At 42.7% G+C, this 72,089-nt stretch overlaps 1 protein-coding gene across 1 annotated transcript; it reads left to right on the top strand.

Moving 5' to 3' along the window:
- Window positions 1-11,933: 11,933 nt before the first annotated feature.
- Window positions 11,934-57,604, top strand: LOC115142117 (prostacyclin receptor-like). The gene is made up of 2 exons (XM_029681585.2): window positions 11,934-13,533; window positions 54,655-57,604. Exons 1-2 carry the CDS (start codon window positions 12,706-12,708, stop codon window positions 54,937-54,939), a joined length of 1,113 nt encoding a protein of 370 aa, XP_029537445.1. The 5' UTR covers window positions 11,934-12,705; the 3' UTR covers window positions 54,940-57,604.
- The last annotated feature ends 14,485 nt before the right edge of the window (window positions 57,605-72,089 follow it).

Genomic DNA, 72,089 nt, shown 5'->3' with positions numbered 1-72,089 from the left:
TTGCCCCAAAGGTATAATGTTTTTCATGGTACATTTATGATTATCAAACAAGCCAAACCCATTAATGTAATAATAGTATCTAAATATCAGTATCTAAACATGCTGCTAATCATTCATTAGTTGAATTAGTTTGAAGAAACAAGTGTAATTATTGGCAAAAGACCAATTAGTGGAAGAAGATCAGCATTAGGATGCCTCTGTAAATGCAGCCTTATACAGTCACAAACAACCACCTGTGGTAAATCCAACTGTTCTGAACAACTTATCTTTGCTTCTCACCCCATTCCTACCTTTAGCCAAAACTACTGGCACTCAATTGTTTAGTTTTATTCTTCCCCGATTTCTTAAATCTCACTCTTTACTTCCTCAGTAATATTCAAGGATTCCAAAAATATCCGCCTCCTTCCATGTAAAATGTGAATATTTGACAATCAACCAACCAGGTCAACAGATATAGAATCCCAAAACCAGCACGCCCACTTCTCATACACCCACAGGGGGGTGCACTACTCAATATTACGAAAGTGTTCTTAATGTTTGGTATAATCAGGTGGCCCAATTCTGATCTTTTGCCCAATTATTGGCAAAATTGCTCATCTAATTTGTCAGAAGACCAATTAGTGTGTGTGGGGGGCATTTCTGGCATTTCCCTACAGTTCTTACACATCACATACCTACCTAAACCTATAAACCCTAGGGGTCATTCTGGCTACGTTAAGACAGGCAGCCCATTCCTGGTCTTTTTTTCTCACTAATTGGTCTTTTGGCCAATCGGATCAAAAGCTCTTATGTGATTGGTCAAAAGAATATCAGAACGTGGCTGTCTGTGTAAACAAACCCGTTGTGAGCTCAATTTCTCAGGAAGGATCTGTTTTACATCATGTCACGCCTTCTCTCTCTCTCTATCTCTCGCTCTCTATCTCTCTCTCTCTATCTCTCTCTCTCTATCTCTCTCTCTCTCTGGTGTTTCTAATCAGGCGAACATGGGATATGGAATCCAAGTCGTCACACTGTGCATCGTTGTCCATAACAAACTGCACTCCCAGATGAGGTAATTGTTATACCCAGAGCATGTTATTTTGATTACACTGTACTCTCTGCTTGTTGGGAACACTGCATTTGTTTTTTGTTTTTTAAATTGCATTATGTTTTGCTATTGAATTAGACATGGTGAGGCTGGCCTGGCTGAATCATGCCAGTATTGTATGGAGGAACACAATATGCGTTCCATCACAGGGGTCTTCCCCTAACCAAGAGGGCACTTGCTCAGTGTTCCTTTGTGTCACCGCTGGTACATACAAGGGGCTAATGTTAAGACTTGTACAACAACCAGGTGGTAAATGAACTGGTTGATCCTCTGTGCTGCACTGCCTCTTGTGAAGTCTGGATGTTAAACGCCAGTTCATCTCAAGGCACCATTAGGGTCAGGAATGAGAGAGGTGGGGGGGTGGGGGGGTGATTTCTCAGTTACAGGAAGTTACTTCTCGTTGGGCATGGCAAGATACCACATTTGACCCCATGTCGTTCTTATACACAAACACGCAACAAGACATGCACTCGCGCATGCACACACAAACTGATTCAAGCAGGAAAAGTATTTAATATTTCCATTACTTATAGCCTAAACCTGATCCTTATCTACCTAATAGCAAACTAAGCAACCAGACGGCCTTTCTTCGGGACAGCCTCAATAACAGAACAGATCTCACCACCGAAATGGGAAAGACCGTTGACAACATTTACTTCATTTTTTGATCAAATGTATTTTTGGAAGTCCATGAACAAAACTATATTCATGTCCAGAATTGTCCAACTGCAGTTCCCAGACAGACTGAAGAAAAAACACACAGTCCCTTGTGGCTTTACATTCTCCCCAACTGGAATGTCTGTCATTGGAAGATTCCATAATGCTGGAAACATTGAGAATCTACAGTATCTCTGTGTCCCCAATAACGATCTGCTTTCAATTACAGAAGAGACACTGGGACCACATCGAAGCACATTTTCCCTTCTACCATCACGCTCTTCGCAGATGAGGTGTAACTCTTTCTTTATCCATTCTCACAAAATTTGAAATCAATCTCCATGACATTTTATCACCTATTCGTGCCATTCAGAAATGCACGATGTTAAATATATTAAACCATGATTAAACCTCCTATATTAAACCGCGATCCTCTTTATATTACACCTTGTGCTTTCGGACATTAGCCAATCAATTGAGCTGAGGGAAGTGTCCAGTAAACCAGGAACTTTTAAATTTTAAATTTTAATGCTGAGTCAGACTTGCTTGGCCACGTCATCGACAGTACATGTTGTGTACACATCTAAAAAGAGACGTGTTGTCGACAAAAGAAGTAGGTGGGAGCCGTCCTAATACACTGTGAATATGGCACAGCTCGTTGCTTTACTATACAGTTTCGTAGTCTTTCACTAAATCCACATTCGTATGCTATGAATATATGGCCACAATTTATTTTGGATAGTCAGAATTGTCCATCTGTCGATGATCTGCAGATGGTCACACCCTCTGTTGTTAAAGCAACTGCTTGCTAAGGTTAGGTTAGGGGTTAGGGGTTAGGGTGAGTTAATGTTAGGGTTAGTAGATAGTTGAGATGCCCCTGATAGTCCATCTGTAGTTGCTCGACAGACTACCCAAATAAAGTGCTACCGGATCTGTTTATCAGGTAATATAACATTTCATAAGAGCCCACTTCCAGTTACATGTTACCAAAGACTGCTTGTCAAGCATAGAACCAGATCCAGACGAGCCGGTTTACTGTTGTCAATTCACAAATGGGAATCACGGAGAGGTGAAAGTCAATCCAGACCGCTGACGGTAGACTGTAAAACACACCGATTTCCATTCATCTCCATAAAGGATGTTAAACTCAGGAGTTCATAGCAATGGCCATTCCTCATTCCTGTCTGTCTGTGATAGGAGGTGGTCAACATTTCATACAAGTCAATCTCATCATGTGCCACATCATCCATCTTGACTGAGGGCCCGTTTTGATTTTGAGTCAGCCGAGGCAGGGAAACAATTTTTAACTCGACAGGGGAATCTATCTTAAACGCAACCCTGACCCAGATGGAACAAACACAGGGGCCAGAAGCAAAGAAATTGGCTGGATGTTCATGACTTTATGATGAATAGTGATACCTTTTAGTGCTACTTGTTGGATTTATCGTCAAACTCAACTCAGATTTCCCGAAAGGTCAGGCAGTGTGGCAAACTGAGGTATTGGGACAAAAAAGTTAATGAGTTTGAGAGTTTGTACACTGAAACCACTGTAATATCCATTAGAAAGTCAATTCATCAAAACTGACTGAACGATTTCACAGAGGGACATCACCCACGTAAAGAGACCTAGGTTGATGTCACTGAAACAATATGTACATCCAATCACCGCTCTTCTTTAGAGGACATTCAGTCCGGGGTCGAAGAAGCTACGGTCAGTCAGGTATGTACGAGGGTATAAACCACTCTGGGATCATCTGGAGCCGTTTGAGTGACATTCCCACATCCTTTCTTAGATTCCTGTCTAGCCTCAATCGTTAACCTCAACATCGACTGTTAAAGGACTGCTGTCCGGTGGCCTTTATGAACAATATCAGTCCAATGTTCTCCCCTTAGCCAGATAGGAGCTCGAGACGTCTAGCCGCGCAGTTGTGTCTGCATCATACCATTGATGCATCATACCACGCTCCTGTTGTGGTTAATGGCTGTATGTCTCACCAACATCTGCCTTTGTGTGTGTGTGTGTGTGTGTGTGTGCTCGCGGGTGTGCATGTCTGTGTGTGTGTGCTTGTGTGGGCTTGCATGAGTGAGAGACTGCACATATCACCAGATGTCTAAAGACCTGCTCTATTTATTGCTGCTTCAAACCTTGACTAGCTTCCACTCCGATCTCTGACAAAAAGGCCACAACACACCAACCTTAGTACACGAGAGCAGATTCCAGGTGAGATGTCACCATCTCTGAGTGAGCAGAGCAGAACACTGAGCGGGCTTCAAAGAAACAGCAGCATTCTTCTGCCCTTTCGTTTTTTTCCCCCCCAGGCTAACTCCCAGGCCAGGAGCACCGTCTCTGTGCGGCCAAACCTGAGATGCTCACAAAGTCCTTTTGGTGTTTAGTTTATTACCAACAGCGCTGACGTCCCAGGCCAGGGCTCTTGTTAAATCATTTCAGGGAGATATTTAACGTCTGTAATATAAAAACACGTCTCTCAAAGGCTTCAATTCCACAGTTTATTTCCTCTAGTCCATTTCGAGTTTCTATTTCTGCTCTGGTCTCTGGCGAAGTATCCGGACAGGCACTGAACCCATTACAGAGTAGGTCAGCTGTAACAGTGGAACGTTACGAAATCCAAGACCGAAGTGCCTTCATAGAGGTTTGTCACTATGATGCATTGAGAATGGGATTCAACTCAAATAATACTTCACAAGGTCACATTATGTGGGTTGGAGATTGTTATCATGCGGTACTCAGCCATCAGACCACTTACCTGTTTGTTCTACAACCAAGCAAGCATAACAGTAAAAACGGAAGACTTCAATAAATACCAATCAATGGTGTATGTTCCTGGGCGACGCACAATTGGCCTAGCGTCGTCCGGGTTAGGGAGGGTTTGGCCAGTAGGGCTATCCTTGTCTCATCGCGCCAAGGTCGCCAGGTGCACGGTGTTTCCTCCGACACATTGGTGCGGCTGGCCTCCGGGTTGGATGCGCGCTGTGTTAAGAAGCAGTGCGTCTTGGTTGGGTTGTGTTTCGGAAGACGCATGGCTCTCGACCTTCGCCTCTCCCGAGTCCGTGCGGGAGTTGTAGCGATGAGACAAGACAGTAGCTACTAACAAATTGGATACCACGAAATTGGAGAGAAAAAGGGGGAGAAACATTTTTTTTTAAATGGTGTATGTTCTTTAAACATGTTCATCTCAGAGAGTAAACCCTATGACCCTGGAGCAACAGGCATAGGTTTAACGTACTCTACCTCTACTGTTATCCTCAGCTTACTCATAAGCTCCCGTACATTAAAGGCCCAGTACTCCAACAGACACAGAGGCTCTGCAATGAATCAACCTATAGCCCCAACTGTCTGCAACAATCTATCTCAATATGGGGCTATGTAAATAACGTCAGAGTTGTGACATTGGTGTGGTAGTTGGTATATTAATGCTGGCCTCCCTGGTTCTGCGTGCCTATTCTCTCCATGGCCCATGCCCTTCTCTATGGCTTTGTCTGGGTGGTGTTTATTTAAAAGATGTCACTGTGTTTTGTTTTATGGGCAGTAGACTTGAAACACTCCCAGGCATTCTCTCAGTGATAATCTGTGAGCACCCCCCCCCCCTCATGGTGCCAGGGGGCATGGGGGAAAGATAGTGGGACGGGAAGGACAGATCAGGGGAAAGGGGTAGAGGTCTTAGCTTTTCTTCCTGACGTGTTTGGTATGAGAATATGGCTGACGTGATGGAAATGTTTTGGTACAGTCTTGTTGCTACGACAAAGGTACCGAGTGCGTTTGAGTATTTCAAAGTGCAGGCCATATTGTATTGTTTCACAGCATCTTTTTGGCCTGTACCTCAAAAGGGAAAGGGGCCAGCCCATTCAAATGACAAACCTCGAGCTACATGAAGGGACGTAGGTTTAAAGAAATAAACTCTTGCCACAACCCAACAACCATTGGCTGAAAAATGTGTCTACCAATCAATGCATTCAATGCGTCCAGAAAATGACTGCTTAAAAGGTGAAAGCTAAACAGAATGCTGCAGAGGCAAAACAGAGCTACCCAAGTGTTATTGCTAATTTGGCAGCGATGACGGGTTATGTTTGACTGCAGCATTCCGCGATGGTAAAGCACTCGCTATGGAGAACGGGAGCAGGTGCACTTAGTGTGAAGCTGCTGCTGATTTTTTCCAGATAATTCCATATGGGCATATACATATTTTATAATGAGAGCCTGTAACAAGCCTCGATAGGCAAATAGGCCGCCAGGCAGACTGATCATTCCTGGAGAGTGTGTGTGTATCCTACTGTTGGCAACATCATGTATCAGATGTTGTTAAAAATTAGCTCTGTGGGACAAACTAGTGCCTCCAGGTGCAGATGAGACAGATGTGATGAATCAGAGTAATGTTTTAATCAAACGGGCGGAGGCGGTGAAACTCAAATCTCCCATCTGTAAGAAGAACCACAATCGAACACACACACACACACACACACACACACACACACACACACACACACACACACACACACACACACACACACACACACACACACATACACATGCAGGCACCTGGAAGTGAGTCAGGCCAATAAAGACATCTCCAAACTCTCCACGTAACATCTGTTAACATCTGTCGGAGTACAATTCCTACTAAATAAATACTGGTAAGGTCAGATACAGCACATTTGGAAAGTATTCAGACCCCTTGACTTTTTCCACATTTGGTTACGTGACAGTCTTATTATAAAATGGATGAGATCGTTTTCCCCCGCATCAACGTACACACAATACCTCATGATGACAGAGCAAAAACAGGTTTTTAGACATTTTGGCAAAAATATTTATTATAAAAAAATGTACCTGAGCTCAATTTCCAGTCTCATAGCAAAGGGTCTGAATCCTAATGTAGATAAGGTTTTGTAGTTTTTTATATTCCTACTGGTACTGCTCAATGAAAACACCTTGACTCAACGGAAAAGGAACCGTTACTCGCCAAGGAAACCATTTCTCTGACAGCCCTAGTTAGATTTTCTCTGTGCCAAATCAAATCACATTAAAGGCACATTAAACATTGGAGGTACAATTCAATCCAACGGCCTTGCTCACACCACCACACCATTATAAGTGATGGCACTATGATCTGTAACACCTGGGTAGTATCTAGGATACCAGCACACATCCATCTTCATTACAGACCAGTGTCACGGGGGATGTTTGAAATGGGTCATCTGGGCAGAGGAGAGCAGAGAAGAGTGTGGAGGCTATGGCTCATTTCTGCCAGGAAGCTTTACAGCTTGAATGAATCGTCTTACTCCGCATCTCTGTGATGGGTACATTAAAACCAGTACGCACACAAGTGCGGACGCGCACACACACACACACACACACACACACACACACACACACACACACACACACACACACACACACACACACACACACGAGTGACACATTAGCAGTGGTTTACACAGGCATTAACACCAGGGAACATGTTTGACTGGCCATTAGGAAGGCAAAAGCCCTGTTAAAACTGCCTACACTGCACAGGGTCTGCTCTCTCTCTCTCTTGCTTTCCCTCAACCTGTGAAAAGTAATGATGACAGATATGTCTACCGCTTGAGACAGTGCACCCTTGGGTATCTACGTTTTTGTAAAGCGCTGGTAGAACATTCCAGTGTCATAGCCTAGGGCAACCTGTAGGTCGAGCAAACACGTGCAAAATTCTATAAATCAATACTGAGAAGGTCAGATACAGTGCATTTGGAAAGTATTCAGACCCCTTGACTTTTTCCACATTTGGTTACGTTACAGTCTTATTATAAAATGGATGAGATCGTTTTTCGCCGCATCAACGTACACACAATACCCCATGATGACAAAGCAAAAACAAGTTTTTAGACATTTTGGCAAAAATATTTATTATTCAAAAATGCACCTGAGCTCAATTTCGAGTCTCATAGCAAAGGGTCTGAATCCTGATGTAGATAAGGTTTTGTAGTTTTTTATATGCACTGCTCAAAAAAATAAAGGGAACGCTTAAACAACACAATGTAACTCCAAGTCAATCACACTTCTGTGAAATCAAACTGTCCACTTAGGAAGCAACACTGATTAACAATAAATTTCACATGCTGTTGTGCAAATGGAAATTATAGGCAATTGGCAAGACACCCCCAATAAAGGAGTGGTTCTGCAGGTGGTGACCACAGACCACTTCTCAGTTCCTATGCTTCCTGGCTGATGTTTTGGTCACTTTTGAATGCTGGCGGTGCTTTTACTCTAGTGGTAGCATGAGACGGAGTCTACAACCCACACAAGTGGCTCAGGTAGTGCAGCTCATCCAGGATGGAACATCAATGCGAGCTGTGGAAAGAAGGTTTGCTGTGTCTGTCAGCGTAGTGTCCAGAGCATGGAGGCGCTACCAGGAGACAGGCCAGTACATCAGGAGACGTGGAGGAGGCCGTAGGAGGGCAACAACCCAGCAGCAGGACTGCTACCTCCGCATTTGTGCAAGGAGGAGCAGGAGGAGCACTGCCAGAGCCCTGCAAAATGACCTCCAGCAGGCCACAAATGTGCATGTGTCTGCTCAAATGATCAGAAACAGACTCCATGAGGGTGGTATGAGGGCCCGACGTCCACAGGTGGGGGTTGTGCTTACAGCCCAACACCGTGCAGGACGTTTGGCATTTGCCAGAGAACACCAAGATTGGTAAATTCGCCACTGGCGCCCTGTGCTCTTCACAGATGAAAGCAGGTTCACACTGAGCACATGTGACAGACGTGACAGAGTCTGGAGACGCCGTGGAGAACGTTCTGCAGTTGGCGGATGCTTTAGTCCAGGTCTGGGAGGAGATCCCTCAGGAGACCATCCGCCACCTCATCAGGAGCATGCCCAGGCATTGTAGGGAGGTCATACAGGCACGTGGAGGTCACACACACTACTGAGCCTCATTTTGACTTGTTTTAAGGACATTACATCAAAGTTGGATCAGCCTGTAGTGTGGTTTTCCACTTTAATTTTGAGTGTGACTCCAAATCCAGACCTCCATGGGTTGATAAATTTAATTTCCATTGATAATTTTTGTGTGAATTTGTTGTCAGCACATTCAACTATGTAAAGAAAAAAATATTTATAAAAAATATTTCATTCATTCAGATCTAGGATGTGTTATTTTAGTGTTCCCTTTATTTTTTTGAGCAGTATATATATATATATATATATATATATATATATATATACACATTTTGAACTATTTCTAAAAACCTGTTTTCGCTTTATTATGGGGTATTGTGTGTAGATTGATGAGGATTTTTATTTATTTAATCCATTTTAGAATAAGGTTGTAACGTAACAAAATGTGGAAAAAGTCATGACAATGAGAGCTGACATTGCATTGCATTCTAATATATTTTTCAGTACGCAGTCTGGGATGTACAACATGGGATTTTCTTTGCCAAATGACTTTTTCAGCAGCTTTTCTCTTTCTTTCTCTCTCTGTTTCTTTTCGTTATAGATCCTTGCCACCTGGTCTAGGTGGGCTTTCACCCTCTCCTTGTTCTTCCTGACTTCTTCCTTACTCGCTGCTTTTCTAACTCTGAGCAGCTCTTTCACTTTGTTCTTCTCCAACATCTTTCTTTCTTTCCTCTCCATGTTCTCCTGCTTTGCCCTGACTATCTGGGCAATTTCAATTTCCATCTGAAAGAGAAAGTCCATATATGTTAGACAGTGATCTGAGATATTATTGTTACTCCCTTTCTAGCATGCAGGCAACTTAATCCATTGAATCTGATAGTATAACCATTAGGAGGTGGCTTGTGACCTCCCTGAACTGTGACTGATTAAATGGAGCACTGGATCTGCGACTGCTCTTGCTCACTGAACCTCAGGACAGTCTGCATCTGGTACAGCTTTACATTATGTAAGCCTCCTTCATCCTCTCCACCATATCTATCTTCTCTATTGCCCATCTGTCTTTCTCCATTTGCATTTTCTTAATTTCACTATTCTTTCTCTCCCACTCCCCCGTAAGCTCCAACCTCTCCTTTTCCATCTGTCATCCCTTCTTTTCTTGTCCATGCAGGTACAGAATCCTTCTCTTTTTTCATTCCAGAGCCTCTATCGCTCTCTCCTTTTCTCTCAGCTCAGTCATCCACACCTCTGCTGCCTGCGTGTTCCTCCTCTTAATCTTCTCTTCCTCCTCCTCCTCCTTCACCCATCTTTACCCCCGTTGATCCCAGAGGCTTCATAGGCCAGCCTTGGCCCGTCTCCAAACTGTCCTCCTTCCAGCCTACTCGTCTCTGATTCCTTTCCTGGTCTGCTGAGGCCAAAGCTGTCTCCAAACCATTTCTTATGAGGTTCCATCCATTCCTCTCTCTCTCTCTCTCTCTCTCTCTCACCCTCTCCTTCTCCGCCCTTTCATTCTCAGCTAACAGTATGTTGTTCTCCACTGTCACCTTCCATAACTTGACTTGGCCAAGGACATCTTCACCTTTGATATCTTGTCCACCAACGTTTGTGTGTCGGCTGCTGCTTGTCCAACACCCTTTTCATCCTTTCATTCTCAGCTAACAGCCTCTTATTGTCCTCTACTGTCACGTTCCATAACTTGGCCACGGACATCTTCTCCTTTGATATCTTGTCCCCCAACGTTTGTGTGTCGGCCGCTGTGTTTTCTCTCTGTTTGTCCAACACCTCTCGCTGCCTTTCATTCTCAGCTAACAGCCTCGTGTTCTCCACGGTCAACTTCCCAATCTTGGCCAAGTGCAGTATCTTCTCCATCGTCACCTTTGTCATCTTGACTTCTATATTTTCTTTGTCTGCCATTAAGCTTTCTCTCTGTTTCTTCAACATTTCTCTCTCCCTTTCGTTCTCAGCTAACAGCTTGGTACTCTCCACTGTCACCTCTCCTATCTCGGCCAAGTTCAGTATGTTCTGAACCTTCAGCTTTGCCATCTTGAGCTTAATCTTTTTTTTTGTCCGACACTTCACTTTGTCTCTGTTTCTCAAACATCTCTCTCTCTAGCTTCCATTGGTAGTGGTTTACCTCAATAGAAACCTCATTCTCCCTGATCTGTCTAAGCAACTCTTTAATTAGCCTTTCTCTTTCTTTCTCTGGTTCCACCCTCACCTTGTTGCCTTTCTCCTTCACCTCTCTATCCAGCTTCCATCGGTTGTGGTCTACTTTGTTTACAAGTCTCAATCTCCTTTCTCATTCTCAGCAGCCCTTCATTGTCTTTCTTTCTCTCATTCCTCCCTCATCTTGTTGCCTTTCTCCATCTCCTCACTTTCAGTAAATTATTTCTCCAGCTCACTGACCCCTCTCTGCATGGCGAAACATGTATTAGTTTTATTTATTTGATTTGTTCCTATCATTTTCTTAACTGTCTGACCATGACAGATTTTTGACTTCAGTTATCCTAAGGATAATGGCTATCAACTAGTAAATGCTAGTGAGTAAGCCTATTTTTTTTTTTTACTGATTTACTTAAGTCTGAAACATTTTAACACACTAGGCTATTTTTTTCTGACCAGAGTTGGCCAGATTTAGTCTCACTTCCGCGAATTCCGTCCAATTACAGAGTTAAAAAAGTAGTTTAGTGAATGGATGCGTTTTTTTTTCCGTTGTTTGTTCTGGTTGTTGTAACATTCTAGGGTTCTAATATTTAGATAATTGTTGCATCATAATGAGATTGTGATTGTGGTTTGTATTCTGGCCCAAAATCTCTGAATTCTAAAGATATTAGAACGATATTTAAAAAAAATCTTAATGACCTAATACATAGAATTACACAATTCTAGCTCATGGATGAGGTATCAAATTAATAAATCATTAATTCAGAGGCAAAGAAATTAAGTTCAAAATAAAGATGACTTTGTAAGTAATTAAATGTCTCATATTTTTTTTATAACAAAAAAAATAGTCATGTAAAGGCTATATAGTACGGTATGGTTCGTCACTGGGTTTCTTGAAGGTGGTTAGAGAAAATTAGAGAGGAAAAATATTTTTGCCATATGCAAATTATGAAACATTTGAAAACCTAAAAATCACCTCGAATCACCTCGAAAAGCGGATAGTCTTTGAAACATGTAGTATTTCTGATATGTTATGACCTAGAACAGTACATTTAACAGTCTCGGGGACTGAGAGCGAGAGAGAATTGAAAGTGCGCGAGAGAGAGAGAGTGTGTAGGCAACGCGTGGGCGAAAGAGTGCGAGAGAGAGAGAGCAGAATGTGACACATGCACTGCTCACTCTTTATCACTAGCTGTCAGACAGATGCTTGCGACAGTCGGAGAGGTAGAGTTTCGGAGTAGGACAACGGGGACTATAGAACAGACTGATCAAAAGATATGGAGTGGCAGTCGATTTTTATCGCCAATTGAGACCCGTTTGGTAAGAGCTGAGCTTGTTTCGTTCCTATACACAGTGTTATTTATTACTCATGAATGCCAATATCGTTTGAACTGCTCTTTCGCAATGGATCCCTAAATAGTTGCGTGTTTTCTTTAAGAAAGAGAACCGTTTTATACCTTGGAGACTTTGGAAACTTTACAGAAGAGCAACAAGAGAAATGGAAACAATTTAGGGGAAATCCACTGAATCACAATGATTCAACAATGCCAAACCATTGGTCACAGACGTCAGTTCAATGTCTAGTTTTGAGTTGTCAACTAACGTGAATTCAACCTGAAATCAACAAAACATGTCACCATGTCAATGGATTTAGGTCAAAAGTTGGGTGAAAAAAATCGTTTTCGAGGTTAACTCAAGGACATCAAATTGAAATTTTTGCTTGAAATGAGTGGAAAGAACGTTGATTCAAACGGATTTTGCCCAGTGGAATGGGTCTTTACACTTACCATAGCCTTTTCTGCTGCCAAAAAAGGGTGACTTTGAGAGCTTGAGGGGGCCCACCACAACACTGACAGCCTGACACACAACACACACACACACACACACACTGAACCTCGAGTCATGCTGTCGAACGAGAGCTGCGAGAACAGCACCCATATCCACACGGACGGGAACCCGGTGGTGAGCACGGTGATGTTCATCCTGGGGGTGATGGGGAACTTCATCGCCCTGGCCATCCTGGGGGTCCACCAGAAGGAGCGGCGCACCAAGTCCTCCGTCTTCTGCATCCTGGTTACGGGACTGGCCCTGACTGACCTGCTGGGGACCTGCTTCCTCAGCCCATTGGTGTTTGTGTGCTACGCCCGCCAGCGATCCCTGCTGGGGCTCACTGGGGACCAGGGACTCTGTGGCCTCTTCGCCTTTGCCATGACCTTCTTCGGCCTGGCCTCCATGCTCATCCTCTGTGCCATGGCCGTGGAGCGCTGCCTGGCCATCAGCCACCCCTATTTTTACTCCAAGTGCGTCCGACGCAGCTTCGCCAAGGTGGCCCTCCTGCTTATCTACGTCTTCACCTGCGCCTTCTGTGTTTTGCCATTCTTCGGCTACGGCCGCCACAAGCAGTACTGCCCGGGCACGTGGTGCTTCATCAAGATGGAGGCGGTGGGCGAGGGGGTGGACGAAGAGAGGAAGGTTCTGGCGTTCTCTCTGTCCTACGCCTCGGTCATGGCGCTGCTGATTGTGGCGGTGTTTGTGTGCAACGGCTCGGTGATCGTCAGCCTGTGCCGGATGCACCGAAGCCAGATGACACGGCGTGGTTCGGTGGGGAATGGAGGGAGGAAGAGGAAGATGAGTCTGGGCTGGTTCGGACAGGGGGAGGAGGAGATGGACCACCTGATGCTGCTGGCCTCCATGACGGTCATCTTCGTTGTCTGCTCCTTGCCGCTCACTGTGAGTTGACCTCTGACCTCTCTCTCTCTCTGACCCATATCCCTGTGCGTTTGTTGTTGTGTGTGTTCGATTATGTGTGTGCATATACGTGTGGCCCCAAGCTATGACTGACACATGTTCTGTGACTTATCTGCAACTCAAACTCTGTGCGACTCACTGTATTTACTCACTTTTCCCTTTGGCCGAGTGACCTCTTTCTCTTTTGTGTCTCTTCAATTGTCTTTATCCTCTCGGTCTGGATCTCTCTGTATGTGATTCTGTCTGATACCTAAGTCATGACCCTACAGTACACTGTTATACTGTGGCTATTAGACATTCAAAACCACTTCGCTATGCTCCTGTTCTCTCTCTGTACACACATTCTGTGTAAACAATGGCATTCTGTGTCATCTCGCTCACTGTTAGATCCCTTTAGTGTCTTGATATTGAAGTGAAAAGAAGAACCACAATGCTTTTGAGGAAGCATCCGATTGTGGGAGAACTTTGTTCCAAGGAAGAAACTGTTTTTAAAAAAACAAGCGGGCCTGTCTCTTCTCCTCTACTCCCGATGGGGCCGTTCCTTATGACATATCCAATGCCCAGAGGGGTTTGGTTGCGTAACCAGACCGTCATTTGGATTGTAAAATAAACCTGACCGTTGGTGTTTTGCTACTCTAATTGAGAGGTGTGTGCTAAACCTGCCAGCCCTGGAGGACTGGATCTGGCCCCTCCCTTCCCAGAGGGCTGTGGGACGGGTCTCTGCTTGTGGGTGCTGTTCAGTGGGTTTGACACGGAGTTGGGGAGGCACCCTCCTGTCCCTGTCCCTTCTGGCTGTTACCACACACACAGACACAGACACAGACACACAGACATACATATGGACATTTGTTGAAATACTGATATAGTGAGGGTTGAAACCAAAACAATCAATGTTTTGCTGAAAGTCACTGTTTGAGTGTAAAGATATAAGCCTGCTATCCTTGATTGCATACTGAATAAGCTTGCCAGTTTCCTTTTGATTTAAGTTCAATCATTGATTTGTGCTACTAAGTACAGTTGAGTAATGGCATTCCAGTTGCCAAAGTAGTTAAAGAGTAACTCCAAGGAATGAGGATAATTGACTAATGTCAACTGTTGCCCTTTTTCTTTGAGTCATTCCATACCAATCTTCTCCCCGAGGTCTCTTTGCTGCCTGTGGGTAATACTCCATGATGAGACAGAGAGATGACAGAGCGGTTTTTAAGGAACTGTCTTGCTGCAGTCTGTCAGGAGCTGTGGTTGATGCCTTGGGGTGGGGGTGGGGGGGGGGGGGAATATGCAGGCACCGTCCTGACTCCTGAGTCACTTCTTGAACCAGACGGCATCCGTGGGGGTAGAATTTCCTCCAATTCAAATCCAACCAAATACTACTAAATGTGTAGATCGAGTCAGTTTGATTCACATGCTGATGGTAAGAAAGATTGCCCTGCAGGTTCGGCCTGGGCCTGTGATACCCGATACCCGCTTTAGTTGTGCATTGGCAGTTTCTCTCTTGTTTCTCTTTGACAGTCATTTAATTAGACAAACAATTGTTAGATTGGTAAATTAGTCTAGCCCGCTATCTACACTTGTAGTAATCATGGCCAAATACCGACCAGGCATGCAGGGCACGTTAAGGATGTTAGTCTGCTGATGAATTGAATAGCCTGTTATTAAGGAATCGCCCAACTGACTGACTCACACACCACCTCAAACATGCCACACTGCGCGTGTGTGTGTGTGTGTGGGGGTTTTTAGAGTGTAAGATTGCTGGAACATGATGGACACCTGAGCAAGAGGAGATGCAGGATGGAGGAAAGAAACTACTCGCGTTTCTATGATTCCCTCTTTAATATGGTCGAGTGGCGGTGGGATAGAGAGTCTAGTTTATGTAATTCACTTACCCCTCCTGTCAATACTGAGCACACATACGTACAGTAGAGTCCACACACACTTAGACTCACAGGCACGCCGCCGTCTCTCTGTCCAATTCCTATTTAATGGAACGCAAAAACACGTTGCTGTGACACTGTACAGGAGAGCACAATGCCAGGCGCTGAAGAATATATGCTTTTTCGTACAGCGGTCTGCTTTCAGTACCACCACAAGCTCTTAGTGAGGCTTGGCTGGAACACGAGAATGTGAGCGAGACGGAAAGAAGAGATGCATGTGGTGCATTTGGGCTGATAAGAGGAGGATGTGTTAGCTTTCAATCTGTCCACTCTGGAAGAAATGGATGGGGTGAGGGAGGGAGGGAGGGAGAGGGAGATTGAAAAGCAGAAAAAGAGGAGAAGAGATGAGTAACCAGCTGGACTGGTGCTGCTTGATGCAGTGGAGGTAGGTCATATTCATGGAAAAGGCTCCGTGAAGGCATATATCAATTCTTCAAAGCATTCTGTCATTCTGTCACCAAAAATATTGAACGTTTACAGAAGTACCAAGTAAAGGCAGACCTACCGATTTAGTTAGTGTTTTTACTGAAAGCAATTTGGTTTATGATTTATTAAGTGATTAAAATGTGTCATTCGGTTACCAAATCGGTAACAGAATGACCAGAACATCTGTAACAAAATGACTGCAACTGAATTGGCTACAATGGTAATTCATAGTAGTCACCAAGTCACAAGGTACAGTATAAATAAGTAGAGTATAGGACAGTACAGTAAAGCACACTAGAGTAGAGTACAGTATTATTTAGTGTACTGTACTCTACTTAACAATACAGTACTCTACACGGCTGTGCTGTGCTCTACTCTACTGTGCTACTCTGTGATGTCCAAACGTCTCGACTATAATCATAGACACGTCTATGATTGGTACAGATTTGGTCCATTCCGGACCAACCACATTTGGTCTTGTTTGGGGGCGGAGCACATTAGAATAATAGCCAATGTGTAGAATAATACCCAAGCATGAGGATATTACATTTTTCTACCTTCGTGTACCTATTCAGGATATCACCATGAAGAGAATGACATTCATAGTTATGCATTTCTGTATAGTACAGATCAGGGACCCATGGTGTCGTTCTGTTACCATCATTCTGTTATTGCAGAGTTGTTAAACTCATTCCATGGAGGGCCAAGTGTCTGCAGGTTTTTCCTTTCAAGACCTAGACAACCAGGTGAGGGGAGTTCTTTACTAGTTAGTGACCTTAATTTATCAATCAAGTACAGTCGTGGCCAAAAGTTTTGAGAATGACACAAATATTAATTTCCACAAAGTTTGCTGCTTCAGTGTCTTTAGATGTTTTTGTCAGATGTTACTATGGAATACTGAAGTATAATTACAAGCATTTCATACGTGTCAAAGGCTTTTATTGACAATTACATGAAGTTGATGCAAAGAGTCAACATTTGCAGTGTTGACCCTTCTTTTTCAAGTCCTCTGCAATCTGCCCTGGCATGCTGTCAATTAACTTCTTGATGATTAATTTCATTTGCGTCTGATCACTCTTCATAACATTCTGGAGTATATGCCAATTGCCATCATACAAACTGAGGCAGCAGACTTTGTGAAAATTCATATTTGTGTCATTCTCAAAACTTTTGGCCACGACTGTACAAGGGTGGTGCGGAAACCCGCAGACACTTGGTCCTCCTTGGAATGAGTTTAACAGGCTTTATCAGATGTTAAATCCACTTCACTTACTGTAGTTCATTAAAGAAAAATTGACTTTTTCGAACTCAAGGTGTCCTATCATAGCGGACATCCCCTTCTTTCTGCAGACATCTTTGAATCTTAATTCGGAGTAAACATAGATATTTACAGAATTTCTGGAAAACGTTGTCACATCAAAAACTGGGGGAGATTTTAGTGTCATTCTGTAACCACACTTTACAGCTGTACAGTAATGAGTGCAATTGTGGTTCGAATAAGATTGGTTCCCCAACACTAAATTTAATCCAGACAGAAAATGTGGTGGTTTCATTAACATCGCAGGCTCAGACCAACATTTGATGATGGAGTCTTGTAGGTATTTATAACGTTTGCTTTGTGGTTTATTGAGGAGGCAATTTTTCAGGTGCGAAACGGCGAAAGGTTCGACAATGTGTAACATAACAGGACTGCAGACAGTGTACCAGCTGACAATGTTCCCTTTTAGACTTCTTTTCATGTTTCAATCTGGAGCTTACTTCTCAAATCTGACTCAAGGTCAGTAGCTATGTGCAGTATTGTAATTTGTTGGTCCCTGCCAGACGGTATTTACCTAGGCCTCTTAGCGCTGCCCATATGGCCTTCAATTCCTTTTCACCCTGCTTTGATTTTACATCCTGCATGTGGTTGCCGAAAGCGTTTGTGACACGGGGCAGAATAGATTGGTATCGTTAAACGATCGCCCTTGACGCTCTGAGGGGTTATAGTGCGTCACTGTGGCTGATCTATCACACCGAGATGTGACTGTGTTTTGGGATGCGTTTGTGTATGTAATACATCTGTCTGATGTGTATAAGAGGGGAAGTCAAAGTGGTGAACATTCGATGGTCTGATGCTTTTATCGATTTGATTGTAAATGTCATTGGTTATTTATAGTGCCTTGCAAAAGTATTCAGACCCCGTTAATTTCTTCACACTTTGTTGTGTTACAAAGTGGGATTCAAATAGATTTAATTGTCATTTTGGTCAACAAAATACTCATGTTAAAGTGGAAGATTATTCATATTTTTTAAAGATGAATAGAAAATCAAATAAATCAAATATAGTTGTTGCATAAGTATTCAACCCCTTTGTTTAACCAAGCCTAAATTAGTTGAGGTGTAAAATTCGGCTTAACAAATCACATAAAAAGCTACATGGACATAATAGGGGCTGACATGTTTTTTTAAGAAGTTCATACCAAGAATATTTTTTCTAATTGATTTTGAATTTTAAGACCACTTAAAAAAATACAAAATACAGGGAATGCCAAGAATCTGCAAAGTTGTCATGAAGGCAAAGGGTGGCTACTTTGAAGAATCTCAGGTATATAATATATGTATTTATATTTAATATATTATTTCATAGTTTTGATGTCTTCGCTATTATTCTACAATGTAGAAACTAGTACAAATAAAGAAAAACTGTATTTCCATTAATTTTTTCCCAACTGGTACCAGGGGGACATTCAGACGAGTATTGTGAGGCCTGTGGGCATCCTAGAACAAAACAACATATTAGTGTGTAGCCCAAAAGGTTCGGACACTACAGGCAGAAGCTGGGAGATTGGCTGTACCGACTTCAGACCAGTCCCATCTTTCCATAGAGGGGTCATAATAGTTTGTTGGCTAAAAAGTTTGGATGCTATGGATGATTTTGTGAGAAGACCGATTTTTCGGGGTGTCCCGTGGTCTGACAAACACCGCTCTAGCTCTGTCCCCTTTCAACACAGATGTCTCGTGGTCTGACAAACACCGCTCTAGCTCTGTCCCCTTTCAACACAGATGTCTCGTGGTCTGACAAACACCGCTCTAGCTCTGTCCCCTTTCAACACAGATGTCTCGTGGTCTGACAAACACCGCTCTAGCTCTGTCCCCTTTCAACACAGATGTCTCGTGGTCTGACAAACACCGCTCTAGCTCTGTCCCCTTTCAACACAGATGTCTCGTGGTCTGACAAACACCGCTCTAGCTCTGTCCCCTTTCAACACAGATGTCTCGTGGTCTGACAAACACCGCTCTAGCTCTGTCCCCTTTCAACACAGATGTCTCGTGGTCTGACAAACACCGCTCTAGCTCTGTCCCCTTTCAACACAGATGTCTCGTGGTCTGACAAACACCGCTCTAGCTCTGTCCCCTTTCAACACAGATGTCTCGTGGTCTGACAAACACCGCTCTAGCTCTGTCCCCTTTCAACACAGATGTCTCGTGGTCTGACAAACACCGCTCTAGCTCTGTCCCCTTTCAACACAGATGTCTCGTGGTCTGACAAACACCGCTCTAGCTCTGTCCCCTTTCAACACAGATGTCTCGTGGTCTGACAAACACCGCTCTAGCTCTGTCCCCTTTCAACACAGATGTCTCGTGGTCTGACAAACACCGCTCTAGCTCTGTCCCCTTTCAACACAGATGTCTCGTGGTCTGACAAACACCGCTCTAGCTCTGTCCCCTTTCAACGCAGATGCGGAAGTGCGACATCGGCGGATGCGGTGGATTGAGACGCATCCAATGCAAAAAAACTAAATGCAAAAATGCAAAGAAAACATCTGTAGCTTGCAGTGCATTCGGAAAGTATTCAGACCCCTTCCCTTTTTCCACATTTTGTTATGTTACAGCCGTATTCTAAAATGGATGAAATTGTTTTTTCCCCTTAATCAACTATTCAGATACTTTACTAAGTACTTTGTTGGCAGAAATTACAGCCTTCAGTCTTTTAGGTTTGACGCTACAAGCTTGGTGCACCTGTATTTGGGGAGTTTCTCCCATTCTTCCCTGCAGATCCTCTCAAGCTTTGTCAGGGTGGATGGGGAGCATCGCTTCCACAGCTATTTTCTGGTCTCTCCAGAGATGTTAGATTGGGTTCAAGTCCAGGCTTGGGCTGAGCCACTCAAGGACATTCAGAGACTTGTCCCGAAGCCCCTCCTATGTTATCTTGGCTGTGTGCTTAGGATCATTGTCCTGTTGGAAGGATACTTTTTGCCCCAGTCTGAGGTCTTGAGCGCTCTGGAGAAAACTCCTTCTATTTAAGAATGATCGAGGCCACTGTGTTCAATGTGGCAGAAATGTTTTGGTACACTTCCCCAGAAGTGTGCCTCGATACAATCCTGTCTCGGAGCTCTACGGACAATTCCTTCCACCTCATGGCTTGGTTTTTGCTCTGACATGCACTGTCAACAGCACTGTCAACCTTATATAGACAGGTGTGTGCCTTTCCAAATCATGTCCAATCAATTGAATTTACCACACGTGGACTCCAATCAAGTTGTAGAAACATCTCAAGGATGATCAATGAAAACAGGATGCACCTGAGCTCAATTTCGAGTCTAATAGCAAAGGGTCTGAATACTAATGCGAACAAGGTATTTCTGTTTACTATTTTTAATACTTTTGCAAGAATTTTTCTATTGACACAAAACATGTAAAACAAAATGTCAGCAAGACCTGGGAGAAGCAATTGATGACGATGAATGGATACAGGTATGTTAGAATTCCCAGTCATGTTCATATCATCTCAGACATCAATTTATGCAGTTCAAGACCATCTATAGAGGGTAGTAACTGCCAGTGAAACTGAATAGCATGCACTCAGAAATGTTATTATCCTGCTGGAGGTGTTAAGCACAAAAGGGGACATATTTAAATATATATATATTTAACCTTTATTTAACTAGCCAAGTCAGTTAAGAACACATTTTTATTTGTAATGACAGCCTACCTGATACCATATGTTGAGGTCTTGTGAAGGCTGGCTGAATTCTGGCAAAGAGTATGTCCGTTTATCTCAGCATGTCTACGGATTCTGCCTTCTCCCCGTTTTCATTTGCTTTGAAATGTTGATACTGGAGACTGTTATCAGAAGAAACGGTGTAACCAAGCATTTAAAGTGGCTAATAAATGGATTGCCATTCATTGGAAGGTTGGTTATCCTCCCATAATGTATGGATGAAATGTCAAGTTATGTACAGTACCACTAGATTTGCTTTGAGATTGAGGGTATACTGTGCAACTGTCATAAGGTCTGGAAGCCTAATGTGGAATACTGTACGACAAAAGCAGTTTGCATTGAAAACATGTTCACGTCAGGGGAGATTTAGGCAATCCTTAGCTGCTGGGCTGCTCATTCCTGGTTCTGGGAGTCTGCTGTACTGTTGACAGTCTGAAACACTCTGAAACACCTGAAACCAATAATGAATGTTTCACTAAGATCCTAAAGCTGAGTGGGGTGTGTTGGGTTGGGGCGCTGCAGGGCTGTGGACCCATAGGGGCAGGACGAGGTGACCCAGCTATATTGTGTGCAAGTAAAAAGAGCTCTACAGTACTATGATGCCTATGATATGAATTATATGGAGGGTGAAATGGTTTTGTGTGTTAATGTGTGGGTGTATGTGTATGTGTATGTTCAACTTTTGTTTTGCAAACCTTTCCCTTGAGGCATAAAAAAAACCCATGGATGGGAAGTTGTGTAGGGGGCTCGGATTGGCTGGGCAGTCTGACTGAAATTTGATATAGAGCAGGTATTCTCAAACTGGGGGGATACACACAATGCTGTCGGGGGTACCCCAAATAAAAATGTGAATCACATTTAAAAAAATATATATAAATATATTTTTTAAATAATTAATAATTCTTCACATTTTCAAACTGTCCATTTATATTTTCCAACAGTTCTGGAGAACTTATTTGTAGCTTTTAATCTTTTTAAATTAATTTATCTTATTAACATTTTGTTCTAGCTAGCTATTTGTGTAGGTAGCTATCAAGTAAACCCCAGATCGCCTGAGTAGCCTCGTTTCACTGCCAAAAATCAAATTAAACCATCTAGTGTTCAGCAAAATAACAACACAATGTCAAATACAGGTAGCCTAGTCGAATAATTAACATCCAATCACATTAACCGTTACTCTCTCGCGGGAATTCCACTAACTGTCCGTATGTAACCAAATGTAACTGCTGCTGATGGCGCAAAAGCCATGACAGGGAGACATAGTGGAGTGGTAACGCACGTGCAAGCAGTTGCTCCCGACGCCACTTGGGTACACTGCAGCATCCACCGAGAGGCTCTTGCTGCCAAGGGAATGCCTGAAAGCTCAAATACATTTTGGACACCACGGTGAAAATGGTTAACTTTGTTAAAGCAAGGTCCCTGAACTCTCGTGTATTTTCTGCACTATGCAATGATATGGGCAGCGACCATGTAACGCTTTTACAACATACATAAGTGCGCTGGTTATCAAGGGGCAAAGTATTAACACGTTTTTTAAATTGAGAGATGAGCTTAAAGTTTTCTTTTACTGATCATCATTTTCACTTGTCTGACCACTTGCATGATGTCGAGTTTCTCACAGGACTGGCCTATCTGGGTGATGTTTTTTCTCACCTGAATGATCTGAATCTAGGATTACAGGGACTCTCCACAACTATATTCAATGTGGGTTGACAAAATTGAGGCTATGATTAAGAAGTTGGAGCTCTTCTCCGTCTGTATTAACAAGGACAACACACAGGTATTTCCAACATTGTATGATTTTTTTTTTTGTGTGCAAATGACCTGAAGCTTAATGTAATAATGTCAAATGTGATACAGCGAAGCACCTGAGTGAGTTGGGTGCAAAGTTACAGAGGTACTTTCCCGAAAAGGATGACACAAACAACTGGATTCGTTATTCCTTTCATGCCCTGCCTCCAGTCCACTGACCGATATCTGAACAAGAGAGCCTCATCGAAATTGCAGCAAGCGGTTCTGTGAAAATTTGAATTTATTCAGAGGCCACTGCCAGATTTCTGGATTGGGCTGCGCTCAGAGTATTCTGCCTTGGCCAATCACGCTGTTAAGACACTGATACCCTTTGCAACCACGTACCCATGTGAGAGTGGATTCTCGGCCCTCAGTAGCATTTAAACTAAATAGAGGCACAGACTGTGTGTGGAAAATTATTTAATAAGACTGAGACTCTCCAATACAACCCAACATTGCAGAGTTACAGTGGGGCAAACAAGGATTTATACTTATTTTCCACCATAATTTGCAAATAAATTCATAAAAAATCCTACAATGTGATTTTCTGGATTTTGTTTCTAATTTTGTCAGTCATAGTTGAAGTGTAACTATGATGAAAATTACAGGCCTCTCTCATCTTTTTAAGTGGGAGAACTTGCACAATTGGTGGCTGACTAAATACCTTTAGCCCGACTGTATGTGCATCCTTTCAAGCACACCCTTCTCATTAACCTGTGGTGAGTTATTCACAATTTTCGATGAACAAATAAGGATGGATAAACAAATAAGGAACCATATGTAAGATGGTTAAACAAAGGGCAAAATTATTGATTATTATTATTTGTGCCCTGGTCCTATAAGAGCTCTTTGTCACTTCCCACGAGCTTTGTTGTGACAAACACACACACATTCTTATGTTTTAATAAATGTATCGTATAACATTTGAGAGTGCGCTGACCCTGGTGCTAGAGGGGGTACGCAGCTGGAGGTTGAATGTTTGAAGGGTTACGGGGCTATAAAAATTTTGGGAACCACTGGTGTAAAGCACAGTGGTAATAGATTGGTTATTCAACAAACTTTTCGCTGTCTTGAGTGGGTGAAAATAGGTTCCAATCAAAGTATCAACCAAATTGTGTCGAATTGTGATGAGTGTAATTCACCCAGATGAAAAAGATACTATAGTATACTATGGTAGAAATACTATAGTATTCACTGGAGTGTTTTTGTGGATTTTACTGTAGTATTCACTGTAGTGTTTTGAAAAGTTAAGTCTGCAAATGACATAACTGTAGTGTACTGTAGTATTTACAGTTTACTATAGTATAAATACTTACTGTAGAATTTTTGCAAATTGTAGTATGCTGCAGTATTTACTGTATTGTTTTTGAGGAGTGTAGCATCATTTCCATAACCTGTAGGACTGAGGTCTGCATGGATAGGTCAGAGCGTCTGCTCTTTTCTACAAGCTAAGACAACCTCTTATCCCTCTGTCAGTGTGATAAGAGGTTAAGAATCATGCAAGTTGATCATAACAAACCACATTTAAGGGAGAAAGATGTGGGAGTGCAGCCGTGCATGGTCCATTGTTTTGGTCTGTATGCTATTGCTCAAGGTCACATGAACAGATTTTTCACCTAGTCGGCTTGGGGACCTTTCGGGTTACTGGCCCAATGCTGTTAACCACTAGGCTACCTGCTTCCCCTGCTTGCATACCTTATCCTGCTGTTGTCACAGTTCCGCATATCTAGTTTGGAGTCTTCCGGAGAGTAGATGTGCTCTGTGAAAGAGATAACAAACCCACTTCCATGACCTCTCCTCCTGTTATTTCCTTACTATATATGGTTAACACATGCCCACTCATCTGACAGGGCCAGACTAATAGCCTGCCTGTAGCGTGCCTTTCACCTCATTGACCCTCACCCCTATCCGTCCCCTAATCGCCCTCTAGGGAACTACCCACATGGAAAAAATACTATAGAATACTACAGTACTTACTATAGAATTCTATAGTAAACTGCAGTATACTGTAGAATACCAAACTACACTGTAGTATCCCTCGATCATGTGTACTTACTATAGAATGTTGTAGTATACTGTAGAGTACTACAGTAAATACTACAGTGTTATCTGGAGACAAAAACAACTACTAATAAATACTACAGTAATGTCTGAAAAAAATACTACAGACCCCAAAAATACTACACTTTTTAAAATTATAGTAAATACTACAGTATATAGACTATAAATACTACCTCCACCATATCACAGTTTGTGACACCATAAGTAGGAAACCTACATGCCATATTGATTTCCCTACAGGTTATTGAAAATGTGGTCTTTTACTATTTCTCCAGTAGGTTTCCTGAAGGAGAAAGCCTCCACTTCTGTGTCAAAAATGTTTAAAAAAAGACTATAGTATATACTACGATCTGCAAAAACACAATTAATTACTATAGTATAAACTACAGTTTTCTTTTACTACAGTATTTATACTATAGTTAACTATAAATACAGTATACTATAATCTACAAAGACACTACATTAATTACTACAGTTTTCTTTTACTACAGTATTTATACTAGAGTTAACTGTATATCTTTTTTAATTTTTAATTTAAACAGGCAAGTCATTTAAGAACAACTTCTTATTTACAACGACGGCCTTGGAACAGTGGGTTTAACTGCCTTGTTCAGGGGCAGAACGCTCTTGTCAGCTCAGGGATTCGATTTAGCAGCCTTTCGGTTACTGGCCCAACGCTCTAAACACTAGGCTTCCTGCCGCCCCTAAATATACTACAGTCAATACCACAGTAAAGTCAGCAAAAATACCACAGTGAATACTATAGTATTTATACCATGGTATACTATGGTTTTTTTTCTTCTCGTGCAGGTGAAGCATCAGCACTTCAGGATACTCATCAATACAGAGAGCAATAGAGGGCAGGGTTGAAATGAGGAAAGAGGGACATGGGATCAGAACACTTTAGTGTACAGTAAGCACAAAAGTGTTGAAATGTTCACATTGGCGCCTACATACGCAAAACCACTATCACCATCGGTCCAAACCACTATTTAGGGCCCAGCCAAAAGATGCTTTGGTTGAATGACTCAGGCTCTAGATTGACGTTTCGTACTGGGCCTTGCTCAGCAGTACAATATTGACCTGTTCTTCTGCAATTATGTGTCTGTGACCTCCGTAACGTTCAAAGGATCGTTTGTTAATGGCTTTTGCAATGTTCCAATGAATGTTCCGTTGACTATATGTTGTACAGCCGTTGAGGCTTTAACGTGCCTTGGTCGTGGGTGCCAGCCTGAGAAATGTCCTTCTCCTTCAGTCTGGAAATTCCAACGTAATCGCATGAACTGAGCAGATCCCGACTGTGGGATCTGCTCCCGCTCCCCCTCCCTGGCGACGAGGGCGCCAAACTACCCGTCTTTACACGCACCTGGCACCATCATTACGTTTGTTGGATACACCTGGACTCCTTCACGTGGCTGATTGCCCCTGTATATATCTGTCTGTTCCTCGGTGGTGTTCCCTGTGTCCGCGTTAAATGCTTGTCATGTGTTCCTGTCCAGACGCTGTTCCTGTTCCGTTTCATGTCCGTCGGCTATTAAACCTTCACTCCCTGTACCTGCTCCTCATCTCCTGCGTCGATCCTTTTCAGGATCTGAGTGGGAAAGAAGACAGAATCCCAGTGTGACGCCGAGGCTACTTTGAGCAAAGATTAGCTTGTAAGGTAAGGAGAGCTGTTTGCTGTTCTCTGGTAATGTGATGCCAACTTGGCCTTTAGAAAAGGCATTCGCCGGCTCAATAATAGCTAGTGTTGCATGTGTGGGGAGACGTCATCCAATCATCGATCCGTATGAAAGTTCAGGCCTTACTGGATGGAGAGAATCCTGTAACGGGGGGGGTGTGAGTGAAACACTTAGACAAGCCAGAGCCTCCATTTAGTCCCAGGTGCTCTAGGCAGGGTTTAAAGAAACCGAGAACCCTATTGTCAGGCTCATCCAGGTCTCTGGTGGAAAGGTCACCGCTGTGTCGTGATAAAAAGCTAGCCTTTGTGACCCGAACAAAAATAATTCCACCTCCTGAATGAATTAGCACTCACACACACCAGTGCAGCAGGCTCTCTGTGTATGTCTCCACCCTCTAGATCCAGTAGTAATTGCTGTGTCCACAGGCTCCCAGGCACAGCTTTAAATGCTGTTACGTTACGTCTCAGTGAAAGACAATGTTCTGTTTAGTCTAAATAACTAATTGCTAACCGACAACTGGTTCAGATGGGTTTGGCAGTGCACAGACTCGGCCACCACAGACCGGGTGACGTTTGGTGCGTCACACTTTCCACCTGCCCCTGTACCCACACATCCGACGTGTGGCACAGAGAGGGGTTAACGTAAACGCATCACAGGAGCAGAAAGGATATATCCTGCAGGGTAAATGTCCACCCGCCCACCCTTTCTCGTTGGCATCAAGAGAATGATTGGCAGTGGTGAGCTGTTGCGGGGAGATCTTGAACAGATATGGCACAGAGAGAAAGAGAGGGGAACTGAGGTATGGGGAGGGAGAAGAAGAGAGCGAGAGAGACTATTATTGCTATTGAAAAAGGCCACCGTTGGCAGACCTGGCTCTCAAGAGTAGACAGGCTATGTGCACACTGCCCACAGAATGAGGTGTAAAACTGAGCTGCACTTCCTAACCTCCTGCCAAATGGACGACAATATTAGAGACACATATTTCCCTCAGATTACACAGATCCACCAGAGAATTTGAAAACAAAGCCAATTTTGATAAACGTCACCATGAGCCATCGCCTCATAGTAGCCGGCAACATGATGCCACCCTGTTAGTCCTTAATGACCTCTGGCAGCCAGGCTTCTTCGCTAAGAGGTGGAGCAATCGGCTGAAGTCCTGCATATGCTGATCAATGGATGGCTCGGGACTCGTTTGTTAGTTTACTTCCTAACAGGAGGTCCTGACCATCTGGTGGTGTGTTTTGGGGTAGAGATTGATTTGTTGGTCTGGTGGATGATGGGAGTGGTAGATACATTGCTATTTTTACAGAGGTTGTGGTGGGCAGTAATATTTGATATGCGAATATACAGTATATTGTACATACATTACATGCGACTCGTAATAAGACCAAGCGGTTGGCCTATTAAAATGCTTATATGACTCCATAAAGATAATTAGCAATATGCAAGAGACTATGGTTGTGTTACGGTAATAGGCAATAAATAAATGTCTGACAATGGAATTCTAAATACAAGTGTATTTAATTACTCCGTAAAAATGAATGGATTCACATACGAGAGAGAGAGAGAGAGAGAGAGAGAGAGAGAGAGAGAGAGAGAGAGAGAGAGAGAGAGAGAGAGAGAGAGAGAGAGAGAGAGAGAGAGAGAGAGAGAGAGAGAGAGAGAGAGAGAGAGAGAGAGAGAGAGAGAGAGAGAGAGAGAGAGAGAGAGAGAGAGAGAGAGAGAGAGAGAGAGAGAGAGAGAGAGAGAGACCACCACAGCAGTTCAGGAACAAAAAAGGGCTAGAACAATGAAGCTAAGACCCTTAAGTGTCTGAGTTTTCTGGATTCAAAATCTGAGTTGTTGTGCAATAGTATTGGTTTAAAGTTAACCTCCAATCGGGTGTCAGACCTACGTGATGCAACCTCTCCTACCTCAGAGGTGAGACAGTGGGAGATCAACACACAGAGTGCTGAATTCCTTAGAGGCACTTCTTGCATACAGTCCATAAGAGTTGGGCTGCCCTACAAGGTTAAGCATAGAGAGAGGCGTGATGCACTGACATGAACCTTTACAGAACTAATTTCAAAATGTGCATGTACAAAATGTCTCTCTCTCTTGCTGTCTCTCTCTGTGTGTCTCTGTCTCTCTGTCTGTCTGTCTGTCTGTCTGTCTGTCTGTCTGTCTGTCTGTCTGTCTGTCTGTCTGTCTGTCTCTCGCTCTCTGTGTCTGTCTGTCTCTCTCTCTGTCTCTGTCTCTCTGTCTGTCTCTCTCTCTCTCTCTCGCTCTCTGTGTCTGTCTCTCTCTGTCTCTCTCTCTGTCTCTTTCTCTCTGTCTCTTTCTCTCTGTCTGTCTCTCTCTCTCTCTCTGTCTCTCTCTCTCTCCGTGTCTCTGTCTGTGTCTGTCTCTCTCTCTCTCTCTCTCTGTGTCTGTGTCTGTCTCTCTTTCTCTCTCTCTCTCTCTGTGTGTCTCTCTCTGTCTCTCTCTCTGTCTCTGTCTCTCTCTCTCTGTGTCTCTCTTTGTCTCTGTCTCTCTGTCTGTCTGTCTGTGTCTCTGTCTGTGTCTCTCTCTGCATGGGAAACATATGTTAACATTGCCAAAGCAAGTGAAGTAGATAATAAACAAAAGTTAAATAAACATTACACTCACAGAACTCCCGAAAGTATACATACAGTGTTGTAACGATGTGCAAAAAGTACAAAAGGGAAAATAAATAAACATAAACATGGGTTGTATTTACAATGTTGTTTGTTCTTCACTGGTTGCCCTTTTCTTGTGGCAACAGATCACAAATCATGCCTATGTGATGGCACACTGTGGCACACTTCCTTAAGTTTGGATCAGTCACAGGCGTCAGTTATTCTGTCACTGTGTACTCTCTGTTTAGGGCCAAATAGCATTCTAGTTTGCTCTGTATTTTTGTTAATTGACAGATTAGAAATAATAATATTTTTGTTTTCTCATGATTTGGTTGGGTCTAATTGTGTTGCTGTCCTGGGGCTCTGTGGGGTCTGTTTGTATTTGTGAACAGAGCCCCAGGACCAGCTTGCTTAGGGGACTCTTCTCCAGGTTCATCTCTCTGTAGGTGATGGCTTTGTTATGGATGGTTTGGGAATCGATTCCTTTTAGGTGGTTGTAGAATTTTACGTCTCTTTTCTGGATTTTGATAATTAGCAGGTATCGGCCTAATTCTGCTCTGCGTGCATCTTTCTCTCACTCTCTCTGTGCCATATATGTTCAGGATCTTCCTACACCTTCTCACCACTGCCAATCATTATCTTGATGACAATGGGAGGGTGGGCGGATATTTGTTTTCCATTAGCCTCTACCTGTGTGTGTGTGTGTGTGTGTGTGTGTGTGTGTGTGTGTGTGTGTGTGTGTGTGTGTGTGTGTGTGTGTGTGTGTGTGTGCGCGTGTACACAGTCAGGTCCCAAATGATTGGCATCCATGATAAAAGACTGCATGAAATGTATAATGCAATAATGTATACCCATGTTTTTTTTGTACTAATACAATTGCTCTGAAAAAGAGATTTTGATTAACAAGTCATACAAAAAAACATGTAAAAAAGATAGCTGTCAAAATGATTGCCACCCCTGTTTTCAATACTCTGGCAGCATCCCCTTGTAAGGATAAGACCTATTGGAAAACGCATTGGGAGGGACCTTAGAACGGAGTTCTCAAACGTTTTGGGTCTGGGGACGCCTATTGTGATAGTACATTCAGCAGCGACCCCCCCCCCCCCCTCATAATCAGAACACCACTCGAGTGAGTTCAAAATAGCATACAAGGAGTATTACTATTACTTCGTCAGTACATGGCCGGATGAACCAAGTCTCAGGCCCTGGGAAGAAAATGTTGTCTGCAGTTTTCAAGCTCATTTTCCTGATATTCTACACATTTTGTCATGGGGCAGAGAGAGAGAGAAAAACATCTGTTTTTAAAGCTTAAATTACAGTGCATTTTGTTGCCCAGGGTTAAGAACATACATTGTAGATTGAAGGAGATACAGTGCCTTCAGAAAGGATTCACACCCCCATTTCTCCCCCCACATTTTGTTGTGTTACGGCCTGGGGGTTTCGGGGTTTGAGAAGTCAATGAGAGAAGTGAACATTTCTTCCTTTAGTCGTTCATTATCTCCAACACAACCTACATTCGGGTGCCCAATGTCTTAAGTGATTGAACATGTTATTACTCTAACAGTGTGATAGTGACAAACTGACACGTTTTCCTTTTGTTGTTGTTGTTGTCAAAAACGACTTTATATCAAAGGAGTGACTTTTGATTTGACAGCCTGCACATGTGCAGTTCAGCTCTACACTGAGAACAAAAGGTGTTATCTAGAACTAAAAGGTTCTTCGGCTGTCCCCATAGGAGAACCCTTTGAATAACTCTTTTGATTCCAGGTAGAACCCTTTCTGTTCCAGGTAGAACCCTTTTGGGTTCCGTATAGAACCCTCTCCACAGAGGGTTCTACCTGGAATCCAAAATATTTCTACCTGGAACCAAAAAGCGTTCTACCTGGAACCAAAAAAAGGTTATCCTATGGGAATGGCCGAAGAACCCTTTTGGAACCCTTTTTTCTAAGAGTGTAGATGACTGATAAACTCAATGACATGTTGCTACTCATGATCTTAGCTAGCCGACATCGCCCGCAAGTCTGATCGGGGATTTCTATTGGAGAAGCAGTTTTATCTTCAATACCAAAGTTCAAACTTGTACTTTGGCATTACTTTATTGCCTTGTTGCAAACAGGATGCATGGAATAACTAACTCTGTCAGTTAGGTTAGTATTGTGGAGTAACTACCACGTTGTTGATCCATCCTCAATTCTCTCCTATCACAGCCATTCAACTCTGTAACTGTTTTAAAGTCACCATTGGCCTCATGTTGAAATCCATGAGCTTCCTTTCCAGCAACTAAGCTAGGAAGGGCGCCTATATCTTTGTATTGACTGGGTGTATTGATACTCGCTACTCAAGCTAAAGCTCTTCAGAGACCCGTCCCTGCTGTGTGTGACGCAAGACCAGTTCTGTGTTGCAGGCTGGTGTATTTGTTATGGATCCCCATTAGCTGCTGCCTTGGCATCAGCTACTATTCCTGGGGTCTGGCAAAATTAAGGCAGTTATACAATTTTAAAAACATTAGAATACATTCATTACAGAATCCACAACACACTTAAGTGCGTGCCCTCAGGCCCATACTCCACTACCACACATCTACAATGCAAAAGCCATGTGTACGTGTGTGTATAGTGTGTACGTTATCATGCGTTTGTATGCGTGTCTGTTTGTGTTACTTCACAGTCCCCGCTGTTCCATAAGGTGTATTTTTACCTGCTTTTTAAATCTGATTCTACTGCTTGCATCAGTTACCTGATGTGGAATAGAGTTCCATGTAGTCATTGCTCTATGTAGTACTGTGCGCCTCCCATAGTCTGTTCTGGACTTGGGGACTGTGAAGAGACCTATGGTGGCATGTCTTGTGAGGTATGCATGGGTGTCAAAGCTGTGTGATAATATTTTAAACAGACAACTCGGTACCTTCAGCTTGTCAACACCTCTGACTTCCTCACTAATTGTTTTTGTAAATCTCTCTTTCACTTTGAGCCAGGAGAGATTGACATGCATGTCATTAATGTTAGCTCTCCGTGTACCTTACAGCCTTGCTGCCCTGTTCTTAGCCAACTGAAATTTCCCCAAGTCCCTCTTTGTGGCACCTGACAACACGACTGAACAGTAGTCCAGGTGCGACAAAACTAGGGCCTGTAGGACCTGCCTTGTTGATAGTGTTGTTAAAAAGGCAGAGCAGCGCTGTATTATGGACAGACTTCTCTTCATCTTAGCTAGTGTTGTATCAATATGTTTTGACCAGGACAGTTTACAATCCAAGGTTACTCCAAGCAGTTTAGTCACCTCAACTTGCTCAATTTCCACATCATTCATTACGAGATGTAGTTGAGGTTTAGGGTTTAGTGAATGATTAGCCCCAAATACAATGCTTTTAGTTTAGGAAATATTTAGGACTAACTTATTTTTTCCAACCCATTCCGAAACTAACTGCAGCTTTTGTTAAGTGTTGCAGTTATTTCAGTCGCTGTAGTAGCTGACGTGTATAGTGTTGAGTCATCCACATACTCAAAGCCAGTGGCATGTCGTTGGTAAAGATTGAAAAAAGCAAGGGGCCTAAAGAGCTACCCTGGGGAATTCCTGCTTCTACCTGGATTATGTTTGAAAGGCTTCCATTAAAGAACACCCTCTGTGTTCTGTTAGACAAGTAACTCTTTATCCACATTATAGCAGGGGGTGTAAAGTCATAACACAAACGTTTTTCCAGCAGCAGAATATGATCGATAATGTCAAAAGCTGCACTGAAGTCTAACAAGACAGTCCCCACAATAATTTTATCAGCAATTTCTCTCAGCCATTAAGTAATTTGTGTATGTGACGTGCTTGTTGAGTGTCCTTCCGTGTGTGCTGAAAGTCTGTCAATTTGTTTACTGTGAAATAGCATTGTATCGGGTCAAACACAATTTTTTCCAGAAGATTACTAAGGGTTGGTAACAGGCTGAATGGTCAGCTATTTGAGCCAGGGCTTTATTATTCTTGGATAGCGGAATGCCTTTAGCTTCCCTCCAGGCCCGAGGGCACACACTTTCTAGTAGGCTTAAATTGAAGATGTGGCAAATAGGAGTGGCAATATTGTTCGCTATTATCCTCAGTAAATTTCCATCCAGGTTGTCAGACCCCGGTGGCTTATATTTTATTCACCTCTTCTACACTGACAATTATTTTCTTTCAGAATTTGGTCAGATATACATGTATGTGTAGTGTCAGCGTCCCTAAGTTTGTTCATCTTGCCAATGAAAAAGTCATTAAAGTAGTTGACAATTCTAGACGGTTGATACACCGTGGGTTTTGTGATAAATGAGCCAACTGATTCAATGAATGATCGAGCCGCGTTGGCTTTTTTTCCCCAAAATGTTTATTTAAGTTGCTCCAAAGCGTTTTACTCTCATTCTTTATATTGTTTATCTTTGCTTCATAGCATAGTTTATTTTTTATTTAGCTTAGCCACATGATTTCTTAATTTGCAGTACGTTTGCCAATCAGTTGGGCTGCCAGACTTATTTGCCATACCTTTTGCCTCATCCCTCTCAACCATACAATTTTTCAATTCCTCATCAATCCAAGGGGATTTTACAGTCATTTTCGTAATGAGTACACGCTTATTAGTAACTGGAATAAGCAATTTCATAAATGTGTCAAGTGCAGGGTCTGGTTGCTCCTCATTACACACCACAGACCAGCAAATACTCTTTATATCATCAACATATGAATCACTAAAGAAACGTATTGTATGACCTCTTTATACACTATATTGGGCCCAGCCTTTGGAACTTTGGTTTTCCTAGATATGGCTATTATATTGTGATCACTACATCCTATGGATTTGGATACTGCTTTAAAGCAAATTTCTGCAGCATTAGTAAAGATGTGATCAATACACGTTGATGATTTCATTAGACCACCAAGTGCTAACAGTGCTGTTTGTAACTACCCTGGTAGGTTGACTGATAACCTAATCCAGGTTGTAGGCACTGGTTAGAGTTTGACGTTTTTTCTTGAGTGGGCAGCTTGATGAGAGCCAGTCAATATTTAAATCACCCAGAAAATATACTTCTCTGTTAATATCACATACATTATCATGCATTTCACACATATTATCCAGATACTGACTGTTAGCACTTGGTGGTCCATAGCAGCTTCCCACAACAATGGGCTTTAGGTGAGGCAGATGAACCTGTAGCCATATTACTTCAACAGTATTTAACATTAGATCTTCTCTAAGCTTTACAGGAATGTGGTTCTTTATGTAGACCACAACACCGCCCCTGTTTGCATTTCTGTCTTTTTGGTAGATGTTATAACCATGTATTGCTACCACTGTATCATCAACGGTGTTAATCTAAGTGAGTTTCGGAGATAGTCAGAATATGAATGTCATCTGTTGCAAGGTGTGGTAGGTGAAGTGTGGCTGCAATGGGTGAGATTAGGGGAGATTTTATGACAGACGGGGAGTTTCATAGCTCTTAATCTAAATATGCTGCTCAACTGATTGAGAATGTGAAATCTCCCTCCTACTTGTTTCTTTCCCACGCATACTACACCACACACAAACCCATCACTCAATTTCTGTCCTCCTTTTATTCTCCTTTGGCTCGTATCCATTTTCCCAGAGCCTTTTGTTCATCGGTCAAAACCGAGGTTGTTGGCACGGTCTTGTCTGCACCTTTGAAGCACCACAACTTTGAGGATATGTCCCTGTGTTCACCTTTACTGGTGGTTGACTCTAATAAGACGGCCGGATCCTGGTTCAAACTATTGTTTGAGAAGAGGAGGGTGCAGCAGGGCAGTAGACGGTTCATTTGGTCAGAGTGAGGGACAAAGACTGTTAGAGGGTTTAGAAGAGATATGGCATACAGAGAGCGAGCGAGAAAAGATTGCAGGAGAAAGCCAAGTTAGAGGGAATCAGAGGTTAGAGGGAGAGAGCGCAAGATGGCAACTGTTAATTAGGAGCACAGCTGGTTTGTGTCGAGTCCACCGTGGCAACTAGTGGTATAAAGTGATGACCTCACAGTCTTATCCAGGACGCAGCCATCAATCAGATCTGACACTGAATGCCATCACCCGTTTCCCCCGACTCTGAGGGGGGGAAAAGCATGAGCATCTGTTTGGCCACCACCAAGGGCTTCTATTTGATGCTGCACTTTGTTGTGGCTGTAGACTTGTGCAGCCATTTTAACTTTTGTGGGAACTCAACTCTTCACAGGTGGGAGGACATTTTGACAGCATTCAAAACTAAGATTCACCTTGGTGCAAACAAGAGTAGTCCGTGTTTACAGAAATTACTTTGGCGTCATTTTCACAAGTATCGGGTACATTTTCACAAGTCTAAGCACAAATATAAACAGATCATCAAAATGGCTCATGTTCCAAAACTCTAAACACATTTTCAGTTGCCTGAATACAACAAACTATTCCATATCTGCTTTTCAAAATGCAATATTCACTTTACTTTCGATATGATTTTCTTGTAATTCGTTAGCCATACAATTAACTCAATGGTCACTTAAATGGGAAGAGGTCTGTCGATGGTAAGGCGTTGCTCTGCTTTCTTGATATCTCAGTCAACCAGACAGGTCCTACAGGGCCTAGCTTTGTCACACCTGGACAACTGTCCAGTTGGTCAGGTGTGGCAAATAAGGACATATGCAAATTCCAGTTGGTCCAAAACAGAGCAGCACGTATTGCACTTAGATGTACACGGAGGGAAGTGTCAGTAACATGCACGTTAATCTCTCCTGGCTCAAAGTCGATTTAGAGATGTACTGCATCACTAGTGGTCTTTGTGCGAGTTATTGATGTGTTGAAGGTACCGAACTGTCTGTTCAAGCAGTTGGCACACATTTTGGGACACTCATAGGTATCACACAAGACATGTATCCAGAGGTCTCGCCACAGTCCCCGTGTCCAGAGCAGAGGCTGGGACACGCACAGTATTGAATAGAGACATGACTAAATGGAACTCTCTGCCACCCCAGGTAACTCAAGCTAGCTAGCAAAAACCGATAAATGAACACCTTACTTATGGCACAACGGGGACTGTGAAGAGACACACAGACATTTTGTATTGTATTTTGCATTGTATAATGTATGTGAAACATGGTTGAGATACGACTGTAAAATACAATGTGTGATGTTATTTGCGTGTTGCATCCTGATTGGCCATAAAATGCTAAAGAGGGGAATGTAGGGGTTCATGAGGAAAGCATCCACCCTCTATCACGTGGCCTGTAAATGTGAAGCAACGTCAAGTAATAGCAATACATTTGCCTCCGTAGAGATGCACCGTGAGTAGTTATCTTACTCACGTACAGACAAGATTTACACGCCACAATACACAATTACAATACAGCTGGAAGATGTATGATTGCCATCCCCATGAGCGTACCACCCTGCTTCTGACCATGGATGAGGCATGCAATGACATCAATCCAGACCGATTGTATGTCAGGCTTGGATTCATGCCATGCCAAATGTTTTTTTCCCAAGGTGCACTAGTATTGACGGCATGCGATTTCGATGAGAACCTATGGCCAAATGCTCAAGACAGGCTTGATGCAAACTAGTGCCTGCTAAACATTGTTCATTTCATTTGTTTCATTTCATTACATTGTGAAAGATGTCTTCAATGATCACACCTTTTGATCACACACGGGATAGAAATGGAAATTTGATGCTCAGTCAATTTTGAAAGTGTTTTGTGAATTGTTAAACATGTAGCTTGTGTTTTTTTGCTCTTGGATTAACTGGTTGTTAAAATAACTAAATTAAGAAGATATCGTGGTGTTTGATTAAACCAATGAATGTACTCATTATAGTTCACGGTAAACATATATTTTGAATCAATGGTTGTGTGGTGAAAGATGTCTACAAACATAATTAACGCACAATGAAAGGTTTTGAATGTAAGACTGGCTGCTATGTTTGAAGAATTTTTTTTTTTGACCTAATAAATTTGACATCAGTTTATGTTGGAAGGTTAAAATAAAATCAATAATGGATGTGGCTGTAAATTCTAATCATCATTTTCCATCAGCCAGGGTGCTTCAATTGGACGAAGTGGAACGAGTCCCTCTGTGTGCTCCCATTTGAAAATATAGTGTATTCCACTCATTATCTGAATTTCCTAGATACACTGTAAGCTGATACATTATCACCTGTCTCTCTGCTCAAAATGCATCAGCTGACAAGTCACATAAGAAAGGGTGTACTATGTTGCATTGGGCAGAAATGGCTTACAACACTGTACTATATTTTTCCACTAGACAACTGCTTTACAATACCAATATTTCTGTTGATTTCGCCCACATACAGTGCATTCGGAAAGTATTCAGACTCCTTGACTTTGCCCATATTTTGTTATGTTTCAGCCTTATTCTAAAATGGATACCATTTTTGTTTTTCTCATCAATTTACACACAATACCCCATAATGAAAAAAGCAAAGACAGGTTTAGAAAATGCAACTGAAATGTCACATTTGCATAAGCATTCAAGACCCTTTACTCAGTACTTTGTTGAAACACCTAGGGCAGCAATTACAGCCTGGAGTCTTTCAGGGTATGAGGCTACAAGCTTGGCACACCTGTATTTGGGGAGTTTCTCCCATTCTTCTCTGCAGATCCTCTTAAGCTCTGGCAGGTTGGATGGGGAGCGTTGCTTCACAGATATTTTCAGGTTTCTCCAGATATGTTCAATTGGGTTCAAATCCGGCCTCTGGCTGGGCCACTGAAGGACATTCAGAGACTTGTCCTGAAGCCACTCCTGCCTTGTCTTGGCTGTGTGCTTAGGATAGTTGTCCTGTTGGAAGGTGAACCTTTGCCCCAGTCTGAGCTCTGTCAGAGTGACCAACGGGTTCTTGGTCACCTTCTTGTCCAAGGCCCTTCTCCCCTAATTGCTCAATTTGGCCGGGCGGCCAGCTCTAGGAAGCATCTTGGTCGTTCCAAACTTCTTCCATTTAAGAATGATGGAGGCCACTCTGTTTTTGGGGACCTTCAATGCTGCAGAAATATTTTGGTACCCTTCCCCAGAGCTGTGCCTTGACACAATCCTGTCATGGAGCTCTACAGACAATTTATTTGCCATCATGGCTTGGTTTTTGCTCTGACATGCACTGTCAACTGTGGGACCTTATATTGACAGGCGTGTGCCTTTCCAAATCATATCCAATCAATTGAATTTACCACAGGTGAACTCTAATCAAGTTGTAGAAACAGCTCAAGGATGATCAATGGAAACAGGATGTACCTGAGCTCAATTTCGAGTTTCATAGCAAAGGGTCTGAATGCTTATGTAAATAAGGTATTTTCTTTTTTTTTCTAATACATTTGCAACATTTCTAAAAACCTGTTTTGCTTTTTCATTATGGGGTATTGTGTGTAGATTGATGAGGGGAAAAAATTATGTAATCCATTTTAGAACAAGGCTAAGGCCACAAAATGTGGAAAAAAATCAAAGGTCTGAATATTTTCCGACTGCACTGTATGTACTGTGTAAGGATAATGAGACTGTAAGACTGACATACTTCTCAACATGCTCACAACCTGCCATTGGCTCAAACTTCTTCTTTTTTTTATTACATGTGAAATTATAGTCAAATACTGTATAGAAAAGTATATTTACCATCTACTTTCTATTCAGCAATTCAAAAATAACAGTTTTGAAATGTGTCTTGTCATTAAAAAAAAAATTATATAATGGAAGTTAAAATGACTAAATCGTGAGCCTATCATTATCTGATTTATTGGTGTCTAAACTAAAGGTGCTCATGGTATTTCACAGAAAACTTTGAATGACTGAATGACTGAATGATTGAATGACTGAATGACTGAATGACTGACGGGTGAAAGATGTGTGAACCCCTAATGAATGCACAATCAAAGGTTCTGAACATAAGATTGGGGACCATTACAAGTGTTATTAGTTCAGAGTTTTGACTCTTAGTTTTGAAAATATATCACTTAACATCTGAAAAAATGTGCCAAAGTGATACAAGAAAAACTGCAAGAAAGCAGAGTTAAAATTGCTAATACTGTATGTAACGACCAAATCAGAATGAATGTGTCCCTTATTACAAACGATTTGGTTTCTATTACAAATATTGATTAAGCAGCTGAAGAACACAGTTGTTCAACATGGTTGTGTCAATATTGCAGAGAAAAGCCCTATGACAGGATTTAGAGGTGTCGGTGTAGAACAATGGGCCACGTGTATGAGGCGTTGGTTCACCCTCCTTATCCCAGGACATGATCTAATGAAGTCTGCCAATACACACATTGAAGTGAAATACTGCACACACACATTAGGACAAACCCTATATCTAACCCAGGAGTCATGTGACTAAATCACCCGAACTGCTGTTATAAAGCAGCATGCAAGAATGTCTGATATACATAACTTCTGGGTTTTGAGTTGACTGCACTGTAGACCCTGTTGCAGTTAGCTTCTTTTTTTTTTACTGTGAGTTATTGCGATCTTTTCTCTGTTAGGAAAAAATCCAAGTTTTTTGAATAATTGGCGAAAGTTTTGTGGATTCCTTGGATTCGCCTTACACCCTTTTAAAGGGAAATGGGAATTCCAACAGTCGGAGTCATAATGATTCACCATGTGAAGAGTTTATTTGCGAAACGCAATTTAAAAAAAGAATACATGTCACATTTATTTATTTTTTTCATCAGAAATGTTTGCTAATGGGTACCTTCATGTGTGGAAAAATATTACTGTTAATATTACTGATTTTTTTAAATATATATTTTACCTGGAATGGAATGTACGTATCCTGTACATTTGACTGTGAAATGAGGTAGCTAGGTGAGAATATCTTAAGATGAATGCACCTACTGTAAGTCACTCTGGATAAGAGCATCTGCTAAATGACTAAAATGTCAAATGTAAATGTAATATTGATGTCACAAATGTATAATCTGTCAATTTCTTTATAAAAAATGTAGTTATGTTACATTTGACTGTGTAAAGCCAAGCAGTACTACTTATATATATATATATATCTGCCTCACTTGCAGAAAAATAAGTACATTGCTTGGCTTTACACAGTCAAATGTAACATAACTACACATATATATATATATATATATATGATTATTTGTCTCTCTGAAAGGGAAAGATTTGAAACAAATGCATGTCTGTCATTGAACAACCCCATGCCACGATTAGATAGTGAAAAACTAACAAATCCCTTTCATAATTTCTTTAAACAATAGAAGCTAATTTACCAACATTTCTGAAAATGGATATATAGTGTTTTTGAATGAAACTTTTCATATCCTATTGGAATATCGAGTCAAATCCCTCCATCAGACACACTTACACCCTTGTTAAAAAGACATGGGAATTCCAACAGTCAAGCAGTCATAATAATGATTCACCATGGCGTGTCCTATTGGAATATTAAATGAAATTCCCCAGTTACAAATACTATGTCATTTCTGAGTTCACGGTCAGGTTTGAAGTTTCCCTGCAGTTTATCAAATAAGTGTACCGTTAAAACATGATCCTACATTGTAAAAGCAGCAGGCAATATTGTGTCCTTTGTTTTCATCTCTTACATTGTACATTCAGATTTATTCACAGGCTGTTTAGGGAGCATTTTTCTCTAATGAAATCTCTGTTTATTAAATATCTCTCGGATCATTCTAGAAGTCTCGGTTCCTGCGGAGAACACATGTTCCGCCAGGCAGAACGCTCAGAGCTAGAGAATGCGGACAGCGGGGACTGCACCATTTCTAATAATTGAAACCATGCATCCAGGAACCCCATCTCGGGAATCTGTGGCTTTGTGTTTTAGTGACCACTGACCCATAGTTAGGGTTACTGCTACACTCCAGCTAAAAGCCCTCTCACCCCCTTACATATCTCTTTACAGGCCTTGCCAAAACTGCTACTATGTGCCCCCTGCACCTAAAAGTGCCAAGGTGAGCATCAATCTGTCCCCCTGAAAGTCAACTTATTTTAACGTTGCTAAATACATAGCAATACACAAATCTATAGCAATAAACAACCAAGCATAGTTGCTCTAACATGGGACTGTTGGTTTCAACCTAAATCCCTTCAGGGATGTGTGTGGCTGCAGCTGTATTGTATTTAAAGGGAAGGTTTAGTGACACCATCAGTAATATAGAGGTCCAGAGTTTAATGGGTGGGCATTGCAGAGGACATGTCCCTGAAGTGGGAATTGAGAGAGTTCGTTGGAGTTCTCAACAATTCCTTTCATAGCCACCCACACAGGGCATACACACTGGATGGATCCACGTTGGATCTGTGCCCAGCGGGATGTCGTCTATGTGACGGATGGAGACTGTGATCAGGTTTTGTTCGTGTGTACCTACTGTGTGTTAATCAGTAACTGTGTTTGGATCACACTTTATGTCCCTGATCAATCACCTCAGGTGTCCGCTGTGTCAAATCAAATCACATGTTGTATTGGTCGCATGCACAGGGTTAGCAGATGTTATTGCGAGTGTAGCGAAATGCTTATAAAAAAAAAAATTTAAACACAGAAAGAAAAAAAAAATACTGCAGTTTCCTAAGGATGACTTCAAGCAAAGTGGCGCCATCTTGCACTTATAGGTCATATTTCATAGAAATATGTGCATGTGCGTGTGTGTGTGAAGGAGGAAAGTTATAGGTCTGTGTGTTTTTGTTTCAGTGTGTGACCGTCAGTGTGTGTATCGTTCTGGTCCACACTCCCCCCGGTGCCCTCTATCTGTCGTCATTATACGGTGTGTGTGTGTGTGTGTGAGAGTTCACCTGATATGCCCCAGTACTCCAGCACAGCACCTGTGTGCTGCCAGCTCCACCCAGCCGACAAGCCTTGCACTAGGCTTGGCTTGTGCAATCAAGAAGGGCTCATAGGAGCAGGAGCCTGTCTCTCCTGTTTCTCCTGTTTCTGTCGTGTGAGGCAACTTTTGACTGGTACTGTACGGTGCAAGCACACCCCCCTGGACAGGACGCTAGTCTATCACATGACCTTACCCCCACACTGTCTCTTTTAAAGTAACTGTCCAGGGTTTCCATATTTCTATGTCATATGACCTATAAGTGAAATAGTTTTCCTTCCACAAAATGGTAGTTAAAACGTTTTACTGCAGTGGGTTAAATCAGGGTCACACAGTGTTTTTTTGGTAGTCTTCAACAACTCTACTTTGAAACAAAAGTACACACCTCATGGTTATGGGCTTAAAAAAGAAGATGCCTGTACCAGGCCAGATAAAGAGTTGAAATGTATTACACTTTGAGTTTGCATCCCAATATTACACTTTATGTACATCACAGAAGACTGATATATATTTAACTTTTGACATAGAAACACCAGATTTTCTTGAAATAATGTTGATTAATTATGACAAATATTAATAACATTCCACCTATGAGGCCACTGGAGTTGGATTTGGTCTTTTGGCAGCAGGACTATGCATGTTAAAAGCAGCATTTCTGTGTTGGATGGTGTGAGCTTACCCCAACAACAGAATGAGGTGTGCGTATACCGGTCATTAAAAATACTCAAGTGAGTAGACCGCTGATTGGCCAGCTCATCCTCCTCAGAAGTTTGACATCATGAGGAAATCATTTTTTCTCTCTACAATTTATGCTTTGACAACATACAAGGTCAACAACAGGTCAACAACATTATTTGAGAATAAGTTAACAGAATATAAACATTGTGCCAATAAAGTCATGAGTTTAGTTAGCCCCATCTGGATTAAAGAAACTGCCCACTGGGCAGACACTGGTTGAATCAACGTTGTTTCAATGTCTTCTCAATTACATGACTTTCAACTAACAGTGGAAACTCGTTGAATTGACATCTGTGCCAAGTGGGTGGAAGCGTTCCTCCCTTTTACCGGATGAAATTCTGACTTGATTTTCTTTGAATATAGAGTACACATACTGTATAAGACATTAGTCAAGTAGATATGACCATGAAACCAAATACAGTATATCCCGGAAGTAGAAGCAGTCTACCACATATGGTTCTTTTTCATGCTCTCTCCCTAGTCAACGCGCCCTGCCAAATTATTGAGTCGATCATGTATTCTGCATACCACAACAAATGGCCTGCCAAACCCTGAAGCCTTGCTCTGTCTGTTTCTCTCTCACTCGTCCTTTCACTCTTCATAGGTTTTTTTTTTTTGTTGTTGTTTACTGTCTCTAATTTGAGCGAACATGTGAAACGGCTGTAAAGTTTACTCATCAATTAGTTGTAGGGAAAACTCTCTGACGACCAGCCCAATGCCAACAACTCTAGCGCATGTTTTGGAGCAGCCCTGTCACTGAGGCTGTCAGTGGGTGGCTGTTGCAGTTGCTATACTGAAGAGGCCTAAAGATAACCCTGGTTCGTGTTCAGTAGGGAGAAAACGTTTGGGGACTGCGTGAAACGGGGACATGTTACCGAAACTACTCAAATAAGACTCAAACCATTTTCATTTCCTGTTGCAGAGCATTTCAAAACATTTTGCTATGGTGTGTCCTACTTCACACGCCCCTGTATTACCCCAGGTTTGTAGTAGTGTGTTGAGGTTATGTGCAGGAAGGTCGTTTGGTGTGTTCTGGAAGCCATATTCGTCACAGAGAATCCTAACGAGAGTCTACATGTCAGGGCTTGTGAAGTGGCTACAGTGACAGCTCGTGCTGTCTCTGTGGTGTAACATAAACCCATCGCATGCTACCTGCCTCTCTCACGTGCCAACAGTTTTAATAGTAAAAGACATGTACCTGCGAGGTAATCACAGGTGTACATCAGAGTGACAGTCAGAAATCCTCACCACAGGGTTTACTATCTTTAGAGATTCTATGCTACAGAGGAAGGGACTCTGGGGAAAGGTCTAGTGTTCCTCTGTGGCCCTACAAACATTCTGCTATTTCTGCTATTTCCTGCCAGGTTTCTTCTGGTCTAATTTGGGCACAAAACGGGAGAAAGCATTTTCAGTCACAAAACAAATATGAGCGTTTTTATTGGACAAGCTTCCTCCGAGTGTTACATTTTTTGAAATCCCGTTTTGCCCTCTGTTGAGGGTGTCCTGGTCACTCCTGGTCTGTTCTTGTCCCTTCCGTTCTCTGTCTGTCGGTCCCAGTCCCACCATGTATAGCTGGAGAAGATGGGCTATGATCTCTGCCCCATTTCCCTCATCCTCTGTCACTCAGTCACACATCCTTCCTTCTGGATGTGATTTGTGCCTCCTCGTTCTCCAATTATCGTCGTCCCGTGAGTGAAGGAGTCTTTCAGGAAAACAATAGACACCGGTTCTTAGGAAGTTGCTCTGATCATCAGATCTGTGTGTGTGTGGGGGGGGGGGGGGATCCAACGGTAAACGCCCACTCAGCCTATTGCTGAAACCTTCTATTGGCATTGCAACATGGCTAGATGTGCTTTCAGCCTATATAGTCGTCTTCTTTCGCCGTCTGAGAGTGGGGACTCCAGCACAGTGACACAGTGACTACAGTTTGACTTCCTCTTTAATGTGGCCTCTATTAGCAGGTTCTGGGCTGGCTGCTACACAGCAAATGCAGCACTTTTCAGTCTCTATTCGTCTGTTTTATGGGTCAGACGGTGTTTGTGCTGTGTATCGGGCCACATGCTGCTTCAGGTGAACAGTCTTTAAAAAAAATTTTTTTTTTCTTTTTTACAACACCTGCCCTCAGTTCCCCTTATTGGTAACGAAAGAGGACTTGGTACCGGAACAGGAGCTTTCTGGCTTTCTGAAGGGGAGAGTGCAAGCAGACCGAGGTGCAAAGTGAGAGAGAACGTGGGAGTGGGAGGAGAGGAGAGAGGGTTGAGCTTATGAGGGGAGATCATGATAATGGCAACAATGGAAAAACAGGAGATGACAAGAGAGGATGGAGAGACTTGTAAGGAGGGGAGAGATGGGGAATGAAACAGAGTGCGGGAGGGTGGATGAGGGGAGAAGAAAGAGAGCGGGACCTGAAAGAAGAGGACCACAATTAGAGAGGGGTTAGTCTGAGCGGATGGAAAGATGTCAAAGCCAAGCTGCCACACCACTCCTTAACCTCTTCAGTCGACCCTCTACTTTTTTGAACATTTTGTTAAAAATCGCGCAACATTTCAGCGCCCTGCTACTCATGCCAGGAATATAGTACATTCATATGGTTAGAATGTGTGGATAGGAAACCCTCGGACGTTTTTAAAACTGGTTAAATCACGACTGTGGCTATTACATAACGTGCGTTACATCGGAAAGCGCAGGAAAACCTGATCACAGAAAATGGAAATAAATATCCTTGCGCCACTTCCAGCAATTGTTAACAGTGAGCCGAATTAGATAAGACCGAGCATTCAACTCCCACAGCATCCCCATGTTGTCTAGAGTCTTGTGAATTGAATCATCTTTGATTCTTGGTTGAACCGAAACAGGGGCACCGCTTACCTCCGGTCTCCGCCCAGATCATTCCGGAAGAGCTCTCTCCTGAAATTTTTTCCAAGACGACAGCTAATGATATTTACATCGCCTACGGATGATTTTTATCGCTTATTAACGTTTACTAATACCTAAAGTAGCATTACAAACGTATTTCGAAGTGTTTTGTGAAAGTTTATCGTCTACTTTTTGAATTTAAAAAAATTACGTTACGTTGTGAAATCGCTGTTTTTTTCGTTTATCACACAGTCTACATATAACGATATCTTGGCTTTATATGGCCCGATTTAATCGAAATAAAGACCCAATAGTGTTTATGGGACATCTAGGAGTGCCAACAAAGAAGATGGTGAAAGGTAATGACTGTTTTCTATTTTATTGTGCGGTTTGTGTAACGCCGAAATGCTAATTATTTTGTTTACGTCCCCTGCTGTGCTTTTCTGTTGTAGTGTATTGGTGCATGCTATCAGATAATAGCTTCTCATGCTGTCGCCAAAAAGCATTTTAAAAATCGGACTTGTTGCCTGGATTCACAACGAGTGTAGCTTTAATTTGATACCCTGCATGTGTATTTTAATGAACTTTTGAGTTTTAACTAATACTATTAGCATTTAGCGTAGCGCATTTGCATTTCCAGAGCTCTAGTTGGGACGCAAGCGTCCCAAGTAGAGGCAAGAGGTTAACTCACTGAGTGTGAGGTCACGTCCGTGTGCGGCTGTGTGTGTCCGTGTGTAAGTGTGAGTGCGGATGCGTGCAAACAAGTTCTCAGGGCTCGAAAAACAAGACTTAAGTAGATGTTTTAAAAGACATTGTGGTGGGACAAAACATGTGTGTGTGTGTGAAGTCAGTGACAGTGTCATATTTCCTGGCACACATCTGTTCTTTGTTACTTCAGTAGTTAGAAAGACTGCGTAACAATGATTAACATACAAGGGTAATTATGAGATAATGATCAACAACACGCAGATAGTTGCTAAGAAAAGCACAGGATGACAATGGAGCTCGATTGCTGGGGTGAGGCATCACCATTTGAGGATGAGCTGAAGGAGAACGCTCTCCCTCCCTCTTTCTGAAGTTGCCCTCTGACAGAGGAGATATCAACCTTGTGTTAGCTCTGGTCTGCGATGCCCAGTATCTCTTATGGTTGCCAGGCTCGGTATGAGTTATGAACAGACCACAGGCCCTGATGGGCTGTGTCTCATGGTGCCTGCCTGGTCAACATTGTGCTTGCCTCTAGAACTGATGCACCCCTCCTCAGAGCATAATACTCTTTCCAGTAAGGGTACATTAGAGGCTTTAAACAACCGCTTGAACAGGTCACCTATGTATCGTGTAGTTGGATACTTTGATAAAAGCTTTGTTTCCTTGCCGGCGCGTACGCAGCAGGTCCAGACACCGCCTGGGGATTGAGCCTTCCGGGTAAATAACTCTCCTATTGTTACCAGTCAATACACAGAAGCCTGCTGAGCACTTGTACAGTCTTAATGGCTGCATTGAAGTCTCTCTGTAGCCTTTTTGGGCTTTCTTAGTACGCACGCACACACACACACACACACACACACACAATGATTCCCCAGACAGATGACAAAAGGATTGTGTGGACTGGTTCTAATTTTGTTGGACAGATGGAAGATATTGACCGAGTGATTCCACAGATAGAATTCCCACGCGCACGCAGACGGCACACGCACATTGTCTGAGAGCTAGACATCTAGACGTTTTTTCTCCATAATGGTTTGGCTGTGGGGAATAGGGTTCAAATGGGTGTTGATCATACAAAGTCCAGCTACCTTACACACACACACACACCGTTTTCTCAGTGCTAAGTAGATTATAAAACTCTCAGGCAATTGGGCTTCCTAGAGTAGGGTATAGAAAGACCTCCATGGACCACCATAGATTAACGTTCACTGTACAGGAATGACTCCCCTGGATGAGTCCAAGTCTCCGGGCTTGGGGGGGCGCCTGCATTGACGCAAAAGTTAGCCCTTGTTTGTGACCTTTCATGGCGGCAGGTAGCCTAGTGGTTAGAGTGTTGGGCCAGCACGAAACAAATACTATAGTATACCATGGTATAAATACTATAGTTTTCACTGTAGTGTATTTAGGGGCGGCAGGAAGCCTTGTGGTTAGAGCATTGGGCAAGTAACCGAAAGGCTGCTAAATCGAATCCCTGAACTGACAAGATAAATATCTGTTGTTCTGCCCCTGAACAAGGCAGTTAACCCACTGTTCCTAGGCCGTCATTGTAAATAAGAATTTGTTCTTAATTGACTTGCCTAGTTAAATAAAGGTTAAATAAATGAAATTCAGCCTGTGTTCAGAGGATGGACTGTAGTGTTCAGAGGATGGACTGTAGTGTTCAGAGGATGGACTGTAGTGTTCAGAGGATGGACTGTAGTGTTCAGAGGATGGACTGTAGTGTTCAGAGGATGGACTGTAGTGTTCAGAGGATGGACTGTAGTGTTCAGAGGATGGACTGTAGTGTTCAGAGGATGGACTGTAATAACAGGCTGAGGGAAGGAGGATGAAAACACAGGAAAGTTACTTTGTGTTCTCATTCTCAGGAACAACTGAAGTCATTATTGGACTGCGAACTAACACCGTATCATCAAGACTCTTGTTCACAGAAAGATGTATGAGAACAGGAAGTGGTACTCTACGTGGTTGTTTTCACATGGAGTTGCATGTCAAACAAAAAGTAAGAATGATGCGGTCTCTCGCTCTCTCTCGCTCTCTGGGATTCACTGCTTTGCTATCTCTGGGGTGTGCAGACGCAGAACTTTATCCTCCCATTGAAACAGGATCTGAGGGGAAGGAGAGTAACGGTCCTCCAGGAGCTAAGATGGAGACTAATAGGCTGCTATGGACGTCCATTATGGGGCCTATTTCCTGATAGCAAAGACCAGCACCAAATGGCCTATAATGTATCCATGCCTCTCTGATCCGCACCCGCACAGACAGACTGTACCCAGGTAGATACACCCTTAGGTGTGCGCGTGTGTGTTTTATTATTCTTGTATATGCCTTTTCCTACTGATGGATTGTCCCCCCCCCAGACTGCCCTGCTGCTGCAGCCTGTCACAGAGCCTTATAAACCACACACATTCATCGGTATGGAGCATGTTTAACCAGCGGCTGATGCCTCACATCTATACTGCGTTCTAAACCCACACTCGGTGGCAGCGCCCGTGATTTGTGTCTCTTTTAAAGGATACCAGGTCTGCCCAGAGAGCCATATGTGGCTGGGTGGCAAGGAGAAGGTGGTAGTTGAAGCAGTGTTGTTTTTGAGACGCTTTAGCAGCGCGTAACAACAAACATCATATTAAGCTTTCTTTCACAGTACACATCCAAATCACATTTCCTGCGTTTTGTTTTCTTTTTGATGTTTCTTTTGCTGTCTGTTCTTCTTTGTGTGTTTCCTAGGTTTGTGCCTTGAATGTATAATTGCTTGGTCTTACAACGCAGGGCTCCTTTAAAAAAAAAAGAGACCTCAGTGGGACTCCCCTACCTAAATAAAGGTTACAAATAAATCCAAATGTGAGTTGACAATCACTAGGTGTGTGTCAGTGTGCCTGATGTGTGACATCCCACCCAGACACTGTCACCATAAAACTGTTTTTTATTGATTTATTATGTATTCATCTATCACTGTTAAACAGGCTCCTAGTTTGTAACCATCATTCTTAGAGGCCTTGTAATGCCAACAATGGAGAGGCTGTAATATATTAGTCTGGCTGTCACCAGCTCTCGAAGTCACGGCTCACTGAGTAGTCACCAAGGTCGTGCGTCTGCCCGGGTAGTAATATATGACATGTAGCAGACCCTTTTATCCTAAGTGACTTTACAGTCCTGCGTGCATATATACACTGCTCAAAAAAATAAAGGGAACACTTAAACAACACAATGTAACTCAAAGTCAATCACACTTCTGTGAAATCAAACTGTCCACTTAGGAAGCAACAATGATTGACAATAAATTTCACATGCTGTTGTGCAAATGGAATAGACAACAGGTATAGGCAATTAGCAAGACACCCCCAATAAAGGAGTGGTTCTGCAGGTGATAACCACAGACCACTTCTCAGTTCCTATGCTTCCTGGCTGATGTTTTGGTCACTTTTGAATGCTGGCGGTGCTTTCACTCTAGTGGTAGCATGAGACGGAGTCTACAACCCACACAAGTGGCTCAGGTAGTACAGCTCATCCAGGATGGCACATCAATGCGAGCTGTGGCAAGAAGGTTTGCTGTGTCTGTCAGCGTAGTGTCCAGAGCATGGAGGCGCTACCAGGAGACAGGCCGGTGCATCAGGAGACGTGGAGGAGGCCGTAGGAGGGCAACAACCCAGCAGCAGGCCAGCTACCTCCGCCTTTGTGCAAGGAGGAGCACTGCCAGAGCCCTGCAAAATGACCTCCAGCAGGCCACAAATGTGCATGTGTCTGCTCAAATGGTCAGAAACAGACTCCATGAGGGTGGTATGAGGGCCCGACGTCCACAGCTGGGGGTTGGGCTTACAGCCCAACACCGTGCAGGACGTTTGGCATTTGCCAGAGAACACCAAGATTGGCAAATTCGCCACTGGCGCCCTATGCTCTTCACAGATGAAAGCAGGTTCACACTGAGCACATGTGACAGACGTGACAGAGTCTGGAGACGCCATGGAGAAGGTTCTGCTGTCTGAAACATCCTCCAGCATGACCGGTTTGGCGGTGGGTCAGTCATGGTGTGGGGTGGCATTTCTTTGGGGGGCCGCACAGCCCTCCATGTGCTCGCCAGAGGTGGCCTGACTGCCATTAGGTACCGAGATGAGATACTCAGACCCCTTGTGAGACCATATGCTGGTGCGGTTGGCCCTGGGTTCCTCCTAATGCAAGACAATGCTAGACCTCATGTGGCTGGAGTGTGTCAGCAGTTCCTGCAAGAGGAAGGCATTGATGCTATGGACTGGCCCGCCCGTTCCCCAGACCTGAATCCAATTGAGCACATCTGGGACATCATGTCTCGCTCCATCCACCAATGCCACTTTGCACCACAGACTGTCTAGGAGTTGGCGGATGCTTTAGTCCAGGTCTGGGAGGAGATCCCTCAGGAGACCATCCGCCACCTCATCAGGAGCATACCCAGGCGTTGTAGGGAGGTCATACAGGCACGTGGAGGCCACACACACTACTGAGCCTCATTTTGACTAGTTTTAAGGACATTACATCAAAGTTGGATCAGCCTGTAGTGTGGTTTTACACTTTAATTTTGAGTGTGATTCCAAATCCAGACCTCCATGGGTTGATAAATTTGATTTCCATTGATCATTTTTGTTTGATTTTGTTGTCAGCACATTCAACTATGTAAAGAAAAAAGTATTTAATAAGAATATTTCATTCATTCAGATCTAGGATGTGTTATTTTAGTGTTCCCTTTATTTCTTTGAGTAGTGTATACATATATATATATCTTTTTACATATGGGTGGTCCCGGGAATAAAACCTACTATCCTGGCCTAGCACCGTGCCATGCTCTACCAACTGAACTACAGAGGACCACAATTGTCAGCCTGTACAGTATAGGGCCTCTTAACTTCTCTACTGCCTTGGGAGATATGTGTCTGACCCTTAACCTTACTGCCGCTGTTCAGACTCAGAGAACAGCCCATATAACATATACCTCCTCTAACTCAGCCTGGGGCTACAGTAATGGCAGTAATGGTAGATTTACTTCACTATCCCTCAGCGTGCTCCAATGGATGACACATATTTCACCCCTACAGTAGGCCGGCCACCCTTTCACTGTGAATGAATAAATGACAGTGCAGCCCAGAACCAAGCCATGGGACCAGCAATTGAATCAGGGAAAACCTGCTGCATTTATAATTGATCCTCCACTCCCATGAATGTAATGCATTACATGAGCTGTGGTCCCATGTAGCCATCGTTAGTCCTTAAATTGGGAATCTTTCCTGCAACAGTGAGGTTTGTCAGCTTTGAAGAGGAAATAAGGGTCCTTGTGAGAGGGAAGAGAGGCTATGCTCTCTGTGTGTGTGTGTGTGTGTGTGTGTGTGTGTGTGTGTGTGTGTGTGTGTGTGTCTGTGTGTGTGCATGCCTGTGTGCGCGTTGGTTCTTCTATCCTTGTTGGGACCTAAAATCCCCAACGGTCCCCACAAGGATAGTAAAATAGAAAGGCTATTTTAAGCTTATGTGTTAGGTTTAGGGTAAGGTCTACAATTCGGTTTAGGGTAAAGGGTGAGTGGGTAGGTTTAGGGTCTGGGTTAGGTTTAGGGTATGGGTTAGTGGTTAGGGATTGGGTTAGTGGTTAGGTTTAGGGTCTGGGTTAGGGAATGGGTTAGGTTTAGGGTCTGGGTTAGGGTATGGGTTAGTGGTTAGGTTTAGGGCCTGGGTTAGTGGTTAGGATTAGGGCCTGGGTTAGGGTATGGGTTAGTGGTTAGGTTTAGGGTCTGGGTTAGGGAATGGGTTAGTGGTTAGGTTTAGGGCCTGGGTTAGGGTAAGGGTTAGGTTTAGGGCCTGGGTTAGGGATTAGGTTTAGGGTCTGTGTTAGGGTATGGGTTAGTGTTAGGTTTAGGACTAAGGGTTAGGGAAAATAGGATTTTGAATGGAAATACATTTTTGGTCCCCACAAGGATAGAAAAACATAACGTGTGTGTGTGTGTGTGTGTGTGTGTGTGTGTGTGTGTGTGTGTGTGTGTGTGTGTGACAAGTGACTCTTTCGCTAAAGTCATTTTGTGCAATTTGGGGATTCCCTTCCCTCCAAAAGGCATTACTACATTTCTACAGAAACATCAGTTAATTTTGTCATGTGTCTGTAGTAGAGGTCGACCGATTATGATTTTTCAACGCCGATACCGATTATTGGAGGACCAAAAAAGCCGATACAGATTAATCGGCCGATTTAAAAAATATATATATATATTTGTAATAATGACAATTACAACAATACTCAATTAACACTTATTTTAACTTAAAATAATACATCAATAAAATCCATTTAGCCTCAAGTAGATAATGAAACATGTTCAATTTGGTTTAAATAATGCAAAAACAAAGTGTTGGAGAAGAACGTAAAAGTGCAATATGTGCTATGTAAGAAAGCTAAGGTTTCAGTTCCTTGCTCAGAACATGAGAACATATGAAAGCTGGTGGTTCCTTTTAACATGAGTCTTCAATATTCCCAGGTAAGAAGTTTTAGGTTGTAGTTATTATAGGACTATTTCCCTCTATACCATCTATACCATGTATTTCATTAACCTTTGACTAGTGGATGTTCTTATAGGCACTTTAGTATTGCCAGTGTAACAGTATAGTTTCCGTCCCTCTCCTCGCTCCTCCCTGGACTCGAACCAGCAATACAAAGACAACAGCCACCACATCGAAGCAGTGTTACCCATGCAGAGCAAGGGAAACAACCACCCCAAGGCTCAGAGCGAGTAAAGTTTGAAACGCTATTAGCGCGCGCTAACTAGCCAGCCATTTCACTTCGGTCACACCAGCCTCATCTTGGGAGTTGATAAGTCATAAACAGCGCAATGCTTGACCCACTACGAAGAGCTGCTGGCAAAACGCATGAAAGTACTGTTTGAATGAATGTTTACGCGCCTGCTTCTGGCTACCACCGCAGAGTCAGATACTTAGATACTTGTATGCTTGTATGGTCAGTCAGATTATATGCAACACAGGACACACTAGATAATGTCTAGTAATATCATCAACCATGTGTAGTTAACTAGTGATTATGATTGATTGTTTCTTTATAAGATAAGTTTAATGCTAGCTAGCAACTTACCTTGGCTTACTGCATTTGCATAACAGGCAGTCTCCTTGTGGAGTGCAACGAGAGAGAGAGAGGTCGTTATTGCGTTGAACAAGTTAACTGTAAGGTTGCAAGATTGGGTCCCCCGAGATGACAAGGTGAAAATCTGTCTTTCTGCCCCTGAACGAGACAGTTAACCCACCGTTCCAAGGCCGTCATTGAAAATAAGAATGTGTTCTTAACTAACTTGCCTAGTTAAACAAAGGTGTAAAAAATAATAATAAATACAAAAAAATTGGCAAATCGGCGCCCAAATATACCGATTTCCGATTGTTATGAAAACTCTAAATAGGCCCTAATTAATCGGCCATTCCGATTAATCGGTCGACCTCTAGTCTGTAGTTGTGGCGACATGGCAACGCAAATACAGTGTCTGCACAGTGTTCTCTGCCTTTTGATCCTCTCCCATGTCTGTTAGTGCATTACAGGACATTGTGTCTGTTCTGGCTAGTTTAGCCCATGGTGGGGAGGAGAGAGCGCTGTTCCTGCTCCCTCCTGCATGGGGATTTGGCACAGCTCAGGCCTGTAATAGTCCCTGGGCTGCTCCCATTCCGTCTTTTGGGTTATTACTTTTCACTCCCAGGCCTTAGCAACAGGGAAACATTTGACACTGTGACACAATAACACTCCACCAGGCCACGTAATCAATTATGAGACTGTTTGTTGAATACATCACAGGATATAAGGGGATTGGAATGGGGCGGCTGAGATGCTTTTTAGCCAGCTGCTCTCTGTAGGCAGGATGTCTGTCTGTCTGTCTGTCTGTCTGTCTGTCTGTCTGTCTGTCTGTCTGTCTGTCTGTCTGTCTGTCTGTCTGTCTGTCTGTCTGTCTGTCTGTCTGTCTGTCTGTCTGTCTGTCTGTCTGTCTGTCTGTCTGTCTGTCTCATTCTGTCTGTCTGTCTGTCTCATTCTGTCTGTCTGTCTGTCTCATTCTGTCTGTCTGTCTGTCTCATTCTGTCTGTCTGTCTGTCTCATTCTGTCTGTCTGTCTGTCTCATTCTGCCTGTCTGTCTGTCTCATTCTGCCTGTCTGTCTGTCTGTCTCATTCTGCCTGTCTGTCTGTCTGTCTCATTCTGCCTGTCTGTCTGTCTGTCTCATTCTGCCTGTCTGTCTCATTCTGCCTGTCTGTCTGTCTGTCTCATTCTGCCTGTCTGTCTTTCTCATTCTGCCTGTCTTATTCTGCCTGTCTGTCTGTAACATTCTGTCCTGTCATTTTATACTGGCCTTTTTATACAGGGTCTTGTCCTTACTCCTCCCTCGCTCTTGTTGCCTCCCCCTTATTACTCTCTTCCCCACCCCCAGCACTCTATTTTTCTGTATCTCTCCCTACACATAAAATGTATGTAACATTTTATGTTGACCAATAAGAGTAGCTACTGAGGATCCTAATAAACTGAACTCTCTCGTATTTAACTCTCCTCAGATTGCCGGTTTCGCCAATGCCATCGAGCCGGTGGGTGACGACCAGGAGAACCTGCTGGCGTTCCGTTTCCAGGCCCTCAACCCCATCGTGGACCCCTGGGTGTTCATCATCTTCCGCAAGTCCGTGTTCCGCCACCTCCGCTCGCTGCTGTGCTGCCGCTTCACGGGGGGAGCGGTGAAGAACACGGCCCACTGCACCTTCTCCTTACCCCCTGACGACCACAGGGAGTCTCCCAAGCCCTCCGTCTCCCTGCAGCCCAACCTATACTCCAGCCGGCCCCTCTGATGTGAGGGGTGGGACCCGGGGCAGGGAAGAGGATGGGAGTTATGGATGTATGTATGTGGGAGAGCAGACAATGGGGGAAGGGGTTCTGGATAGAGGAGTTGGAGAATTCACTTTGTGGACCACCAGCTCTTATCCAGTACCTTATGCGCTATTGACTAGAATGCATATGTGTATACTGATGCATGAGCTACATATTTCATACATGGCCGTGCTGTACAAAAAGACTGCAAAGGAGTGGATAAAATGATTGATTGTGCCTTTAAACTCACTGTAAACTTAACTGAAAGCAACTGAAAAGGACAGAAAACCCTGCTCCGTACTGAATGTATGCAGGAGAGGACCACTAAGAGGGATTTATTATGGACAACCAGCCCTGGAGGGGAGTAACTGCAATGTTTGTTGATCCATCCTCAGTTTTCTCTTATCACAGCCATTAAACTCTGTAACTGTTTTAAAGTCAGCATTCATGGTGAAATCCCTGAGCGGTTTCCTTCCTCTCCGTCAACTGAGTTAGGAAGGACCCCTGTATCTTTGTAGAGACAGGGTGTATTGATACACCATCCAGAGTGTAATGAATAACTTCACCGTGCTCAAAGGGATATTTAATGTCTGCTTTTTTTTTTACCCATCTTTCCAATGCCCTTCTTTGTGAGGCATCGGAAAACCCTTGTCTTTGTGGTTGAATCTGTGTTTGAAATTCACTGCTTGACTAAGGGACCTTACAGATAATTGTATGTGTGGGGTAAAAATCATGTTAAACCCTATTATTGCACACAGAGTGAGTCCAAGCAACTTATTATGTTAAGCAAATTTGTTAAGACTCCTGAATGTATTTAGGCTTGCCATATAACAAAGCGGTTGAATACTTATTGACTCGAGACATTTCAGCTTTTACTTTGAAACGTTTTCAAAAATCATCATCCATTTTAAATTCAGGCTGAAACACAACCAAATGTGGAAAAAGTCAAGGGGTGTGAATAGTTTCTGAAGGCGCTATATAAGCCACCCGGTGAAACCCGGGAAAATGTTTTGCACTAGGTCTTCTGTCCAGGTATCACTGGACACCATTTCCAAACTGGGCGAGAATGTTCCTGTTACAAAAATCTACTAATCATTCTGTTTGCTTACCAAAGATGGTATGGTCGTGTCCACGATTACGACCTGATGGAATTTAGATTTCCTCACTTCCTGAATTATTTCACATCTTGTAAAATGTACAACACGATACATCAAAAAACAGACAATATGCCCGTGCATATGCCCAAGGAAATCAGGTCATTAACTTCATGTGACATCAACAACAGTGTAGTACATCAACATGCACGAACGAGTAACATGTGATTTGTTATGCTGTGTTTCATCGACAGCCCCTTTGCCCTCTTTAAACTCTTAGCTCTTCACATGGCTGTCTGATCTGTCACATCATTGAAGTGTGGGATGCAGCTTATGCTCCGTTTCGCTGCACTGGTCCGTGTAGCGAAAACAGAATGTAGGCCTGCGAGGTCAAGTACGAGGTCACAGCAGGTCACATTCATACAGCGTGACGGCCTCTCTCTCTGTATGAATGAAGGCCAATCTCTTTATCTTCTTGAAAGGCTGAATGGATCATGGATCCTATGCATGTGCACGTGACATGTCTTAAACCCACGTCTCAGTTTCCAGATCTTTGCGTCCAACACTTCGTCAATGCGCTGTCGTAGGCAATCAAAGCTGGGGTGTATTATGGGCTCATTGAGAAAGACCTGTGTCTATGGAGCTATTCTGTTGTACAATATATCGTATGAACATTCCTTTGTGTACTCACGCAAGATGGTACCTCTCTTTCGAATCAAGCTAATTCATTTGACCTATATTGTCACACCAAAAAGAATCCTGCAGCCACAGGATTTGAACATTTTAGTCCATAATGTTGCTTGATCGGTGGTTAGTCTATTAGCTGGCCAAAAGTAGGCGACATGAAAAGTGCAATACTGTTAATATAACCGCGTGTCAGTGTGGGTTGTCAGTGAATTTATGCAAATCACAAAGCTCATTTGCATTTAACGCGGTGCAGTGATCAAATTAAGATCCTACATTTGTATGAGTTTGTTTGAGTGTAGTTCTGTGTCGGCAGTTCCGTCGTTGAAAAAGCTCACCAAACGATGTTTTGAAGATGTTGCTTTTTTTTGTCCTCTTTCTCTTCCGTCACTATGGCTGTTGTCACACAGGCAGCTCAATTCTGTTATTTTCACATCAAATATTTTTCAGAGCTAATCTGATTACTAAAAAAATACCAGAATTGGGCTGCCTGTGTAAACTCAGATTTTTGAAAGTGATTGCGTGAAGAGTGCTGGGTTTATGTTTGCAGGTGGTAAGTGCTTTTTTGTGTACGTTTCTATGTGTTCCCTCAGTTGTGTTGTGTGATGTTGTGTTGTGTATGTGAGTGTGTTGTGTGTTGTGTTGTGGTGGTTTTGTTTCCGGAGCTATAATGTGACTCGTGCCCAGCGTGTGTTCCAGTGTGGTTTCTTGTACTTGAGAATATACGGTATCAGATATGTTCTTCAGTATTGGGATCAATTGTAACAAATGTTTAAGTGAATACATGTTACAGACGTGTTATGTATAGGTTGCTGTACATGTTCCTATGTAAAAAATATTCAAATGCCAAATAAAGATTGAAACTATATGGTGTGAGTACCTTTCCACATGTATAGTTGAAGTCAGAAGTTTACATACACCTGAGCCAAATACATTTAAACTCAGTTTTTCATGATTCCTGACATTTAATCCAAGTAAAAAATCCCTGTCTCAGGTCAGTTAGGATCACCACTTTATTGTAAGAATGTGAAATGTCAGAATAATATTAGAGATGATTTATTTCAGCTTTTATTTCTTTCATCACATTCCCAGTAGGTCAGAAGTTTACATACACTCAATTAGTATTTGGTAGCATTGCCTTTAAATTGTTTAACTTGGGTCAAACTTTTCGGGGGGGTTTCCACAAGCATCGCACACTAGGGTGGGTGAATTTTGGCCCATTCCTGCTGACAGAGCTGGTGTAACTGAGTCAGGTCTGTAGGCATCCTTGCCCGCACACACTTTTTCAGTTCTGCCCACACATTTTCTATAGGATTGAGGTCAGGGCTTTGTGATGGCCACTCCAATACCTTGACTTTGTTGTCCTTATGCCATTTTGCCACAACTTTGGAAGTATGCTTGGGGTCATTGTCCATTTGGAAGACCCATTTGCGACCAAGCTTTAACTTCCTGACTGATGTCTTGAGATGTTGCTTCAATATATCCACATACTTTTCCTCCCTCATGATGCCATCTATTTTGTGAAGTGCACCAGCCCCTCCTGCAGCAAAGCACCCCCACAACATGATGCTGCAACCCCTGTGCTTAACGGTTGGGATGGTGTTCTTCGGCTTGCAAGCCTCCCCCTTTTTCCTCCAAACAGAACGATGGTCATTATGACCAAACATTTCTATTTTTGTTTCATCAGACCAGAGGACATTTCTCCAAAAAGTATGATCTTTATCCCCATGTGCAGTTGCAAACCGTAGTCTGGCTTTTTTATGTTGGTTTTGGAGCAGTGGCTTCTTCCTTGCTGAGTGGCTTTTCAGGTTATGTCGATATAGGACTCGTTTTTACTGTGAATATAGATACTATTGAACCTGTTTCCTCCAGCATCTTCACAAGGTCCTTTTCTGCTGTTCTGGGATTGATTTGCACTTTTCGCACCAAAGTACATTTATCTCTAGGAGACAGAACACGTTTCCTTCCTGAGCGGTATGACGGCTGTGTGGTCACATGGTATTTATACTTTCGTACTATTGTTTGTACAGATGAACGTGGTACCTTTAGGCGTTTGGAAATTGCTCCCAATTGCTCCCAATCTTTTTTCTGATGTCTTGGCTGATTTCTTTTGATTTCCCATGATGTCAAGCAAAGAGGCACTGAGTTTGAAGGTAGGCCTTGAAATACATCCACAGGTACACCTCCAATTGACACAAATTATGTCAATTAGCCTATTAGCTTCTAAAGCCATGACACCATTTTCTGGAATTTTCCAAGCTGTTTAAAGGCACAGTCAACTTAGTGTATGTAAACTTCTGACCCACTGGAATTGTGATACAGTGAATTATAAGTGAAATAATCAGTCTGTAAACAATTGTTGGAATAATGACTTGTGTCATGCACAAAGGAGATGTCCTAACCGACTTGCCAAAACTGTAGTTTGTTAACAAGAAGTTTGTGGAGTGGTTGAAAAACGAGTTTTAATGACTACTACCTAAGTGTATGTAAACTTTCGACTTCAACTGTATGTCTTAATCTGTGATGGGCAAGTTTTTTTTATTGTGTGACCATACAGTATATTTTCCATGTTTAATTTCTGTATGTCCTGTACAATTCACAAAGCTTAAAGACATTGCCTATGTGTTTACAGATGAAGGAAAACAGAAACAAGACAAGATAAACAGGAATTTGGTTTAGTTGGGGTTTAGACAACACAACTGCTTGGAACTTGCCAGTCAGTCACACACACAAAAAAAATGGCCTCTGGGGACAATGACATGACCGTTTACGATTCTTAGAAATATAGAGAAATAAACTTCATTGGCAAGAGAAATGCCACTCCTATGGTTTACAGTAAGTATAAATATGCAGTCATAAAGTATTAATAAAACTTCACTTCCCCATATGCCATCTCAAAAGATCATTTCAGAAGCAGGCAGAGCATGTAGGAAAGGTAGTTGCAGTACAACAACGATGCAGTATATTCTAGAGGTCGACCTCAACGGCGCTACCGATTATTGGAGGACCAAAAAAGCCGATGCCGATAAATCGGCCGATTTAAAAAAAATTATATATATTTGTAATAATGACAATTATAACAATACTGAATGAACACTTATTTTAACTTAATATAATACATCAATAAAATCAATTTAGCCTCAAGTTTTACATTTAAGTCATTTAGCAGACGCTCTTATCCAGAGCGACTTACAAATTGGTGCGTTCACCTTAAGACATCCAGTGGAACAGCCACTTTACAATAGTGCATCTAAATCTTTTAAGGGGGGTGAGAAGGATTACTTTATCCTATCCTAGGTATTCCTGAAAGAGGTGGGGTTTCAGGTGTCTCCGGAAGGTGGTGATTGACTCCGCTGTCCTGGCGTCGTGAGGGAGTTTGTTCCACCATTGGGGGGCCAGAGCAGCGAACAGTTTTGACTGGGCTGCGCGGGAACTGTACTTCCTCAGTGGTAGGGAGGCGAGCAGGCCAGAGGTGGATGAACGCAGTGCCCTTGTTTGGGTGTAGGGCCTGATCAGAGCCTGGAGGTACTGAGGTGCCGTTCCCCTCACAGCTCCGTAGGCAAGCACCATGGTCTTGTAGCGGATGCGAGCTTCAACTGGAAGCCAGTGGAGAGAGCGGAGGAGCGGGAAAATATATATAAATAATGAAACATGTTCAATTTGGTTTAAATCATGCAAAAACAAAGTGTTGGAGAAGAAAGTAAAAGTGCAATATGTGCTATGTAAGAAAGCTAACGTTTCAGTTCCTTGCTCAGAACATGAGAACATATGAAAGCTGGTGGTTCCTTTTAACATGAGTCTTCAAATATTCCCAGGTAAGAAGTTTTAGGTTGTAGTTATTATAGGAATTATAGGACTATTTCCCTCTATACCATTTGTATTTCATTAACCTTTGACTATTAGCTTCCGTCCCTCTCCTCGCTCCTCCCTGGGCTCGAACCAGCAACACAACGACAACAGCCACCCTCGAAGTAGCATTACCCATGCAGAGCAAGGGGAACAACTACTAGGAGGCTCAGATCAAGTGACGTTTGAAACGCTATTAGCGCGCGCTAACTAGCTAGCCATTTCACTTCGGTTACACCAGCCTCATCTCGGGAGTTGATAGGCTTGAAGTCATAAACAGTGCAATGCTTGAAGCACAACAAAGAACTGCTGGCAAAACGCACGAATGTGCTGTTTGAATGAATGTTTACGCGCCTGCTTCTGACTACCACCGCTCAGTCAGATACTTAGATACTTGTATGCTCAGTCAGATTTGTGCAACGCAGGACACGCTAGATAATATCTAGTAATATCATCAACCATGTGTAGTTAACTTATGATTGATTATTTTTTATAAGATAAGTTTAATGCTAGCTAGCAACTTACCTTGGCTTACTGCATTCGCGTAACAGGCAGTCTCCTTGTGGAGTGCAACGAGAGAGAGCCAGGTCGTTGTTGCGTTGGACTAGTTAACTGTAAGGTTGCAAGATTGTATCCCCTGAGCTGACAAGGGGAAAATCTGTCGAGGCAGTTAACCCACCGTTCCTAGGCCGTAATTGAAAATAAGAATGTGTTCTTAACTGACTTGCCTAGTTAAATAAAGGTATAAAAAAAATTTTTTTTTTTTTTTTTTTTTTTAAATCTGCAAATCGTCGCCCAAAAATACCGATTTACGATTGTCATGAAAACTTGAAATCGGCCCTAATTAAATCGGCCATTCTGATTAATCGGTCGACCTCTAGTATATGCCCTACTAAAAAAAAGAGCTTAGTGATAGACCGAATTGACAGTATAGAGTTGGCACAGACCACAGCATGCCTCACCAGAGGGACTGTCATCTGAACGAGGGCATGAAACCATAACCAACAGATTCTGCCACCACAAAGACTACTCCATTACCAAAGCCTTAAGCAACAAAAAAAAATCTAGTAGGAAGTAGAGCAGCTTTACTGACACATTAAACTGATATAGATGCTTCACTTCCCAGCATTGTTTGTGTGTGTAAGAGAGAGAGAGAGAGAGAGAGAGAGAGAGAGCTACTTACAAGCCAAAAACACTTTATGCTCATTCATAATAAAGAAACAAGTTCCCTATATCATATTCCCCGGTAATGTGATTCCACTAAGTGGTTGAGGATGGTCCTTCAATTGCAAGAGGATTTCTCATGGTCAAACGATAGCTATGTTTATTTACCACTAAGAGCCAACACAGAAACAGACAAAGCCCTCTCCCTGTCTTCATGGCCTTTCATCATCACCATTATCGCAAAGACGTTGTCGAGCAAACGCTACCCGAGTAACGGGAGTGTTATTTGTGCAGGCTATTTGCGTAGATGCTTTTTCATGTAACCACTCTGGTTTAGTAGTGTGTTGTGTGCTCAAGACTGTCGAACCAGCAGGCCTGTCCTTTGAGACACAAACATTCCAGATACACATTTGGCGCAGGTCTCTACAGCTGATTAGGTCTTGCGATATTTTCAAAATGCATCCTTACTCCCTTCAGTGGCGACATCACTGATGTAATCACAATACTTTTGTTCGTGACTAAATAAGTCCATTATTAATGATGTAAGGTGCATTCGGAGAAAGTATTCAGACCCCTTGACTTTTTCCAGATTTTGTTACGTTACAGCCTTATTCTAAATTTAAATTAATAGTTTTTCCCCCCTCATCAAGCTACACACAATACCCCATAATGACAAAGCAAAAACAGGTTTAAAAAAACGTTTTAAAAAACTGAAATTTGACATTTACATAAGTATTCAGTATTCTTCTTGGGTATGACACTACAAGCTTGGCACGCCTGTATTTGGGGAGTTTATCCCATTTTTTTCTGCAGATCCTCTCAAGCTCTGTCAGGTTGGATGGGGAGCATCGCTGCACAGCTATTTTCAGGTCTCTCCAGAGATGTTCAAACCGGTTCAAGTCCGGGCTCTGGCTGGGCCACTCAAGGACATTCAGAGACTTATCCCGAAGCCACTCCTGCATTGTCTTGGCTGTGTGCTTCGGGTTGTTGTCCTGTTGGAAGGTGAACCTTTGCCCCAGTTTGAGGTCCTGAGTGCTCTGGAGCAGGTTTTCATCAAGGATCTATCTGTACTTTGCTCCGTTCATCTTTCCCTCGATCCTGACTAGTCTACCAGTCCCTGCCGCTAAAAAACATCCCCACAGCATGATGCTGTCAGTACCATGCCTCACTCTAAGGATGGTGCCAGGTGTCCTCCAGGCGTGACGCTTGGCATTCAGGCCAAAGAGTTCAATCTCAGTTTCATCAGACCAGAAAATCTTGTTTCTCATGGTCTGATAGTCCTTTAGGTTTCTTTTGTCAGACTCCAAGCAGGCTGCCGTGTGCCTTTTACTGAGGAGTGGCTTCCGTCTGTCCACTCTACCATAAAGGCCTGATTGGTGGAGTGCTGCAGAGATGGTTGTCATTCTGGAAGGTTCTCCCATCTCCACAGAGGAACTCTGGAGTTCTGTCAGAGTGACCATCAGATTATTTGTCATCTCCCTGACCAAGGCCTTTTATAACCTTTATTTAACTAGGCAAGTCAGTCAAGAACAAATTCTTATTTACAATGACGGCCTACCCTTCTCCCCAGATTGCTCAGTTTAGCCGGGCGTCCAGCTCTAGGAAGAATCTTGTTGGTTCCAAACTTCTTCCATTTAAGAATGATGGAGGCCACGGTCTTCTTGGGGACCTTCAATGCTGCACACATTTTTTTGTACCCTTCCCCAGATCTGTGCCTCGACACTCCTGTCTCGGAGCTCTACGGACAAATTCTTCAACCTCATGGCTTGGTTTTTACTCTGACATGCACTGTCAACTGTGGGACCTTATATAGACAGATGTGTGCCTTTCCAAATCATGTCCAAACTATTTAATTTAACACCGGTGGACTCCAATCAAGTTGTAGAAAAATCTCAATGATGATCAATAGAAACAAGTCTTATAGCAAAGGTTCTGAATAAATAAGGTATTTCTGTTTTTTAAAATTTTTAATACATTTGGAAAATGTTCTAAAAACCTGTTTTTGCTTTGTCATTATGGGGTATTGCGTTTGGATTGATGAGTTTTTTTTTTATCAATACATTTTAGAATAATGATATAACGTAACAAAATGTGGAAAAATCACTGTATGCCATCTAGCAGACACATTTATCCAAATCGACTTACATTATAGGTGGTCTCAGGAATTAAACCCACTGTCTTGGCATTGCAAGCACCGTGCTTTACCATCTGGGCTACAGAGGATCAGAAGGACGGAATGATGATTTGCTCTAGTTTTGGAACAGCAGCCTGGTCTGTTGTACAGACAGGAAGCCCATCACTCTGGTTATCTGTGATTCACCAGAGTCTTGACAGTGATGAATCTTTATCTGAAGCAGAACACTAATGAACAGCAGTCCTGGCCCTCACTGAGGTTGTAATTAAAAGTGTTCATTGATTAACCAGATGGAAATAGAATGGATGAACAGAACAGGGATTGATGAACTCAGATGAACCAGACTGATACGTACAGTTGAAGTCGGAAGTTTACATACACCTTAGCCAAATACATTTCAACTCAGTTTTTCATAATTTCTGACATTTAATCCAAGTAAAAATTCCCTGTTTTAGGCCAGTTAGGATCATCAGTTTATTTTAAGAATGTGAAATGTCGAAATAATATTAGAGAGAATTATTTATTTCAGCTTTTATTTCTTTCATCACATTCCCAGTGGGTCAGAAGTTTACATACACTCAATTAGTATTTGGTAGCATTGCCTTTAATTTTTTTAAAACTTGGGTCAAACTTTTTGGGTAGCCTTCCACCCATTTGATACCAAGCTTTAACTTCCTGACTGATGTCTTGAGATGTTGTGTCAATATAGCCACATATTTTTCCTCCCTCATGATGCCATCTATTTTGTGAAGTGCACCAGCCCCTCCTGTAGCAAAGCACCCCCACAACATGATGCTGCCACCCCTATGCTTAACGGTTGGGATGGTGTTCTTCAGCTTGCAAGCCTCCCCCTTTTTCCTCCAAACATAATGATGGTCATTATGGCCAAACATTTCTATTTTTGTTTCATCAGACCAGAGGACATTTCTCCAAAATTACGATCTTTGTCCCCATGTGCAGTTGCAACCATAGTCTAGCTGTTGTAATGACGGTGTTGGATCAAGTGCTTCTTCCTTGCTGAGCGGCCTCTCGGGTTATGTCGCTATAGGACTAGTTTTACTGTGGATATAGATACTTTTGAACCTGTTTCCTCCAACATCTTCACAAGGTCCTTTGCTGTTATGCTGGGATTGATTTGCACCTTTTGCACCAAAGTACGTCCATCTCTAGAAGACAGAACACTTCTCCTTCCTGAGAGGTATGATGGCTGCGGGGTCCCTTGGTGTATATAGTTGCATACTATTGTTTGTACAGATGAACGTGGTACCTTCAGGCGTTTGGAAATTGCTCCCAATGATGAACCAGTGGATTTATACAATTGTTTTTCTGAGGTCTTGGCTGAATTCTTTTGATTTTCCCATGATGTCAAGCAAGGAGGCACTGAGTTTGAAGGTAGGCCTTGAAATACATCCACAGGTACATCTCCAATTGACTCTAATGGTGTCAATTAGCCTATCAGAAGCTTCTAAAGCCATGACATAATTTTCTGGATTTTTCCAAGCTGTTTAAATTCAAACAGTTTTAGACACTTCAGAGTGTTTTCTATCCAAATCTATTTATTATTTTTTATTTTTTATTTCACCTTTATTTAACCAGGTAGGCAAGTTGAGAACAAGTTCTCATTTACAATTGCAACCTGGCCAAGATAAAGCAAAGCAGTTTGACACATACAACGACAGAGTTACACACGGAGTAAAACAAACATACAGTCAATAATACAGTATAAACAAGTCTATATACGATGTGAGCAAATGAGGTGAGATAAGGGAGGTAAAGGCAAAAAAGGCCATGGTGGCAAAGTAAATACAATATACAACATTTATTGGATATTTCAAACTTTTTTAACAAATCAAAAACTGAAAAATTGGGCGTGCAAAATTATTCAGCCCCCTTAAGTTAATACTTTGTAGCGCCACCTTTTGCTGCGATTACAGCTGTAAGTCGCTTGAGGTATGTCTCTATCAGTTTTGCACATCGAGAGACTGAATTTTTTTCCCATTCCTCCTTGCAAAACAGCTCGAGCTCAGTGAGGTTGGATGGAGAGCATTTGTGAACAGCAGTTTTCAGTTCTTTCCACAGATTCTCGATTGGATTCAGGTCTGGGCTTTGACTTGGCCATTCTAACACCTGGATATGTTTATTTTTGAACCATTCCATTGTACATTTTGCTTTATGTTTTGGATCATTGTCTTGTTGGAAGACAAATCTCCGTCCCAGTCACAGGTCTTTTGCAGACTCCATCAGGTTTTCTTCCAGAATGGTCCTGTATTTGGCTCCATCCATCTTCCCATCAATTTTAACCATCTTCCCTGTCCCTGCTGAAGAAAAGCAGGCCCAAACCATGATGCTGCCACCACCATGTTTGACAGTGGGGATCGTGTGTTCAGGGTGATGAGCTGTGTTGCTTTTACACCAAACATAACGTTTTGCATTGTTGCCAAAAAGTTAAATTTTGGTTTCATCTGACCAGAGCACCTTCTTCCACATGTTTGGTGTGTCTCCCAGGTGGCTTGTGGCAAACTTTAAACAACACTTTTTATGGATATCTTTAAGAAATGGCTTTCTTCTTGCCACTCTTCCATAAAGGCCAGATTTGTGCAATATACGACTGATTGTTGTCCTATGGACAGAGTCTCCCACCTCAGCTGTAGATCTCTGCAGTTCATCCAGAGTGATCATGGGCCTCTTGGCTGCATCTCTGATCAGTCTTCTCCTTGTATGAGCTGAAAGTTTAGAGGGACGGCCAGGTCTTGGTAGATTTGCAGTGGTCTGATACTCCTTCCATTTCAATATTATCGCTTGCACAGTGCTCCTTGGGATGTTTAAAGCTTGGGAAATCTTTTTGTATCCAAATCCGGCTTTAAACTTCTTCACAACAGTATCTCGGACCTGCCTGGTGTGTTCCTTGTTCTTCATGATGCTCTCTGCGCTTTTAACGGACCTCTGAGACTATCACAGTGCAGGTGCATTTATACGGAGACTTGATTACACACAGGTAGATTGTATTTATCATCATTAGTCATTTAGGTCAACATTGGATCATTCAGAGATCCTCACTGAACTTCTGGAGAGAGTTTGCTGCACTGAAAGTAAAGGGGCTGAATAATTTTGCACGCCCAATTTTTCAGTTTTTGATATGTTAAAAAAGTTTGAAATATCCAATAAATGTCGTTCCACTTCATGATTGTGTCCCACTTGTTGTTGATTCTTCACAAAAAAATACAGTTTTATATCTTTATGTTTGAAGCCTGAAATGTGGTAAAAGGTCGCAAAGTTCAAGGGGGCCGAATACTTTCGCAAGGCACTGTAGCAAGTAAAACACTGGAATGGTAGATTTGCAATGGAAGAATGTGCAAAGTAGAAATAAAAATAATGGGGTGCAAAGGAGCAAAATAAATAAATAAATTAAATACAGTAGGGAAAGAGGTAGTTGTTTGGGCTAAATTATAGGTGGGCTATGTACAGGTGCAGTAATATGTGAGCTGCTCTGATAGTTGGTGCTTATAAAAGCTAGTGAGGGAGATAAGTGTTTCCAGTTTCAGAGATTTTTGTAGTTCGTTCCAGTCATTGGCAGCAGAGAACTGGAAGGAGAGGCGGCCAAAGAAATAATTGGTTTTGGGGGTGACTAGAGAGATATACCTGCTGGAGTGTGTGCTACAGGTGGGAGATGCTATGGTGACCAGCAGGCTGAGATAAGGGGGACTTTACCTAGCAGGGTCTTGTAGATGACATGGAGCCAGTGGGTTTGGCGACGAGTATGAAGCGAGGGCCAACCAACGAGAGCGTACAGGTTGCAATGGTGGGTAGTATATGGGGCTTTGGTGACAAAACGGATTGCACTGTGATAGACTGCATCCAATTTGTTGAGTAGGGTATTGGAGGCTATTTTGTAAATGACATCGCCAAAGTCGAGGATTGGTAGGATGGTCAGTTTTACAAGGGTATGTTTGGCATCATGAGTGAAGGATGCTTTGTTGCGAAATAGGAAGCCAATTCTAGATTTAACTTTGGATTGGAGATGTTTGATATGGGTCTGGAAGGAGAGTTTACAGTCTAACCAGACACCTAAGTATTTGTAGTTGTCCACGTATTCTAAGTCAGAGCCGTCCAGAGTAGTGATGTTGGGCAGGTGCAGGTAGCGATCGGTTGAAGAGCATGCATTTAGTTTTACTTGTATTTAAGAGCAATTGGAGGCCACGGAAGGAGAGTTGTATGGCATTGAAGCTTGCCTGGAGGGTTGTTAACACAGTGTCCAAAGAAGGGCCAGAAGTATACAGAATGGTGTCGTCTGCGTAGAGGTGGATCAGAGACTCACCAGCAGCAAGAGCGACCTCATTGATGTATACAGAGAAGAGAGTGGGTCCAAGAATTGAACCCTGTGGCACCCCCATAGAGACTGCCAGAGGTCCGGACAACAGACCCTCCGATTTGACACACTGAACTCAATCAGAGAAGTAGTTAGTGAACCAGGCGAGGCAATCATTTGAGAAACCAAGGCTGTCGAGTCTGCCGATGAGGATGTGGTGATTGACAGAGTCGAAAGCATTGGCCAGATCAATGAATTCGGCTGCACAGTAATGTTTCTTATCGATGGCGGTTAAGATATCGTTTAGGACCTTGAGCATGGCTGAGGTGCACCCATGACCAGCTCTGAAACCAGATTGCATAGCAGAGAAGGTATGGTGAGATTCGAAATGGTCTGTAATCTGTTTGTTGACTTGGCTTTCGAAGACCTTAGAAAGGCATGGTAGGATAGAAATGGGTCTGTAGCAGTTTGGGTCAAGAGTGTCCCCCCCCTTTGAAGAGGGGGATGACCGCAGCTGCTTTCCAATCTTTGGGAATCTCAGACGACACGAAAGAGAGGTTGAACAGGCTAGTAATTGGGGTGGCAACAATTTCGGCAGATAATTTTAGAAAGAAAGGGTCCAGATTGTCTAGCCCGGCTGATTTGTAGGGGTCCAGATTTTGCAGCTCTTTCAGAACATCAGCTGAACAGATTTGGGAGAAGGAGAAATGGGGAAGGCTTGGGCGAGTTGCTGTGGGGGGTGCAGTGCTGTTGACCGGGGTAGGAGTAGCCAGGTGGAAAGCATGGCCAGCCGTAGAAAAATGCTTATTGAAATTCTCAATTATGGTGGATTTGTCAGTGGTGACAGTGTTTCCTATCTTCAGTGCAGTGGGCAGCTGGGAGGAGGTGTTCTTATTCTCCATGGACTTTACAGTGTCCCAGAACTTTTTTGAGTTAGTGTTGCAGGAAGCAAATTTCTGCTTGAAAAAGCTAGCCTTGGCTTTTCTAACTGCCTGTGTATAATGGTTTCTAGCTTCCCTGAACAGCTGCATATCACTGGGGCTGTTCGATGCTAATGCAGAACGCCATAGGATGTTTTTGTGTTGGTTAAGGGCAGTCAGGTCTGGGGAGAACCAAGGGCTATATCTGTTCCTGGTTCTAAATTTCTTGAATGGGGCATGTTTATTTAAGATGGTTAAAAAAATATCCAGGCATCCTCTACTGACGGGATGAGATCAATATCCTTCCAGGATACCCCGGCCAGGTCGATTAGAAAGGCCTGCTCGCTGAAGTGTTTCAGGGAGCGTTTGACAGTGATGAGTGGAGGTCGTTTGACCGCTGACCCATTACGGATGCAGGCAATGAGGCAGTGATCGCTGAGATCTTGGTTGAAGACAGCAGAGGTGTATTTAGAGGGCAAGTTGGTTAGGATGATATCTATGAGGGTGCCCGTGTTTAAGGCTTTGGGGAGGTACCTGGTAGGTTCATTGATAATTTGTGTGAGATTGAGGGCATCAAGTTTAGATTGTAGGATGGCTGGGGTGTTAAGCATGTTCCAGTTTAGGTTGCCTAGCAGCACGAGCTCTGAAGATAGATGGGGGGCAATCAGTTCACATATGGTGTCCAGAGCACAGCCGAGGGCAGAGGGTGGTCTATAGCAGGCGGCAACGGTGAGAGACTTGTTTTTAGAGAGGTGGATTTTTAAAAGTAAAAGTTCAAATTGTTTGGGTACAGACCTGGATAGTAGGACAGAACTCTGCAGGCTATCTTTGCAGTAGATTGCAACACCGCCCCCTTCGGCAGTTCTATCTTGTCTGAAAATGTTGTAGTTTGGGATTAAAATTTCATAATTTTTGGTGGTCTTCCTAAGCCAGGATTCAGACACAGCTAGAACATCCGGGTTGGCAGAGTGTGCTAAAGCAGTGAATAGAACAAACTATCTATGAATAATATGCATATATTATATTCTTGGCATGAGTAGCAGGAAGTTGAAATTGGGCACGCTATTTATCCAAAAGTGAAAATTCTGCCCCCTAGCCCCAAGAGGTTAAAACCTGTTGGGGCAAGGAGTCCCCCCCCCCGTTCAGCTGAAAAGGTGGTGCAGGAAATTCAAAAATATTCTTTAGAAATATTTAACTTTCACACATTAACAAGTCCAATACCTCAAATGAAAGATAAACATATTGTTCATCTACCCATCATGTCAGATTTTTTAAATGTTTTACAGTGAAAACACAACATATATTTATGTTAGACCACCACCAAACCAAAGAAAAAACGCTGCCATTTTTTCCAGCCAAAGATAAAATCACAAAAGCAGGATTAGAGATAAAATGAATCACTAACCTCTTGAAAATCTTTCGATAATATGCATTTTTATATCCACAAATCTCGGTTTACATTGACGCCATGTTCAGAAATTCCTCCAAAATATCTGGAGGAACTATAGAAAGCTACGCCAGATAACAGAAATACTCATCATAAACTTGGACTAAAGATACATGTTCTACATATAATTAAAGATACACTGGTTCTTAATGCAACCGCTGTCAGATTTTTTGAAAATTTACGGAAGAAGCCTAACATTGCAATAATATGAGACGGCGCTCAGACGTAACCTCCATGTTGGAGTCAACAGAAATACGAAATTACAACATAAATATTCCCTTACCTTTGATGATCTTTCATCAGAATGTAGTGCAAGGAATTCTAGTTCCACAATAAATCATTGTTTTGTTCCATAATGTCCAATACTAGTGTCCAAGTAGCTGCATTTGCTATCACTTTCAGCTCACATGCCCAAAAACTGACTGCTGGTCCAAGATAACTTGCACAAAAACTTCCAAAATATATATTCCAGATCAAATAAACTGGTCAAACTAAGTAGAGAATCAATCTTCAGGATGTTATTATCATATATATCCAATAACGTTCCAACCGGATCATACATTTTCATCTGGAGCCGAATGGAACAGCGGTAGCACCCACGGAGAAATGCGCCACAGGAAAATGGCATTCTGTCGGGACACTGATTATTTTCCCTCCCATTAGGTCAAAGTTCACAGCAAATGCTCCATTACACTTTCTACTGAATGAGGACATCTAGTGGAAGGCGTAGGAAGTGCTTCCAGATCCATATCTTGTTGGGAAAGGAGGGGGCGATGACGTCAAAGTTGCCCCAATTTCAGAATTTCACTTCTTGTTTGGAAGGTTGCCTGCCCTATGAGTTCTGTTATACTCACAGACATAATTCAAACAGTTTTAGAAACTTCTGAGTGTTTTCTATCCAATAGTAATAATATTATGCATATATTAGCAATCGAGTACAGAGTTTGATGCAGTTCACTATGGGCACGCAATTCATCAAAAGTGAAAATACTGCCCCCTATCCTCAACAAGTTATTAAAACTCTTTTTTCAACCACTCCACACATTTCTTATTATTAACTACAGTTTTGGCAATTCGGTTAGGACATCTACTTTGTGTGTAAAGTGTTTACAGGCGGATTATTTCACTTATAATTCACTGTATCACAATTCCAGTGGGTCAGAAGTTTACATACACTAAGTTGACTGTGCCTTTAATGACTCCAACCTAAGTGTGTGTAAACTTCTGACTTCAACTGTAGCAGTATACATACACTTTTACATTAGTATTTTCTTGTTCTTTCATTGTCTTTTGGTCTTTCTTCATCAGAACTCACAGTATTTTTCACATTCTAATTACAGTGGCCAACCTAATCTGTCTGTTACCCTGACCCTCACCTGACACCCTCAGTCTACATCTTTCCCTTTCCTCCTGATAAATTATACTGTGAAACAGTGATCATACTTTGACCTCTGACCTCCTCAGCTTGGGGGTGTGTTGAGAAATACAAAGACTAAGGGCTTGATTAAATCCGCAGCACTGACATTTAAAGACGAT

This window comes from Oncorhynchus nerka, linkage group LG14, assembly GCF_034236695.1.
Source record: "Oncorhynchus nerka isolate Pitt River linkage group LG14, Oner_Uvic_2.0, whole genome shotgun sequence".
Lineage (NCBI taxonomy): Eukaryota > Metazoa > Chordata > Actinopteri > Salmoniformes > Salmonidae > Oncorhynchus > Oncorhynchus nerka.
Note: the sequence above shows the minus strand (reverse complement) of the source record. Positions and strands in the feature narration are given on the sequence as shown.

Excerpts from the sequence above, each read along its gene's own strand:
- LOC115142117 (XM_029681585.2), top strand. The coding sequence starts at position 12,706 with ATGCTGTCGAACGAGAGCTGCGAGAACAGCACCCATATCCACACGGAC. Across the intron at positions 13,534-54,654 it reads TCTGCTCCTTGCCGCTCACT|ATTGCCGGTTTCGCCAATGC; the intron begins GTGAGTTGACCT and ends AACTCTCCTCAG.